Genomic DNA, 72,089 nt, shown 5'->3' with positions numbered 1-72,089 from the left:
GATGGCACATAACAGTGATTGAAGGTTCGGCTCGGGGTCAAATATGACACCAAGATTGTGAACAGTCTGTTTCTGCCACAGCCAGTAGCCAAGGAGAAGGATTTATAAAAAAATATTATTCACTTCATGCAATGTGGACATCGCTGGCCAGGCCAGCTATTATTGTCCATCCCTAATTGCCCTTGAGAAGGTGGTTGTGTGCTGCCTTCTTGATCCGCCGCAGTCCATGCAGGGTAGGTACACCCACAGTGCTGTTCAGAAGGGAGTTCCAGGATTTTGACCCAGCGACAGTGAAGGAAAGGTGATACAGTTACAAGTCAGGATGGTGTGTGACTTGGAGGGCAACTTGCAGGTGTTGGCATTCCCATGCGTCTGCTGTGCTTATTCTTCCAGTTGGTAGAGGTCGCAAGTTTGGAAGGTGCTGCCTGAGTCGCCTTGGTGCATTGCTGCAGTGCATCTTGCAGATGATATACACTGTTGCCAATGTGCATCAGTGATGGAAAGTGTGAATATGTATAGATGGGGTGCCAATCGAGTGGGCTGCTTTGTCCTGGATGGTGTCGAGCTTCTTGAGTGTAGTTGGAGCTGCACCCATCCAGGCAATTGGAGAGTATTCCATCACACTCCTGTCTAGTGCCTTGCAAATGCTGTACAGTCTTTGGGGAGTCAAGAGGTGAGTTAGTCGCAGCAGGATTCCTAGCCTCTGACCTGCTCTTGTCGCCACGGTATTTATATAGCAACTCCAGTTCAGTTTCTGGTCAATGGTAACCCCGAGAGATGTTCATCATGGGGGATTCAGTGATGGTACTGCCATTGAATGACTAGGGGAGATGGTTAGATTCTCTCTTCCTGGAGATGGGCATTGCCTGGCACGAATGTAATTGCCACTTATCAGCCGAGCCTGGATATTGCGCAGGTCTTGCTGCATTTCTACACAGACTGCTTCAATATCTGAGCAGTCAGGAATGGTGCTGAACATTGTGCAATCATCAGCGAACGTCCCGATTTCTGACCTTATGGTTGAAAGAAGGTCATTGACGAAGCAGCTGAAGATGCTTCTGCCTTGGACAGTACCCTGAGGAACTCCTTCAGTGATGTCCTGATGCGCTAGGTCCGACTCCAACAAGTGGAGAGATTCCCCCGATTCCCATTGACTCCACTTTTGCTTGGGCTCCTTGAGGCTATAATCAGTTAAAAGGTCCCTTGATTTCAAGGGCAGTCACTCTCACCTAACCTCTTGAGTTCAGCTCTTCTTCCCATGTTTGAAAAAAGGCTGTAATGAGGTCAGGAGCTTGGTGGCCCTGGTGGAACCCGCACTGAGCATCACTGAGCAGGATGAAACTGGTAGCTCGGGTACAGAGCAGTAATCGGGACAGGTTTAGTCTTCCCAATATTTAGTGGCACGAAATTTCTACTCATGCAGTCCCGGATGTTAGATAAGTCAGATAAGGTAAGCTTTTTATTTAAAACTTCAGTCCGTCGGATTGCTAAGCGAACAAGTTTTGACTTTTTTTTTCGTTTGGTTTTTCAGTAGATTTATTGGGAATCTAGAATAGTGGGAATGGAGGTAAAGGCAGTTGTATGTTCCTCCTGCAGAATGTGGGAGGTAGGGGTCGCCAAGAGTGTCCCTGCTGACTGCATCTGCGGGAAGTGCACCCAACTCCAGCTCCTCGCAGACCGCGTTAGGGAACTGGAGCTGGAGCTGGATGAACTTCGGATCATTCGGGAGGCGGAGGGGATTATTGACAGGAGTTATAGGGAGGCAGTCACACCTCAGGTAAAAGAAGTAGGTAGATGGGTTACCGTCAGGGGAAGGAAAGGGAACCAGCAGGCAGTGCAGGGATCCCCTGTGGCCGTTTCCCTCAACAACAGGTATACCGTTTTGGATACTGTTGGGGGGGACGACTTACCAGGGGTAAGCAATGGGGTGCAGGTCTCTGGCACAGAGTCTGTCCCTGTTGCTCAGAAGGGAAAAGGGAAGAGGAGCAGAGCATTAGTCATTGGGGACTCCATAGTTAGGGGAACAGATAGGAGGTTCTGTGGGAACGAGAGAGACTCACGGTTGGTGTGTTGCCTCCCAGGTGCCAGGGTACGTGATGTCTCCGATCGTGTTTTTGGGATCCTTAAGGGGGAGGGGGAGCACCCCCAAGTCGTGGTCCACATAGGCACCAACGACATAGGTAGGAAGAGAGATGGGGATTTAAGGCAGAAATTCAGGGAGCTAGGGTGGAAGCTTAGAGCGAGAACAACCAGAGTTGTTATCTCTGGGTTGTTGCCTGTGCCACGTGCTAGCGAAGAGAGGAATAGGGAGAGAGAGGAGTTGAACACGTGGCTGCAGGGATGGTGTAGGAGGGAGGGTTTTGGTTTCCTGGATAATTGGGGCTCTTTCTGGGGTAGGTGGGACCTCTACAAACAGGATGGTCTTCACCTGAACCAGAGGGGTACCAATATCCTGGGGGGGAGATTTGTTAGTGCTCTTCGGGGGGGTTTAAACTAAATCAGCAGGGGAATGGGAACCTAAATTGCAGTGCCAGTGTACAGGCTGTTGAGAGTAGTGAGGTAGGGGATAAGGTTACAGGGACGCAAGAGGGCACTGGCAAGCAAGAACTTGGTTTAAAGTGTGTCTACTTCAACGCCAGGAGCATCCGGAATAAGGTGGGTGAGCTTGCAGCATGGGTTGGTACCTGGGATCCTGATGTTGTGGCCATTTCGGTGACATGGGTAGAGCAGGGGCAGGAATGGATGTTGCAGGTTCCGGGATTTAGATGTTTCAGAAAGAACAGAGAAGAGGGTAAAAGAGGGGGGGATGTGGCATTGTTAATCAAGGAAAGTATTACAGCGGCAGAAAGGACGTTTGAGGACTCGTCTACTGAGGTAGTATGGGCCGAGGTTAGAAACAGGAGAGGAGAGGTCACCCTGTTGGGAGTTTTCTATAGACCTCCGAATAGTTCCAGAGATGTCGAGGAAAGGATAGCGAAGATGATTCTCGACAGGAGCGAGAGTAACAGGGTAGTGGTTATGGGGGACTTTAACTTTCCAAATATTGACTGGAAATACTATAGTTCGAGTACTTTAGATGGGTCTGTTTTTGTCCAGTGTGTGCAGGAGGGTTTTCTGACACAGTATGTGGACAGGCCAACCAGGGGCGATGCCACATTGGATTTGGTACTGGGTAATGAACCCGGCCAGGTGTTCGATTTAGATGTAGGTGAGCACTTTGGCGATAGTGATCACAATTCGGTTAGGTTTACCTTAGCGATGGGCAGGGACAGGTATATACCGCAGGGCAAGAATTATAGCTGGGGGAAAGGAAATTATGACGCGATTAGGCAAGATTTAGGATGTGTAGGATGGGGAATGAAACTGCAGGGGATGGGCACAAACGAAATGTGGAGCTTATTCAAGGAGCAGCTAATGCGTGTCCTTGATAAGTATGTACCTGTCAGGCAGGGAGGAAGTTGTCGAGCAAGGGAGCCGTGGTTTACTCAAGAAGTTGAAGCGCTTGTCAAGAGGAAGAGGGCGGCTTATGTTAGGATGAGACGTGAAGGCTCAGTTAGGGCGCTTGAGAGTTACAAGCTAGCCAGGAAGGATCTAAAGGGAGGGCTAAGAAGAGCAAGGAGAGGACACGAGAAGTCATTGGCGGATAGGATCAAAGAAAACCCTAAGGCTTTCTATAGGTATATCAGGAATAAACGAATGATAAGAGTTAGAACAGGGCCAATCAAGGATAGTAGTGGGAAGTTGTGTGCGGAATCAGAGGAGATAGGGGAAGCGTTAAATGAATATTTTTCGTCAGTATTTACAGTAGAGAAAGAAAATGTTGCCGAGGAGATTACTGAGATACAGCCTACTAGGCTAGATGGGATTGAGATTCACAAGGAGGAGGTGTTAGCAATTTTGGAAAGAGTGAAAATAGATAAGTCCCCTGGGCCAGATGGGATTTATCCTAGGATTCTCTGGGAAGCCAGGGAGGAGATTGCAGAGCCGTTGTTGTTGATCTTTAAGACGTCATTGTCGACAGGAGTAGTGCCGGAGGACTGGAGGATAGCAAATGTTGTCCCCTTGTTCAAGAAGGGGAGTAGAGACAGCCCTGGTAATTATAGACCTGTGAGCCTTACTTCGGTTGTGGGTAAAATGTTGGAAAAGGTTATAAGAGACAGGATTTATAATCATCTTGAAAAGAATAAGTTCATTTGCGATAGTCAGCACGGTTTTGTGAAAGGTAGGTCGTGCCTCACAAACCTTATTGAGTTTTTCGAGAAGGTGACCAAACAGGTGGATGAGGGTAAAGCCGTGGATGTGGTGTATATGGATTTCAGTAAGGCGTTTGATAAGGTTCCCCACGGTAGGCTATTGCAGAAAATACGCAAGTATGGGGTTGAAGGTGATTTAGAGCTTTGGATCAGAAATTGGCTAGCTGAAAGAAGACAGAGGGTGGTGGTTGATGGCAAATGTTCATCCTGGAGTTTAGTTACTAGTGGTGTACCGCAAGGTTCTGTTTTGGGGCCACTGCTGTTTGTCATTTTTATAAACGACCTGGATGAGGGTGTAGAAGGGTGGGTTAGTAAATTTGCGGATGACACGAAGGTCGGTGGAGTTGTGGATAGTGTTGAAGGGTGTTGTAGGGTACAGAGGGACATAGATAGGCTGCAGAGCTGGGCTGAGAGATGGCAAATGGAGTTTAATGCGGAGAAGTGTGAGGTGATTCACTTTGGAAGGAGTAACAGGAATGCAGAGTACTGGGCTTATGGGAAGATTCTTGGTAGTGTAGATGAGCAGAGAGATCTTGGTATCCAGGTACATAAATCCCTGAAAGTTGCTACCCAGGTTAATAGGGCTGTTAAGAAGGCATATGGTGTGTTAGCCTTTATTAGTAGGGGGATCGAGTTTCAGAGCCATGGGGTCATGATGCAGCTGTACAAAACTCTGGTGAGGCCGCACCTGGAGTATTGCGTGCAGTTCTGGTCACCGCATTATAGGAAGGATGTCGAAGCTTTGGAAAGGGTGCAGAGGAGATTTACTAGGATGTTGCCTGGTATGGAAGGAAGGTCTTACGAGGAAAGGCTGAGGGACTTGGGGTTGTTTTCGTTAGAGAGAAGGAGGAGGAGAGGTGACTTAATAGAGACATACAAGATAATCAGAGGGTTAGATAGGGTGGATAGTGAGAGTCTTTTTCCTCGGATGAGGATGGCAAACACGAGGGGACATAGCTTTAAGTTGAGGGGTGAAAGATATAGGACAGATGTCAGAGGTAGTTTCTTTACGCAGAGAGTAGTAGGGGCGTGGAACGCCCTGCCTGCAACAGTAGTAGACTCGCCAACTTTAAGGGCATTTAAGTGGTCATTGGATAGACATATGGATGTAAATGGAATAGTGTAGGTCAGATGATCGGCGCAACATCGAGGGCCGAAGGGCCTGTACTGCGCTGTAATATTCTAATTCTAATTCTAATTCTAATAAGCAGTCTGATAATTTTCAGAGCTTGGATGTGTCGAGAGAAGTGTTGATGAGATAAAGCTGCGTGTGATAACTTGACATGTCTGCAGACAGGTCAAGAAGAACGAGAAGGAAGGTTTAGCTTTGTCAGAGTCACCGAAGATGTAATTCCTGACTTTGAAAGGAAATCTTTCAATACCGCCGCATGGCGGAAACCAGTTTGAAGGGATTCAGGTCCGGAGCTCCTGGAAATATTGCAACGGATTTGCAAGTAAACAGCAACTTCAAGGACATTAGACAGAAAATGGAGGTTGAAGACAGGATGGTAGTTTGCATGGATGGAGGTGTCAAGGATTTATTTTCTTGAGGATGGGAGATAAGAGCAGATTTTAAAGAGAGACAGGTGAAAGGTGAAGAGATACTAATATCAGCTAACCTAGGCATCAGGAAGGAAGTCAAACACTTTTATTCCAGCAGCCACCAAGCTGAGACACCGGGTCTGCCCGGTCCTGTGCTGAGACCGGATCCGCTCCATTGCCCTAGGATCTGTCTCCCCCTACCACCCAACTGGGCTTGTCCAGTTGGTTGCAACACAGCCTCTCCCCTCCCATACCACCATCCGACTCGGAGAGAAAGGGAGAGAGAGAGAGAGAGAGAGATGGCAGCGAATGGACAGTGGGAATGGAAGGCAAACGCACTCAATAAAGTGTTTCCACAAAAAAAAATCCAAATGACAACAATCAACTTATAGGAGAAGATGTACAACATCTGCATCATTTTGTTTTAGCAACATCAAGTTTTCCTTTTTGAACAGATCTGGGGAACTGAGAATCAAATCAGTGGAGGACGAGGATCGACTTTGGCTGCTGTTTCCCCTCCTGTCATGTAGGAGACGCTCTGGCTCTCCTCCTACCCCACCTCTGTCCGCTCCTCTCAGGGGCAACTGTTGGCCACCGCCCCGCAGCTATTATTCAGGTGTGACAACCTCCTGACCTCCCACCAGTGCAGCTGCTTCTTGCTCAGTACCCCACTGTCCTTTGCTGTATGTGTCCTCGCCCATAAGATTATTTTGGTTCATCCAACCGTTGATCACCTCTTGGCCGCTGGACCACCATTTTGGGTCATCCAAATGTCAATCACCTCTTGCTTGTTGTCTCGCTGCTCTTCGGCGTGTGTGACCATCTCCCTTCCTGCCAGTGTATGTTGGGTAAGCCAACTGTAGGTCATCTTCTTGACTTTGTAGATAGATATTATATTCAAAGAACAAAGAACAGTACAGCACAGGAACTGGCCATTCGGCCCTCCAAGCCTGCACCGATCTTGATGCCTGCCTAAACTAATACCTTCTGCACTTCTGTGGTCCGTATCCCTCCATTCCCTTCCTATTCATGTATTTGTCAAGATGTCTTTTAAACGTCGCGATCGTATCTGCTTCCACCACCCCCACTGGCAGCAAGTTCCAGGCACTCACCACCCTCTGTGTAAAAAACATGCCTCGCGCATCCCCTCGAAACTTTGCCCCTCGCACCTTAAACCTATGTCCCCTAGTAACTGACTCTTGCACCTTGGGAAAAAGCTTCTGAGTATCCACTCTGTCCATGCCGCTCATAACTTTGTAAACCTCTATCATGTCTCCCCTCCACCTCCGTCGTTCCAGTGAAAACAATCCGAGCTTTTCCAACCTGTCCTCATAGCTAATGCCCCCCAGAACAGGCAACATCCTGGTAAACCTCCTCTGTACCCTCTCCAAAGCCTCCACGTCCTTCTGGTAGTGTGGCAAACAGAATTGCACGCAATCGTGTGGCCAAACTAAGGTTATGTACAGCTGCAACATGAATTGCCAATTCTTATACTCCATGCCCCGACCAATGAAGGCAAGCATGCCATATGCCTTCTTGACTACCTTATCCACCTGCGTTGCCACTTTCAGTGACCTGTGGACCTGTACGCCCAGATTTCTCTGCCTGTCAATACTCCTAAGGGTTCTGCCATTTACTGTATACCTCCCACCTGCATTAGACCTTCCAAAATGCGTTACCTCACAGTTGGCCGTATTAAACTCCATCTGCCATTTCTCTGCCCAAGTCTCCAACTGATCTATATCCTACTGTATCCTCTGACAATCCTCATCATTATCCACAATTCCACCAACCTTTGTGTCGTCCGCAAACTTACTAATCAGACCAGCTGTATTTTCCTCCAAATCATTTATATATATTACAAACAGCAAAGGTCCCAGCACGGATCCCTGCGGAACACCACTAGTCACATATTTCCATTCAGAAAAACGCCCATCCATTGATACCCTCTTTCTTCTATGACCGAGCCAGTTCTGTATCCATCTTGCCAGCTCACCTCTGATCCCGTGTGACTTCACCTTTTGTACCAGTCTGCCATGTGGGACTTTGTCAAATGCTTTACTAAAGTCCATATAGATAACATCCACTGCCCTTCCTTCATCAATGATCTTCGGCACTTCCTCAAAAAACTCTCAATGAAATTAGTAAGACACGACCTCCCCTTCACAAAACCATGCTGGCTCTTGCTAATAAGTTCGTTTGTTTCCAAATGGGAGTAAATCCTGTCCCGATTAATCCTCTCTTATCGTTTCCCTACCACTGACGTAAGGTTCACCGGCCTATAATTTCCTGGATTATCCTTGCCACCCTTCTAAAACAAAGGAACAACATTGGTTATTCTCCAGTCCTCTGGGACCTCACCTGTAGCCAATGAGGATGCAAAGATTTCTGTCAAGGCCCTAGAAATTTATTCCCTTGCCTCCCTCGTATTCTCGGGTAGATCCGATCAGGCCCTGGGGACTTATCTACCTTAATGCTTTGCAAACACCCAGCAACTCCTCCTTTTTTATAATGAGATGACTGAGAATATCTGCACTACCTTCCCTCGGCTCATTATCCACCAAGTCACGTACAGGAAACACTAGAACCCTGCCTCTGGACTTCCCTCAGTTTTATGATTTTCAACAATTGAATAATTGATGTAAGTGGATATTTCACCGTGCTCTTGAACTGCTCTCTGAACTTGAACAGAGTCACCACATAAATAAATGTGTTTGAGCAGCAACTTAAAGCAGCAGTATATATGCAACTTTTATAAATATATATTCAGAATCGTTGTAATCCCCAGGATCTGTTCCTGTAATGTGGTAATATAAGAATTCCATTACATACATCAACCAGAGAAGTATGAAGCTGCCAGATAGAGTGAAGAGTAAAATCACAGACCTCCTTCTGCTCTCCATCTCCGGGTCACTGTGATTCTCTCCCTTGCTCTGACCCCTCAGTCCGTTATGGACCCGACTGGCCACTAAACTGTGTCTGACTGTTGGAGCATTGAGAAACAGAATTAAAGCGAATTGCAGCAATGGATCTGAAACCGTATCAAACCAATCAAATGCCACCCACCAGGGCTCTGTATAATAACTTAGCTTTACATCACAACCCCACGGTACATTGTCGATTATCTCTACAGGTTCAAATATAAAGTAGAAGGGGATGCTTTTTTAAAAAGAACAGAATGCAGATTACTGCTGGAACTACAGTCGCAGTTTTCTCTGTGCAATATTTTGTTTTTAGCTTCTGGCAACAAATGACCATAAATATGTCAAATGTGAAAGTGATGATGAACCAGACAGACCAGTCTGTGGTTGCACGAATCAGGACAACGAGAACAATAAAAACAGGGGTGATGTCCAGGAAAGATCCAGGGAATTAGTAATAACAGATCCGATACAGTATGACCTCAATGATAAGGACTAGTAGATCGGCCAGGGCTATGGCGAGCAGGTAATGAGTGGTGCAGGTGGAGAGGCCACACTTTCCGAGACAGGATCGCAATCATCAGTAAATTAACTGCAAGAGAGAGATGGGAAATTAGACTGGAAAATACTGATCAAACATTCTCAGTGACTGACCCAGACTGTAAGGGCTGGATTTTAACGCAGAAACAGGTGCTTTGGGGTCGGGTCAGCTGTGAAAACGCAAAAAGTAAACTCAAATCGGATGCCAAGCCATCTTCGACACTTCCACTTCCAGGTTTAACAGAGTCGGGACAGGGGACAGCATACAACAGTGCCCAGGAGGTGGTTTGGCAATTAAAAATTTTTAACAATGCTGGAAGTCTCTGATTTAATCCATTTCATATATTTAACACTGGCCAGCCGGGTTTCGCTGTTATACCCCATGCCACGTACAAAGACACCTGGAATTGGCCATTAGAACTGTGACTTCCCGCCCCCCGCTTGGGATCTGAGCCCTCCTTTGGACCAGATGCCTCCCACCTGGGATTACGTGCTCCGCCCAGAACTTGGAATCCATCTCCCCCAGTTGGACGTCACCACCCACCAGTATTGGATATCACCATCCCCGGGATTGAACCTCATCCCTGGATCGGACTTCACCATGCTGGATTGGACCGATCTATCCCTGGGATTGGAGAGACCACCACAACCACCATACACCCACCACCCCCCCTGCTCCACCCCGCAGGATGAAATCACTTCCCAGAAATGGAGCCTCATCTGTGCTTGAACCACCTGTCCCGGGATCAGACAAGCCTCCTGGGTGCAGTAGCCCAGGAGCTCAGATCCTCCCATTGTGTTTTGCTTCAAAGACTCCTCTTTCCCATTCCCCTCTGGACGCAGAACAAAGTTCAGGATAGGAGACCCTTTCCTGGGATTGGGTATCAGAAACTGCTTCCTGCTTGCCTGGAATCAGGCCATGCTCTGGGATAGGATATCCATCTCTACGTTTGGGTATCAGACACTCCCTCTTCCATTCCCCAGACTCAGATAATGTTACAGGATTGTAGACCCCTCCCGGGGGCTAAGGGTCAGACACTTCTACTCCCCATGCCTGGACTGCGACCACGCTACAGGATAGAAGAACCTATACACTATTAATGTCATGTACTTCCATTCACCCTCCCTTGACTTGGATCATGCTGGAATGGGGAGACCTCTCCCCAGGGTAAGTGATCAGACACTCCTTCCCCGCTCATCCCCTCCCTGGACGTGGACCCATCTAAAGAATAGGAGACCTCTCACCAGTGTAAATGATCAGACACTTGCTATCCCCATCCCTGGACTCAGATGAAGCTAAAAGATAGGCGACCTCTCCTCAGTGAAAATGATCAGATGCTTCCTCTCCCCCTCCATGAATTCTGACCTTGCTACAGGACAGGAGAACCCCATCCCGCGTATGAGGATCAGCCAGTCACTCTCTTACTTGCTGGACCCAGAACACACTACAGGATAGGAGACCCCTCCCCAGGTAAATAGTCCAACACTTCGTCTCTACATCCCTGGACTCAGGTGACGCTACGAGTTAAGAGAATCCTTCCCAGGGTAAATGATCAAACATTCCCAGTTCACGTCCCTCGCCACAGACTCAGCTACAGGGTAGGAGACCACTTCCCATGGTAAATGATTGGAGACTCCCTCGCCTCCCTCCTGGACAGGATAGGAGACCGCTCCCCAGGGCAAATTTTCAGAAACTTTCTCTCCCCCCCTGGACTCGGTCCCTGCTGCGTGATAGGTGATGCCTCACCAGTGTTGAGGATCAGACATTTCCTCTCCCTACCCTGGAATTGGACCCTGCTCCTGGATAGAAGTTGCCGCCCCAGCTATGGGGAATAACGGCCCTGCAATCAGAGATCTCACCACTTTTTCCACTTCTGGAGTTGGGAATTAGACCACCAGTATCAGACAGCCCCTGCAATAACCAGTGACCATGTTTGGACCGCCCTGGTCCTGAGGCCTGCTCTATAGTCCGACTGGCATGACCGGAAGCCAAGCCTGTCAGTCAGGCCGACTTCAAGGTGGGGAACGTGTCAATAATAAAAAGGCAGTTTGTGGAGTTAACATTCTCTAACTCCATTCCCTACATACGTCACTCCCTCCTGTTAATATCTCGGCCTAAGCATTTGAGCAAAAACAGAATACTGAGACTGTCGTAATTCTGATTGAAATAGGAGAATGTTGAAAACACTCGGTAGATCAGGAAGCATCTGTGGAGAGAGAAACAGAGTTAACGTTTGCAGGCTGATAGGCTTTGTTCAAAACTGGAAGATATTAGAGATTAACAGTTTTAAAGCAATGAGAGGACCAATGAAAAGTGGAGGATAGGGGGTGATGAGCACAAAGAGGAAGTGGAGGGTAGGGGTTATTCAGTGATAAAACAGATGATGGTGAAACACTAAAGTGACAAATAAAGAAAGAGAAGATTGGTCCAGAGGATGTGTAAATGGTTACAGCAAAATAACAGAGGGGCAGAAGAACATGAAAAATCTGGCAAAGCACAGAAGTCTCCAGTGGCCCGAGAGGACACAGAGAATGGTGGGAATATCCCAGGGGTGTGAACCAGCGTTCAAGTTGTGTACCAATAAGGGACCCCACCCTAATCACTAACCCATACCCGCTCCAACCCCAGTGACACTGGTGTAGTCAACATACTCTAGCAGCACAGGCCATCTGAGAACCTCCTGGTAATAATCTGAATTTTTTAATCTCTGTGTTGAGTCCAACAGGAAATAAAATGCTTAATGGAAAATTGCTGTGATGTTCCTGATTGAGTTTCAATGGAAGAGCGTAGGAGACCGAGGATAGAGAGGCCAGTGTGGGAATGGGATGTAGAATTAAGGTGACAGGAGACTGGAATCTCAGGATCTCACTTGCTGACTGAACGGAGGAGACCCGGAAAGTCATTTCTCAACTCCCACAGAGTGACCACTTTATGAGCAGTGAATACAGTTACTAAATTGAGAGGAATACAAATCAATTCCTGTGCCAGCAGGAAGAAATGTATGGGACCATGGACAGTGAGAAATATGGAGGTGAAGGAGCAAGCGCTGAATCTCCTGAACTTGCAAATAAAGGTGCCAAGGGGAAGGGGAGGGGCTATTGGAGGTGATTGAAGAATGTAAGATATGTTTGTTGGTGTCTTTAGCTAAACATGTGGAGGCTGAATCATTGCTTTTAGTGGTTGGTGGGGTGTACGGTGAGGACAAGGGGAAATTGCTCGTGATTCGAAGAGGGACGGGAAGGGATGAAGGCAGTAACACAGGAAATGGAATGAAAGTTAACGAAGGACCTGTTAACCACAGTTGAGGGGAATCCAGGGCTGTCAAACAATGAAGACACTTCAGAAGCACGATTGTGAAGGTAGCATCGTCAGAACAGATGGAACATAGCAATAGAAAAAGGGAGAAAGGAACAGAGGCCTTCAAGGAAGCGGCTGAGAGGAGGTATAATCAATGTCTTTGTGGAAAACGATGGAATTACAGTCGATGATGGCGGACAGCTAATTCCCCGAAATGGAGGTAGAAAAGACGAGGGAAGAAAAGGGTGCAGATATAAATTAGAAGCAAAGTTGATGAGAATTTCATGTTCAAGGTAAATGAAGCACAGTCATAAAAGTATCAGAAAAGGTATGTGAAGGAGGGAGCTGAGTAGGATTGGACAAAATACTTGGGCACTTATCCTGCACAAAGGATCTAAAGTGCCTTCACTATCACGGGGTCAAAATCCTGGAACTCACTCCTGAACAGCACCCCAACAGGATGTGAAATAAATGCTGGCCTAGCCAGCGACGTCCACATCCCATGAACGAATAGACAAAAACGCCCTGCTTTGGACTGATCCATCTAAGAAAAAAATAGTGAAGTAAAAGCAGAGGCAAGAAATTCATTCTACAGAGAATTAGAATTCTGTGACAGTGCTGCCCTGCTATGTAATGTCAGTAATTAATTACCATCCGTTTCTGTTGGTGCAGTTCAGTGGGTGTCTTAAACTTTGTTTTTTCATGGTTGTGCTTTCAGACAGAACTGTTCATGATATGAACATAGGAAAATGGGAACATAGAAGCAAGAGTAGGCCATTCAGCCCATCGAGCCTGCTTCGCCATTCAATTAAATTTGGCTGATATTCTACTTTCCCGTGCTATCCCCACATCCCTTGATGTCATTTGCATCTGGATATCTGTGGATTTCTGTCTTGAGCATCCTCAATGATTGAGCTTGCACAGTCCTCTGGGGTAGAGAATTCCAAAGATTCACCACCCGCTGAGTGATGAAGTTCCTCCTCATCGCAATCTTAAATGGCCTACCCCTTATTATCAGACTATGTCCCCTCGATCTAGACAAAACAGCCAGGCGAAATATCCAATCTACATCCACGTTTGTCAAGCCGTTTAAGAATTTTGTAAGTTTCAATGAGATCACATCTCATTCTTCGAAACTCGAGAGAATACAGGCTCAGTTCCCTCCATGGAAAATATATTGTTCCTCAGATGGGAGATCAAAACGCTACACAATGCACGAGGTGTGGTCTCACCAAGGCTCTATACAAGTGCAGCAAGACTTGCTTACTCCTCTACCTAAAACCCCCTTTGATTAAGCTCAACATACTATTTGCATTCCTAATTGCTTGCTGCAGCTGCATGCAAGCTTTTACTGATTCATGAAAAAGGACACACAGGGAGCTTTGGACATCAACATTTCCCAATCTCTAATGATTTAAGAAATAGACTGTTTTTTTCCTGTGTTTTTCTACCAAAGTAGATCACATCACACTTATTCACATTACTTTCGATCTGCCATGTTCTTGCCCACTCCCTCAGACTGTGAAAGTCTCTTCAAGCCTCCTTGCATCCTCCTCACAACTTAAATTCCCACCTAGTTTTGTGTGATCAGCAAATTTGGAAATGTTACATTAGGACGCCATATCCAGATCATTTACATGGATTGTGAATGGCTGCGGCCCCAACACTGATTCTTGTGGTCCCCCATTAGCAACAAGCTGCCATCCTGAGAACGATTAGTTTATTCTGTCTGTTAACCGATTCTCAATTCATTGCAGTATATTAACCCTAATCCCATGTGTCCTAATTTTGTTTACGAACCTCCTTTGTGCGACAGTATCAAATACCTTCTGAATGTTCAAATACACCACATCCACTGGGTCTCCTTTATCTATGCTGCAAGTAAAATCCTAAAAAACTCCAACAGCTTTGTCAAACATGATCTCCCTCCATAAATTCATTTTGACTCTTTCAACTCATATCACGATTTATTAAGTGTCCAGTTGTCACATCCTTTAGAATAGATTCGACCATTTTCCATACTACCAACGTCAAATTCACAGGTCTGCAGTTCCCCGTTCTCTCTCTGCCTCCTTTCTTAAATAGTGTGGTTATATTTGCTACTTCACAGTCTGTAGGGACCTTTCCAGAATCGATAGAATATTGAAAGATAACCGCCTGTGCATTCCCTCTCTTTATAGCCACCTCCATCTCCAGCTTGGGATGTGGCTCATCTGATCCCATAGATTTCGCAACCTTCAATCCGGTTAACCCTTCGAGTGCTAACTCATCATGAATACTAATTTCTTTCAGTTCCGCATTTTCGCAAGTCCCTTGGTTCCCTGGTATTCTGGGACATTTTCTGTTTCTTCCTCCACGAAGACAGATACAAAGTCATTGTTTATTTTGTATGCCCATTTCCTATTCTCCACTAACAACTCTCCTGTCTCCACCTGCAATAGGTCTGTCCTTGCTAATCTTTTCCTTTTCACATACCTAAGTATAATTTTACCATCCACCTTTATATTTCTTGCTATGTTGCATTCGTATTATCTTTTCCCTTTTGTAATCAATTGCTTGGTCATCATTTTCTGGATTCTAAATTGCTCACAATCCTCGGGTTTACCCATTTTTCTGGCGGCCTGATAAGTCTTGATCTAGGCAATCTTTAACTTTTACTAGCCATGGTTAATTTATCTTTCTTGCTTGGCTTTTGTGTCTTAGAGGAAAACATATTTGTTGTAGACCATGTAATGCATCTTCAAATTCTACCGTTACCATTCTCTGCACAAATGCTTTGCCTTTCAGTACATCTATTCCTAATCCATTTGCCTTTCATCCCATGACATCTTTGTCATTTAATCTCTCCTTCCGTCCGCACTAACACACACCTTCCCCTTTTGTTTTTCTTCCCCCTTCCCCTTCACTCGCACAAACCCACCTCCATTTCTAACCATTTCCAGTTCTGACGAAAGGTCAGAGACCTGAAAGATTAGTCTGTTTCTCTCTCCCCAGATGCTGCCAGACATGCTGCGTATTTCCAGCACTTCCTATGTTTATTTCAGATTTCCGTAGTATGTTGCTTTTATTTTACCTGACTAAATGATTTCGAAATAGAACCATGTTCTACCATTATATTCCGTACAACTCCACGGAGACAGATTCTCCCAGTCGTACATGATCACTGGGATCTGGTGTTCCACTCCGGCTAGTGACCCACTCTCAGTACAGCTCAATAGTGACAGATACTCCAAATAATACATGACCACTGGGATATGGTGTCCCACTATCGTTAGTGAACTTAACTCAATAACATTCCACAGAGCCAGATACTCTCAGTAATGCATGATCATTGGAGTCAGGTGTTCCACTCTGGTTAGTGATCCACACTCAGTATGATTTTACACTAACTGATATTCCCACTAAAAACCTTACTCGGAGAGTTACATTCACTGAGCTCCAATTCAACATTACATGAAATTCCACAAAATACCATAACTTCATAATTCAGAGAGCCTGTCAGTTACAAACAGAGGTTTTACTAACTAATGAAAATTCGAGGCTGCATTCTCCCAGCAATGAGGGTGTTCTTTCCAACAACCTTAGAGCCATCCCTCGCTCACATGTTGTTTTAGTGATGTCCTTCACTCCATTGTGGTTCAGACGGGGAAGAGCAGATTGTGTCCATCATCCATCTGGGACTTGAGCTGCAGGATCTCACTGCGATGTATGGAGAATTGGGATGGCAGGCAGTGAAACTCTGAGGAGCGATTCACTGTCTCATTGGCAAGAGTCTTCAGCTATGCCTGGGGATGGGAGAGTGAGGACGAGACAACATACAAGGACAGTTTTAATCAGACATAGAAATTCACTGTCCATCGCCATGACTGACCAATCAGAGAAAACACAGGAAAAGGAAGAGGCCTTTAAACCCTCTTGAGACTGATAAACAGGAACAGGAGGAGGCCATTAAGCCCCCGAGAGGATGTTACACAGGAACAGGAGGAGGCCATTCAGCTCCTCGAGCCTTTCCGCCTTTCGATGGCAGTTGTGGTGGGGAAGATGGCAACTGGGCAATAGATGATTTTTTTAACGTAGCAGACGCTCTGTCAGCAGGAGACGGGGTCCTGGAAGTATTTATCTCCACCTAAGAGGGCAAACGGGACCAAGGCATAACCTGTCATCCAAACACACAGCACCTCCAACATTGCACTGCCTCATCTTCAAAACGCCTCTTCGACAGGACAGCGCTCCCTCAGTAATGCTCCTCCAACAGTGGAGCACTGCCGCTGTACTGCCCCTCCGATTGTGCCACATTCCCTGAGTATTGACCTTTTCAACTTTGCAGTGCTTTCTTCGTACTGCCCCATTAACATTGCAGCACTCCCTCAGTGCTGCTCGTCTGATTGTCTCAGCACTCCCTCAGTCCGGATCCTCGGACAGTGCAGTGCTCCCTCAGTGCTGCCCCTCCGACATTGAAGGGCTCCCTCAATGCTGCTCCTCCAACTGTTACAGCACTCCCTCAGTACTGATCATCTGGCATTGCGGTGCTCCATCAGTACTGCTCCTCTGACAGTCTTGCCCTCCCTCAGAGCTGGCCATCCAACAGTGAAGCACTCCCTCAATGCTGGTACTGCCAAAAAATCCGAAACAGGGGATGTTTGTTCATAAGAAATTCTGGCAGGGCAATTTGAGAGGGCTGATTAAAACATATACTGGATCCTGAGATCTATATATAGAGGTCCAGCCTACAATACATGGACATTGCACTAAACCTTTATAAAACGCTGATTAGATCCCAAAAGTAATATTTTGTCGAGTTCTGGGCGCCGCAGTTTCAGAAAGATGTCAAGGTATTAGACAGGGTGCAAGAGGATATTTACCAGAATAGCCACAGGGATGAGGGAGTTCTGTTAATTTGGAGAGACTAGAGAATTTGGAATTGTTCTCCTTCGAGCACAGAAGCTTAAGAGGATATTTAATCAAGCCTTTCAAAATCATGCAACTTTTCAATAGGGTCAATATGTGTAAATGTTTCCAGTGGTAGGAGGATCTGGAATCAAACGATTTAATATAAATGACAATGGCACCAGAGGGGGCTATGAGAAATGTTTTTACACAGTGAGTTGTTGTGGTCTGGAATGCACTGCCTGAAAGAGTGCTGGAAGAAAATTCAAGAGTAACTTTTAAAGGAGAATTGTATAAATATTTGAAGGGAATGAATGTACAGAGCTAGGGAGGAAGATCAGGGGAGTGTGAGACTAAGTGGATCACTCTTGAAGAGCCAGCACAAGGACACTGGTCTGAATGACCTCCTGTGCTTTATGATTGTGAATTTAGGAGTATTACTCAGATTGAGAGAGTGCTCTGGATTCATCATGACGCATGCAGGGCAGCGACTGGAAAGCACACAATTCCATGTGACACACTTGAAGGATACTTTGTGTTCAGCAGAATTGGAGGAAAAAAGTAGCATTTCCTGTAACGTAAAGGCTAGAATAGATAATGAGTATATTGTATCAGTGTTTACTAAGGAAGATGAATCTAACAAAATGCCAATAGAAGCGGAGAGTTGAGACAATAAATATGGTAATGTTTGAGAGAGGGAGGTGCTAAAATGGTTGTCTTTGATGGTGGTAGATACGTCACCTGATCCAGATGGCCTGCATGCCAGGTTTCGAAACAAAGTGGGGGTACACATCGCGGAAGGGCGTGTCATAATCGGGTAATCTTTCCTCGATATGAGGGAAGAGACAGAGGATTAGAGAGTGACAAAGTGAATCCCTTATTCAAAAAAGGGTGTCAGGACAATTCTGGCAACTATAGGTAGTTGGCCTAAAATCAGTGGTGGATAGGATTTTAGCAATAAGAATCAGGGGAAAATTAACAAGCACTTGGAGAGGTTTCAGTTAATTCATGATATCCAGCACGATTTGTAAAAGGCAGATCATGCTGGACTAATTTGATTGAATTGTATGATGTTTACGAGATAAGGTTGAGGAAGGGAATGCAGTGAATGTTGTCGACATGGATTTTAATGAATGTATTTGATAATGTACCACATAATAAGCTGCTTAACAAAATTGAGGCTCAGGGATTGGAGAGCCAAAACTTTCTAAAGGATAGAAAACAGCGAGCCATGCTAAATGGTTGTTTTTTTTTTGTAGACTGGCGGATGGCAGATGTTATTTTCTCCCAGGGTCAGTGTTAGGAGCATTTTTATTTGCGATGTATAGGTCTTACATCTTGGAAAGCAGAATCTCGAAATGTGTCGATGGCACAAACCTTGGAGGTGTGGCAAACAGTGAGGATCATATGAGCAGTCTACAACAGGACATAGATGTGCTAGCATAATGGAAAGACAGGTGGCTGATGGAATTTAATGCAAGTGTGAGGTCATGCATTTTGGCAAAAGGAATAGGGATCGGCAATATAGACATAATGGCACAGTTCAAAAAAGTGTGCAGAAACAGAGGGACCTGGGATTGCATGTGCATGGAACTTTGAAAGTTGCAGGACATATTGAGAGAGTGGGAGCAAACCATATGGCATCGTGGGCTTCGTAAATAGACGTATTGAGCAAGAGTCAGGGAAGTTATGTTGAAACTTCATAACAATCCCGTTATGCCCCAATTGGATTATTGTATGCAATTCTGGGCATCACAGTTTAGGTCCACCATTCCCTATAACACTCAATTTAGATCTAAAGCCCTGCAGCTCCTATGAACATCCCGAGCTACGCAACCTCCTGCAGTCCCTACGACCATCCATATCTATGTAATCTTCTCCAGCTCCTACAACTCACCCAATCTTTGGAACCCCCTGCAGCCACTACAATCCTCCGGATCTCTGTAACGTCCTCCATCTCCTGCAACCCTCCCTATCTATGTAACCCGCTTCAGCCCCTTCAACTATCCATATCTCTTAACGTCCTCCAGCTCCTATAAACCTCCCTATCTATGTAACCCACTGCAACCCCTGCAGCCCTCCATAACAAGGCAAACTTCTCCAGCTCCGACAACACTCCACTACCTTGGAGCCTCCTCCAGCCCTATAACCCTCCTTATCTCTTTAACATCCCGCAGTCCCTACAAAACTCCAGATATCTCTAATGTCATCCATCCCCTATAACATTCCATGCACAAGTAACCCCCTCCAGCCCGACAACCCTCCCTATCTATGCAAACTCCAACAGCCCTTGCAGCCCTCCTTTTCTCTGCAACCTACTCCAGCTCCTACAACCCTCCCTATCTATGTAACCCCTGAAACCCCAAGAACCCTCCATTTCTCTTTTATCTCCTCCATCTCCTGTAACCCTCTGCATCCCCAACATTGCTTCATATCACGGCAACATGCTCAAGTTCCTACAACCCTCCTACTTTTAGGGACCTGCTGCAGCACATAAAACCCTCCATATCTCTGTAACCACAAGTAACCTCTATAATCATCCCAATATATGTGAATCCCTGCACCCCTACAATCGTCCAAATCGCTGTAGCCTTCTCCACTTCCTGCAACTTTCGCTATTTATGTCACCCCTGCAGCCTCTACAATGCTCCACATCACTGTAACCTGCTCCAGCTCCAATAGCCTTCCTTATCTATGTAAGCCCCTGCAGCCTCTAGGACCCTCCATATCTATGTAATCTCCTCCAGCTCCGACAACACTCTCTACCTCCGCATCCTCCGTCAGCCTTTGTCATCCTCCATATATCTGTAACTCCCTGCAGCCCCTGCAAGCGTCCATATCTCTGTAAAATCCTCCAGCCCCGACATTCCTCCCTATTTGTGTAACTCCCTGCAGGCCTCCATATCTATGCAACCTTCTCCAGCTCCTATAACGCGCTAACAATCTAAATGACCTCCTGCAACTCATACAACCCTCCATAACTCTTCAACATTCTCCAGACCTTATAACCCTCCATATATATGTTAACTCCTGCAGCCCCTACAAACCTCCATATTACTGCAACCTCCTACATCTCCAACATCCCTCTCAGTATCTGGGTCCTGCTGCAGCTGTACAACCCTCCATGTCTCTTTCAAGTTCACCAGCCCCTATAACCCTCCATATCGATCTAACCCCCTCCACCTCCGACGATCATCCCTTTCTGTGCAACCTCCTGCAGCCCCAATGACCATCCATATCTCTGTAACTTCCTCCAGCATCTGCAACCCTCCCTATCTATGTAACCCACTGCAGCCTCTTCAGTCATCCATGTTTTTGTAACCTCCTCCAGCCACTACAACCCTCTCTTGTCTCTGTAACCGCAATCAATCCCGACAGCCGTCCCTATCTATGTAAGCACAAGCAGCCCCTACAACATCCCATATCTCTGTAACCACATCCAGCTCCTCCAGCCCTCCCTATCTATGTAAGCACCTGCAGCCCCTAGAACCCTCCCTATCTCTGTTATGCCCTCCATTTCCTATAACCCTACCGATCTATGTAACCCACTGCAGCCCCGACAGACTCCCCATATCACTGCAACCTCCTCCAGCTCTTACAACCCTCCCACTCTCAGTGACCTCCTGCAGCTCATACAAGCATCCATATCTCTCTAAGCTCATCCAGCCGTTATAACCCTCCATATACATGTAACCACTCCTATAACCATTCCTATCTATGGATAGGCAACTCTCCCTATCTATGTAACACCTTCCAAACAACTAGCCATATCTCTGCAACCTCCTCTCTCTCCTGCAATCCTCCTAATCTATTTCACCTCCTGCAACTTCTACAACCCTCCTATCACTCAAACCTCCTTCAGCCCCTACAACCCTCCACATAGATGTTACCACTTCCATTTCCGACAACCATCCCTATCTGTGTAACCTCCTGCAAACCCCACAACCCTACATATCTCTGTAACCACCTCCAGCCCCTATAACCCTCCCTACCTCTTTAACTTCCTCCAGCCCCTACAGCTCGGACATCCTACCATATCTCTGTAACCACCTCCATCTCTTCCAACTTTCCATATCTCTGTTATCTCCTCCAGCTCCTGCTACCCTACCTATCTACCGAACCCCCTGCAGCCCCTAAAAACAACAATATCAGTGCAACCTCTTACATCTCCTACAGTCATCCCAATCTATGGGACCTCCTGCAGATCCTACAACACTCCATAACTCTATCACCTCTTCCAGCCCCATACCCTCCATACATATGTAACCACCTCCAGCTCCCACAACCATCCCTATCTAGGGAACCTCCTGCAGCCCCTACGGTCGTCCATATCTCTGTAACCTCCTTCAGTTCTTACAACCTTCCCTCTCTCTGTAATCTCCGCCAGCCTCTCTCTATATATTTATATAAAATCCCCTGCAGCCGCTACAACCGTCCAAATCTTTGTAAGCTCCTCCAGCTCCTACAACCCACCCTATCTATGTAACCCCTGCACCCGCATCAACCACCAATATCTCTGCAACCTGCTCGACATTCTACAACCCTCTCGATATATATATCTGCCTGCAGCCGCTGCCGCCCTCCATATCTCTGAAACCTTCTCCATCTCCTACAGCACCCCACCATCTATGTGACCTCCTCCAGCCCCGATAACCCTCCCTATCTCTTTAACTTCCTCCAGCCCCTACAAACCTCCATTTATTGTAACCCCTTGCAGCTCCTACAGCCCTTTCTATTTATGTCGCACCCTGCTGCTCTAACAACCTCCATATCTCTGTAACCTCCTCCTGATCCGGCAACTCTCCCTATCTATGTAACACCTTCCAAACAATTAGCCTTATCTCTGCAACCTCCTCTCTCTCCTGCAATCCTCCTAATCTATTTCACCTGCTGCAACTTCTACAACCCTCCTATCACTCAAACCTCCTTCAACCCCTACAACCCTCCATATAGATGTTACCACTTCCATTTCCGACAACCATCCCTATCTGTGTAACCTCCTGCAAACCCCACAACCCTCCATATCTCTGTAACCACCTCCAGCCCCTATAACCCTCCCTGCCTCTTTAACTTCCTCCAGCCCCTACAAACATCATTTTATTGCAACCCCCTACAACTCCTACAGCCCGTTCTATTTATGCAGCACCCTGCTGCTCTAAAACTCTCCATATCTCTGTAACCTCCTCCAGATACTGCAACTCTCCCTATCTATATAACACACTCCACACAACTATCCATATCCCTGCAACCTCCTCTCTCTCCTGCAATCCTCCTAATCTATTTGATCTCCTGCAACTTCTGCAACCCTCCATTTCACTGTGCCCACCTCCAGCGTCTAAACACATCCTTAACCAAGTAACCCTCTGCAGCCTCTTCAAGCATCCATATCTCTGGAACATCCTACAGCTCCTATAACTCTCTATATCTATATAACCCACTGCAACCCCTGCAGCCCTTCATAACTCGGCAACCTTCTCCAGGTCCGTCAACCCCCCACCAATCTTTGTGACCTCCTGCAGCTCCGCCAACCCTCCATAACCCTGTAAACTCCTCCAGCAGCCCAAAACCCTCCCTATCTCTTTATCTTCCTCCACCCTTTGCAACACTCTATATCTCTCGAACCTCATCCAGCCCTATAACCCTCTGTATAGATGGAACCTCCCACAGCCCCTACAACGCTCCCTACCGATATAACCGTCCTGCAGCCACCACAACTTTCATATCTCCGTAACCACCTCTAGCTCCTGCAACCCTTCCTATCTATGTAACCCCTCTGCAGCCCCTACAACCATCCATATCACTGTAACCTCCTCCAGCCTCTATAACGCTTTGTATATTGTTATGACAGACAGTTCCAGTCAAAGTACCCCATGTGTAAATATATGATTCTGATTATGTTGGGAGCATCGCACTGTAAATTCAATCCCTTCCCTCCACAGGTCGCATGACATAACATTTTAATGTTTCTAATTTAAAGAAAGACCCAGCCAAATTGGACCATCTATTCAACCCATTATGAATCTCACCAAACCAGGTGTCTTTAAATCAACAAATTAATAGTTTGATTGGAAAGTGTAAATTCCTAAACACTACTAAGACATAAACAATTTTTAAAATAGAAAAAAATACAGTCCTTGCAAATTTGCAGCCCATTGATGTTTGAAGTCCTCACAGCCATTGAATGGGGACAAAATAGGTTCTTCAACAGTGGAACAGTCTGTCGTCGAATTCCAGTAGTAAGTGATGTTTTCCTTCTCCAGTGGTAACCGCCATCGATCAGCAACTCGCAACCACATTCAAATGAATCAATCTGGCTTTAGAGTGTTTGGGTGATAAAAGATTGTCACAGTCAAACTTCCCTTCCTTCTGTTTAAATTACCAGAGATATCTGTTAAGGCCTGATTTTTGCTTTTCATTTTTAGAGATAATAATAAATAAACAGACTAAATTTTCCTCCTCCTGTCTAAAATGGGCTAAGACTCTTCTTTCAGGTGCGAACACATCGATGTCTGTCTGCTTCCTCTGTTAGAATACTCTATTTGCACGACAAGTCAGTTCAAAATTAAATTGTAACAAACGTTTCTCTCGATGCTCAGTCCGACTGGCTGTAGCCAAGACAATGAGAATGCACTTTTTCGGTAACTCCTAAGGCCTGTTTGTTCTTAAAACAGTATTGATACTTTGCTGTCTTAAGGACACACCACATATTTCCCGGAGAGAGAGAAAAGGATCATGACAGTAGACACAGCCTACTGCAGCTCCTACAACCCTCCCTGTCTATGTAACCTCCTTCAGCCTCTACAACTCCATATTTCTGCAACCTCCTGCACCCGGTATAAGCCAGCCCCGCACCCCCCATATCTCTGTAACCTCCTGCAGACCCTACAGTCATCCATACCACTGTAACCTCCTCCAGCTCCTACAATCCTTCCTATCTCTAACCTACGACAGCCCAGAATGCCCTCTACCCTCCCTATCTCTGCGACCTCCTCCAGCCCCAGCTCCCACCCTATATCTGTAAAAACAAACAGCCCCCACAACCCACTGAGACCTCTGCGCTCCTCTAATTCATGCATCTTGCGAACCCCAAATGAGCTCCACCAGCCCACCATCTGACACAGTGAGAGAGCAAGGGAGAGAGTTCGCAGTGACCAAGTTGCAGACAAATAAGGGAGATGGGCTGAATAATAACTCTCGAAAATTAAAGCAAATAATAGTAATCAACTGACAAGAGTAGATTTCCAGCATCTGCAGCATTTCGATTTTGCAAGAATAACTTTTGTTTTCAGTGATGGACCCAGTGGGGGTGCTGGTGAGACAGCAGCTGTTGATTTCACGTCTCTGTGACAGGGGACGCTTTGACTCTCCTCCTGCCCCCTTTCTCTCCGCTCCTCCAAAGGTCACCTCATTGCCTCTGAGCTGCTGCTTTTCAACATGTGTGACGCCCCTGCCCCCGCTATTGTATTTCTGGTCATGTGGCTGTTAGTCACCTCTTGTCCACTGTCCCAATGCTCTTTGGGATGTGTGAACAGCAGCACCCTCACTGCCGCCAATATATTTAGGATTATCCAGCTGTCGGTCACCTCATGTCCACTGTCCTGATGCTCTATGGCACGTGTGACCACACCCCGCACAATCACCACCGACCCCCTCCCCACCACACTGACCACACCTGCCCCCGGCTGCCAAGTTGTTTCGGATCATCCAGCTGTCGGTTATCTCTTGCACATCGGGGATGAATATTAGATTCAAGGACTGCAAACACTGGGACTTGCCTCTGGGCTGCTGTCAGTTTTGTTTGTTGATTAATTGAATAATTGATCTAACCGGACTTCTCACCGCACTCTTGACCTGCTCTCTGAACTTGGACTGAGTCGCCACATAAATAAATGTGTTTGAGCAGCAACTTAAATTCCGCATCATCAGTCCGACTTGTCGAAATATGTATTCCGAATCATTGTAATCCTTGTGAGCCGTTCCTGATATGGTATAACATAAGTATTCTATAACAAACAGCAACCACAGAAGTATGAAGCAGCCAGATATGGTGAAGAGTAAAATCACAGACTTCCTTCTGCTCTCCATCTCTGGGTCACTGAAATGCTCTCCCTTGCTATGAACCCTCAGTCCCTTGCGAACTCGACTAGCCACCAAAATGTGTCTGACAATTAGAGCATTGAGAAAGAGAATTAAAGCGATTGGAAGCAATGGGTTCAAAAACTTATCAAACCAGCCAAACCCCAACCATACGGGATCAGTAGAATAGCTTTACTTTGCATAACAGAACCATGGTACTTTGCTGATTTTCTCTGCAGGTTCAAAAGCAAAGTAGATGGGGACGTTTTGTAAACAGAGTAGAATGCCAGTTGTTGCCAGAACAACAATTGCAGTTTCCTCAGTGCAATATTTTGTTTTCAGCTTCTGGCAACAAATGGCCACAAATCGATCAAAGGTGAAAGTGACGGTGAACCAGACAGAACAATCTATGGCTGCGCGTATCAGGGCAATGATAACTACACACAGGCGTGATGTAAATTATAACGTCTGGGCAATAATAAAAATTGATCCTGAGCAGTATGACCTCAGAGATAATGACCAGTAGATCCGTCGTTGCCATGGCCACAAGATAGCGAGTGGTGCAGGTGGCGAGGCTGCACTTTCCCCGGGACAGGATTACAATCGCCAGCAAATTGACTGTAAGAGAGAGAATGGGAAAGAAATTGGAAGTAACCGATCAAATTCTCGAATTGTGTGTTGCAGACAGTAAGCACAGACACAGACCATGCTCCGGGATAGGAGCAAAATGCTGCAGTTGCTGGAAATCTGAAATAAAAGCAGAAAGTGTTGGAGATACTCAGCAGCTCGGGCAGAATCAAGAGAGCTAGAAGCAGAATTAACATTTCAGGTCTGTGACCGTTCATCACAACTGTTCTGAGCAAAGAATAGACAATGTATTCGATACAAAGGCGGCATATCTAGCACATGCTGCCACAGCGTTAATATCTGAGTGTGAAATATTCCATTTTTTACAACACATATCCACATACCTAACATTTACAACAGTGTCCCTGCACAGGTGTCGGGATCTGGATACACTGAGGATTTTCAATCCAACAACAGAGCTGCTGAGGAAGAGAGAGGTTCCACTGGGAATGGTGAGTGAATGAAACAGCACAAATAAATTCGAAGTGAGGGCTCTCGAAACGATCCAGCAGGAGATGGTCGATGGATACTGTCTGGGAAACGGCTTCATGGTGTCTGCCAGGCAAGATCTCATTCATTGGGAGTTGAAGGACAGCTCGGCTTTATTGGACTTTGGACCAGATGGGGGCAGACTGACATGTACAGCTCCGGAAGAACGTGTCGTGCACTGTCGGACATTTGGGGCAGAATGACCCAGTGGAGTACGATTCGGTGCCTGAAGAAAGGAGGGGGACCTCTGAAGGGAGGAATTAATGTCAGTTAAGGGTGAATACCTTCGAAAAAACCTTCATGAAATTTAAGGTAGAAAGTGGGGAGATATTTGAAAAATTAATCAGAGAAAGGGCAAACTGTCTAGTTCAGATAGAACATAGAACATAGAAAAGTACAGCACAGAACAGGCCCTTCGGCCCACGATGTTGTGCCGATCCTTTGTCCTCTGTCAAGGACAATTTAATCTATACCCCATCATTCTCCTTTATCCATATACCTATCCAAAAGCCTTTTGAAAGTCCCTAAAGTTTCTGACTCAACAACTTCCCCGGGCAAGGCATTCCATGCCTCGACCACTCTCTGGGTAAAGAACCTTCCCCTGACATCCCCCTTATATCTCCCACCCTTCACCTTAAATTTATGACCCCTTGTAACGCTTTGCTCCACCCGGGGAAAAAGTTTCTGACTGTCTACCCTATCTATTCCCCTGATCATCTTATAAACCTCTATCATGTCACCCCTCATCCTTCTCCTTTCTAATGAGAAGAGGCCTAGAATGTTCAGCCTTTCCTCGTAAGACTTATTCTCCATTCCAGGCAACATCCTGGTAAATCTCCTCTGCACCCTCTCCAAGGCTTCCACATCCTTCCTAAAATGAGGCGACCAGAACTGCACACAGTACTCCAAATGAGGCCTTACCAAGGTCCTGTACAGCTGCATCATCACCTCACGGCTCTTAAATTCAATCCCTCTGCTAATGAACGCTAACACCCCATATGCCTTCTTCACAGCCCTATCCACTTGAGTTGCAACTTTCAATGATCTATGCACATAGACCCCAAGGTCTCTCTGCTCCTCCACATGCCCAAGAACCCTACCGTTAACCCAGTATTTTGCATTCATGTTTGTCCTTCCAAAATGGACGACCTCACACTTTTCAGGGTTAAACTCCATCTGCCACTTTTCAGCCCAGCACTGCAACCTATCCAAGTCCCTTTGCAGACGACAATAGCCCTCCTCGGTATCCACAACTCCACCAACCTTTGTATCATCTGCAAATTTACTGACCCACCCTTCGACTTCCTCATCCAAGTCGTTAATAAAAATCACAAACAGGAGAGGACCCAGAACTGATCCCTGCGGCACGCCACTGGTAACTGGGCTCCAGGCTGAGTATTTACCATCTAAGACCACTCTCTGCCTTCTATCAGTTAGCCAATTCTTAATCCAATTGGCCACATTCCCCACTATCCCATGCCTCCTGACTTTCTCCATAAGTCTACCATGGGGGACCTTATCAAATGCCTTACTAAAATCCATGTACACCACATCCACTGGTTTACCCTCATCCACTTGCTTGGTCACCTGCTCAAAGAATTCAATCAGGCTTGTGAGGCAAGACCTACCCCTCACAAAACCGTGCTGACTGTCCCGAATCAAGCAGTGTCTTTCCAGATGCTCAGAAATCCTATCCCTCAGCACCTTTTCCATCAACTTGCCTACCACTGAAGTAAGACTAACTGGCCTGTAATTCCCAGGGTTGTTCCTATTCCCTTTCTTGAACAGGGGCACAACATTTGCCACCCTCCAATCACCTGGTACCACCCCCGTCAGCAGAGAAGATGAAAAGATCATTGCCAGCGGCTCTGCAATTTCATCCCTTGCTTCCCATAACATCCTTGGATATACCCCGTCAGGCCCGGGAGACTTGTCTATCTTCAAGTTATTCAAAAACCCCAACACATCTTCCCTCCTAACGAGCACTTCCTCGAGCTTACCAGTCTGCTTCCCACCGTCCTCTTCAGTAATACACCCCTTCTCATTCGTAAATACCGAAGAGAAGTACTCATTCAAAACCTCACTTATCTCTTCCGGCTCAACACACAGTCTCCCGCTATTGTCCTTGACCGGACCTACGGTCCCCCTAGTCATCCTCATATTTCTGACATACGCGTAAAAGGCCTTGGGGTTTTCTTTTATCCTACCCGCCAAGCATTTTTCATGCCCTCTCTTAGCTCTCCTAATCCCTTTCTTCAGATCCTTCCTGGCCATCTTGTATCCCTCCAGAGCTATGCCTGTGCCCTTTTTCCTCAACTTTATATACGCATCCTTCTTCTTCCTAACAAGACTCTCAACCTCTCTTGTCAACCACGGTTCCCTCACATGACCATCCCTTCCCTGTCTGACAGGGACATGCTTATCAATGGCCCCTACTATCTGCTCCTTGAAAAAGTTCCACATTTCGACCGTGCCCTTCCCTGCCAGCATATGCTCCCAACTTATGCTCCTCAGTTCCTGCCTGACAGCATCATATCTACCCTTCCCCCAATTGTAAACCTTGCCCTGTTGCACATACCTATCCCTCTCCATTACCACAGTGAATGCTACAGAATTGTGATCACTATCTCCAAAGTGCTCGCCCACCAACAGCTCTATCACTTGCCCTGGTTCATTACCTAGTACCAAATCCAATATTGCCTCCCCTCTGGTCGGGCAGTCTACATACTGAGTCAGAAAAGCTTCCTGGACATACTGCACAAACACTACCCCATCCAAACTATTCGATCTAAAGAGTTGCCAATCAATATTTGGGAAGTTGAAATCCCCCATAATTACTACCCTGTGACTTCTGCTCCTTTCCAAAATCTGTTTCCCAATCTGCTCTTCCACCTCCCTGCTGCTATTGGGGGGCCTATAGAAAACTCCCATCAAGGTGACTGCTCCTTTCCTGTTCCTGACCTCAACCCACAGTGCCTCAGTCGGCAGATCCTCCTCGAAAATTCTTTCAGCAGTTGTTACACTATTTCTAACTAACAATGCCACCCCCCCACCTCTTTTACCACCATTCCTAATCTTATGAAAACATCTATAACCAGGTACCTCCAAAAACCATTCCTCCCCCTCACCTATCCACGTTTCAGTGATGGCCACAACATCGTAGTCCCAAGTGCCCATCCACGCCTTCAATTCACTCACCTTATTCCTGATGCTTCTTGCGTTGAAGTATACGCACTTTAACCCTTCTCCGTGCCCATCTGTCCTCTGTGACAGTGCTACCTTCCCCAATACCTCACTACACTCTTTGTCTTTCTGAGTGGACCCACTGGTCCCTGGATTACAAGTCCGGTTCCCATCCCCCTCCCAAACTAGTTTAAACCCTCCCGAACAGTACTAGCAAACCTCCCTCCCAGGATATTGGTGCCCCTCTGGTTCAGATGCAGCCCGTCCTGTTTGAACAGGTCCCATCTTCCCCAGAATGCAGTCCAATTATCCAAGAACTGGAAGCCCTCCCTCCTACACCATTCCTGCAGCCACGTGTTCAGCTGTGCTCTCTCCCTATTCCTAGCCTCACTATCACGTGGCGCCGGCAACAAACCAGAGATAACAACTCTGTCCGTCCGAGCTTTCAGCTTCCAGCCTAACTCCCTAAACTCACTTCTAACATCTGTGCCACCCTTCCTTCCTACGTCGTTGGTGCCAATGTGCACCACGACCTCTGGCTGCTCCCCCTCCCCTTTAAGGATCCTGAAGACGCGATCACAAACATCACGGACCCTGGCACCAGGGAGGCAACAAACCATCCGTGCGTCTCGCCTGCGCCCACAGAACCGCCTGTCCGTACTCCTCACCATCGAGTCCCCGATGACTAGTGCTCTCCCATTCTCCCTCCTTCCCTTCTGAGCCACAGTGCAGGACCCCGTGCCAGAGGCCCGGTCACTGCAGCCTGCCCCCGATAGGCCGTCCCCCCCAACAGTATCTAAAACTGTATACTTGTTGTTGAGGGGAACGACCACAGGAGATCCCTGCACTGACCTCTTCCCACCTCTAACTGTTACCCAGCTGCCTTTGATTTGTGGAGTAACGACCTCCGTGTAGCTTCTATCTATCAACCCCTCAGCTTCCCGAATGATCCTCAGTTCATCCAGCTCCAGCTCCAATTCCCTAACACGGTCTGATAGGAGCTGGAGACGGATGCACTTCCAGCAGGTGAAGTCGGCAGGGCCACCGGAGGTTTCCCTCACCTCGAACATTCTGCAGGAGGAGCAAGACACTACACTGGCTGCCATTTCTTTTATTCAATTACCCCTTAGTTAAGTACAACTATAGATATTAACAAAAACAGTAAATAGCTTACCTGTTCAGTCCTTTTTGGCTAGAGGAGGAGGGTAAAAAGGGTCTTATTATTAGGTTAGAGGAGGAGGATGGGTGGGAGACACTACATGTGTAGTGCCTCGGGTTTACTCAGCTCCACACCTTTAAGGAAAATACCCACCCAGGAGTCCTCGCTGCCGACCAGCTTCCGGTTCCTCCGGCGCCAAAAGAAACTCAAAGACAAGGAAAACAGTAAGTAAAACAGTAAGTACTTACTTATAAAACACAGCTCCTGATGCCTTCACTCACCCACCGAAGAGTCGCTACCTTCTCCTGCTGCTCCGCCGGGAAATGAGGCCGAGTCCACGGAGCTCCGCACCTTTAAGGAAAATACCCACCCAGGAGTCCTCGCTGCCGACCAGCTTCCGGTTCCTCCGGCGCCAAAAGAAACTCAAAGACAAGGAAAACAGTAAGTAAAACAGTAAGTACTTACTTATAAAACACAGCTCCTGATGCCTTCACTCACCCACCGAAGAGTCGCTACCTTCTCCTGCTGCTCCGCCGGGAAATGAGGCCGAGTCCACGGAGCTCCGCACCTTTAAGGAAAATACCCACCCAGGAGTCCTCGCTGCCGACCAGCTTCCGGTTCCTCCGGCGCCAAAAGAAACTCAAAGACAAGGAAAACAGTAAGTAAAACAGTAAGTACTTACTTATAAAACACAGCTCCTGATGCCTTCACTCACCCACCGAAGAGTCGCTACCTTCTCCTGCTGCTCCGCCGGGAAATGAGGCCGAGTCCACGGAGCTCCGCACCTTTAAGGAAAATACCCACCCAGGAGTCCTCGCTGCCGACCAGCTTCCGGTTCCTCCGGCGCCAAAAGAAACTCAAAGACAAGGAAAACAGTAAGTAAAACAGTAAGTACTTACTTATAAAACACAGCTCCTGATGCCTTCACTCACCCACCGAAGAGTCGCTACCTTCTCCTGCTGCTCCGCCGGGAAATGGATTGCATCTGCACATACTTTGAAAGATGGGGAAGCGATAAGAGAGACACGATTATATGTTCATTGATGTTCATCAGAGTAGGGAATAAAGCCAGAGAACTGACGGACAGCTAATGTGATTCTTGTATTTAAGACGGAAGATAGAACTCGTTGAAGGAACGATAGACAATTAAGCATAACGTTAGTGGTAGGAAAGATAATAGAATACTTATTCAAAGATTTAACAGAAAAACATCCAGAAACACCTAGCAGTGTCGTATTGTTATTTATTATTACTATTATAAACGTGTTTGGATAATATCAGAAAGAGTAGAGAAGTGTTAAACAGTCCATGCAATTGGCATCCATTTTCCAAAGGCCTTTGATAAGCAGCCACAAAGCAGACTCATGACTACTCTCAGAAATAGTTGTGTAATGGCATAAGCAGCAGAATGGAGAGCAAGCTGGGTCCAAAAATATGAAACATGGAATATGGATTAAAGGTAGTTCCTCAGATTGCCAGAAGGTAGGAAGTGGTTTCCACAAGGATCAGCCCTAGGAATACTGTCATTCACCAGTTACAGAAATGATATGAACTCGGGAATCAGTAGCACAACTTCAAAATTTGCAGAAAAATTCAAATTGAGAGTACAAAAAATGCAAAGGAAGAATGCAACAGAATGCCTGAAAACATTATTAATAGCAGTTAACAGATTTGCACAAGATTTAAATAGCAAGTTTTTTCACTGCAGCTAAGTCTGAGGTGTTGAATTTTGGTCAGAAAAATAAGGTTCCGAAATAATCTTTTGAAGATAAGAGTCCAAATGGTTTAGAAGCGAAAAGGGGTTCAGGGGTACAGATTCAGAAATCATAGCATGAGTTAACACGGCCATAACAATATTAACAAAGCACTGGAGTTCATTTCCTGAGAAAGGAATTGTAACAGCCGAGAGTTGATATTAAACTCATATCGAAAGTTGTTTAATCCACAATTAGCGTTCTATGTACAGTCCCGGACTCCATGTGACAAAAAGGCTATTGATTTATTGGAGAAGGTGCAATTATTTTAACCAGGACGATAGTAGAACTGAGAGAAGTGTACTAAAATAAAAGCAAAATACTGCGGATGCTGGAAATCTGAAACAAAAAGAAGAAATGCTGGAGTCACTCAGCAGGTCTGGCACCATCTGTGGAAAGAGAAGCAGAGTTAACGTTTCGGGTCAGTGACCCTTCTTTGGAACTGACAAAAATTAGAAAAGTCACAGATTATAAGCAAGTGAGGTGGGGGTGGGGCAAGAGATAACAAAGGAGAAGGTGCAGATTGGACCAGGCCACATAGCTGACCAAAAGGTCACGGAGCAAAGGCAAACAATATGTTAATGGTATGTTGAAAGACAAAGCATTAGTACAGATTAGGTGTTAATACACTGAATATTGAACAGCAGCAAGTGCAAACCTGAAGAAAAACAACCTGAAAAAAACAGTGGGTAAGCAAACTGAACAAACTAAGATGAAATGAAATAAATGCAAAAAAAGATTGTAAAAAATGTAAAAAGGAATGTAAAAAAAAAAGGAAGAAAAAATAACTGAAAATGGAAGTAAAATGGGGGCTGTCATGCTCTGAAATTATTGAACTCAATGTTCAGTCCGGCAGGCTGTAGTGTGCCTAATCGGTAGATGAGATGCTGTTCCTCGAGCTTGCGTTGATGTTCACTGGAACACTGCAGCAATCCCAGGACAGAGATGTGAGCATGAGAGCAGGGGGGAGTGTTGAAATGGCCAGCAACCGGGAGATGTTCCGCAAAGCGGTCACCCAGTCTGAGCTTGGTCTCCCCAATGTAGAGGAGACGACACTGTGAGCAGCGAATACAGTATAATACATTGAAAGACGTACAAGTAAATCGCTGCTTCACCTGAAAGGAGTGTTTGGGGCCTGGGATAGTGAGGAGAGAGGAGGTAAATGGGCAGGTATTACACCTCCTGCGATTGCAGGGGAAGGTGCCCTGGGACGGGGACGAGGTGGTGGGGATAATGGAGGAGTGGACCAGGGTGTCGCGGACGGAATGATCCCTTCAGAATGCTGACAGGGGAAGGGAGGGGAAGATGTGACTGGTAGTGGCATCACGCTGGAGGTGGTGAAAATGGCGGAGGATGATCCTTTGGATATGGAGGCTGGTGGGATGAAAAGTGAGGACAAGGGGAACCCTGTCACGGTTCTGGGAGGGAGGGGAAGGGGTGAGGGTAGAGGTGCGGGGAATGGGTCGGACACGGTTGAGGGCCCTGTCAACCACAGTGGGGTGAAATCCTCGGTTGAGGAAAAAGGAGTTCATATCAGAAGCACCGTCATGGAAGGTAGCATCATCAGAGCAGATGCGTCAGAGACAGAGAAACTGGGAGAATGGAATGGAGTCCTTACAGGAGGTAGGGTGTGAAGAAGTGTAGTCGAGGTAGCTGTGGGAGTCAGTGGGCTTATAATGGATATTGGTAGACAACCTATCCCCAGAGATGGAGACAGAGAAGTCGAGGAAGGGAAGGGAAGTGTCAGAGATGGACCTGTAAAGGTGAGAGAAGGGTGGAAATTGGAAGCAAAGTTGATAAAGTTTTCTAGTTCGGGGCAGGAGCAGGAAACGGCACTGATACAGTCATCAATGTACCGGAAAAAGAGTTGGGGGAGGGGGCCTGAGTCGGACTGGAACAAAGAATGCTCGACATATCCCACAAAAAGACAGGCATAACTAGGACCCATGAGGGTACCCATAGCGACACCTTTTACTTGAAGTAGGCCTGGTCCAATCTGCACCTTCTCCTTTGTTATCACTTGCCCCACCCCCACTACACTTGTTTTTAATCTGTGACTTTTCTAATATTTGTCAGTTCCGAAGAAGGGTCACTGACCCGAAACTTTAACTCTGCTTCTCTTTCCACAGATGCTGCCAGACCTGCTGAGTGACTCCAGCATTTCTTGTTTTTGTTTGAGAGAAGTGTACTGTTCGTTTCATCATTAACAGTTCACTAATATTATTACTCAATGCCCCGGTCTGATATCTGTCATGAAAATCCGATATGTGAGATACGTCGGTTTTTCCACAATGAGCATTCTATGTACATTCCTGTATAGCTGTCTCTCGTCTTTGGGACACACCTCATTGAGCTCAGGGAAGCAATTGTTGCAGTTTACATGTGTCTAGATGCTAAACCAGGCATAAGAACTGATTGAAAGTACCTTAGTCATTTGCAAAAGTACATGTTTGAATAACTGCAATTCGATGTTCATTCCATGTATTAGCACGATAGGAAAAGCAGCATTTTTGACATACAGATACTCAGAACCGTTTTGGGGCAAGGCATTAATCAACACTAAAAATAATTAAGTGTTCACAATACATATAATCAGAATACGAAACGTAATTTTACAGAGGATTAGAAGGCTTTAATAATGCTTCTCTGCTGTGCAACTGGAAGGAAGTAGTTAACATCTGTTTTTGTTGGGGCAGTTCAATGGAAGACAGAGCAATACAGATACATTTCAATGTATACACTTATAAGCAAACATCAGCGAAAATCGTCCCCATTGCTATCAATTGCTTGCGTCAATCACACAGGAAACTCCAAGGAAAGGACAGATCAGTCACCTGAAACAATGATTTCAACACAGCATCGGATTGTACAGTTGTACTTAGTACAAAACGAGAGTGACAGATGCTCCCGGTAATACATGACCACTGGGGTCAGGTGTTCCACTCCACTTAGTGACCACACTCAGTAAATTTCGACAGTGACAGATAGACCCATTAATACATGACCACTGGGATCAGGTTATCATTATGTTTAGTGACAGGTTAACAGGCGCAATTTCACAGTGCCGGATGCTACCTATAATACGTGGACACTGGCATAAGGTATTGCATTCTAGCTGGTGACTGACATGCAGTACAATTCTGCAGTGACAATTAGGCCCAGTATACATGGCCACTGGCGACAGGTGTCCCACTCCGGTTCGCGACCCACACTCAGTACAAATCTACAGTGACAGTTACTCCCAGTAATACATTCCTACTGGGTTCAGGTGCTCCACTTCAGTCAGTAACCCAGACTAAGTGAAATTGTGCAGTGACGGTTACTCCCAGTACGAAGTGGCCACTGGGCCTTGTGTTCAACAACAATCAGTGACCTACACTCATTTCGATTTTACACCAAGTGATACTCCCACTAGTACCTTCACTCTTAGAGTTGTTTTAACTGAGCTCCAAGTCAACATTGCACAATATTCCATAAATGCAATAATATGATGACTGAGAGAGCCTGTCAGTTAGAAACAGAGGTTTATTGTCAGCTCAGACAATGAAGTAAAACTAGAGGGATAATTTCGGAGATTTGATAGAAGAAACGTATATTACATATCAGGTGTCTGTATATCGGTGACCACTAGATCAGTATGTAATATTATCTGACAAAGAGTAAAATCATAGGCCAGCTCACACTCAGATTTACAACTTACCAGGAACACCAATGATGCCAAGGATCAAGTAATATATTTTCAAGATACTATAAAATGTTTTAATCATTTTCTTTGTGAAGTGATCTGTTCGGTCTTGCTACAGGTAATCCCTCTGCATTAAACTCTGAGGCAATACTTTCGCAGAGCCTGGCATTTATAGTCTGTGGGATCTCCATGGAGTATTGATGTTGCCACATTGTTCAAACCGTTTGTTTTTAAATTGAACAAACAGATTATGACGTCAAGGTCAGTCTGTCTTGTGATAGAATATATTTATGTTGGAGATTGTATTGGCAAACTTCAAAGACTGGAAAATTCTCATCACATTATAAAGCATATGAAAGTTCAAAGTTGTATTCTCTGAGCCCTAAGGTTGTTCTTTCTAACACCGTCTGTCACACTTCTAGATTTCATGTTGTTTCAGTGATGTCCTTCACTTAATTGTGGTTCGGGTAGTGAAGGGCAGGTTGCAGCCATCGTCCATCTGGGCCTTGCTCACTGTAAAAATGCGGAGAAGTGTGACTGCTAGAGCTAAACTTCCGGGGAGTCCTTCACCATCTCATTGGCAGCTGGCTTCAACTATTCCTGGGGAGAGGAGATGTAGGAGGAGACAAAGGTCAGGCAGAGGGTTAACCAGAGAGGAAAGTTCACTGCCACACAATGTATCTGACCAATCATAGCAAACACAGAAACAGGAGGGTTCGAATCAGCCCCTCAAGCCGATTCCATAGGAACAGGAGGATACCATTCACCCTCTGGAGCCTGTTACACAGGAACAGGAGTGGGCAATTCAACGATCTGGAGCTGTTACACAGGAAATAAGAGGAAGCCATATAGTCCTCTCGAGGCTTTTGCACAGAAACAGGACGAGCCAATAGACCCTTGAGTCTATTATACAGGAACAGGAGGAGGCCAGTCAGCCCCTCGAGCCTGTGCTGTCTTTCATTGACGTTGCGGGAGAAAGGAGAAAGTTGGGGAATAGATGACAGTTTTAACGTGAGAGAGCCTCTTGGCAAGGAGGGGGGCGTGGATGTGTTTGCATACACCTGAAAGGGGGAAAGGGATATCATTATAAGGTCTCATCCTGAACAGCATCTCAACACTGCTGCATTCCCTCATTACCTCCTCTCCGACACGGCAGCACTCCATTAATACTGACTCTGACCGTACAGCACTCCCTTAGTACTAAGCCACTGACAGTGCAGCGTTCCTTCAGTACTGACAGTCTGACAATGTAGTGCTCCCTCATTTGTGCCCTTCTGACACAGCATCACTTGTTTAATGCACCTCCATCAGTGCTCGTCTCCCTCAGTACTGACCCTCCAGCAGTGCCTCATTCACTGAGTACTGACTTTCGACGGCACAACATTCCCTCAATACTGACCATCGGACAGTGCAGCTTTCCCTCAGTACTGGTACTCTCAGTAAATCTGACAACGGGGACCTTTGTTCGCAAGACTTTGCAAGTAGTGGGATGGCTTGAGAGTGCTGATTAAATATGCCGGCTGGATCCTATGATTAATAAATAGAGGTACAGCATGGAAAAACATGCAATTGCACAAAACCTCTAAAAAACACTAGTTGCGTTCCAGGTGGAGTGTTGTATCCAATTCTAGGCACAAACTTTGGGAAGGATGTCAAGATCATGGAGAAGGTCCTCGAGGCGATTGACCAGAATGGTACCAGGCATGAGGGAATTCAGTGAATGTGGAGAGACTGGGGAAGCTGGGATTGTTCGCCTTCGCGCAAAGAAGGTTCAGAGGAGATTTAATCAAAGTTTTAAAGTTCATGAGCTTCTTCTATAGTAAATAAGGAGAAACTGTTTCCAGCGACAGGAGGGTCCAAAGCCAGAAGGACACAGGTTTAAGGTAATCCGCAAAGGAATCAGAGGGGCAGATGAAGAGCATTGTTTTTATACAGCGAATTGTGGTGATCTGGAATGCACTGCCTGAAAGGGCGGTGGAAGCAGATTGAATAGTAACTTTCAAAAGGTGAATTGGAGAAATGCGTGAAGGGGGAGATTTTACAGGGAAGGAGCAGTATAAATGCGAGGCTTGCTGGATAGCTCTTTCAAAGTGTCAACACAGGCAGGCTGGGCTGAATGGCCTCCTGTGCCGTATAATTCTGTGCTTGGGTGTATTATTCAGAGTTCGGCAGAGCGCTGGGTTCAGCATGATGCGCCCATTTCAGTGACGAGGGGAGGACTCGCTTCTGCCTGGCCCACATGCAGGATCCGGTGAGATCGGCAAAATTGGGTGATTAAAGTCGAGACTTCCAAACTTGAATCATTCTGCAGCTTCCACCCTCATAGTCCCGCAACCCCAGACAGCCCGATTCTACCTCCTTCCTAAAATCCACACAGGACTGTCCTTGTAGACCTATTGTTTCAGCCTGCTCCTGCCCCACTGAAATTATTTCTTCCTATCTTGACTCTGCCTTTTCTCCACTAGTCCAGATTCTTCTGAACAACTTCCGTGACTCCTCTGACGTCTGACATAATTTTGTTAATTTCCTGTTTCCTAGCCCCAACCGCCTCCTCTTCACTATGGAGACCCAATCTCTCGACACCTCCATCCCCCACCAGGACGGTTTGAGGGCTCTCCAAGTCTTCCTGGAACAGAGGCTCAACCAGTCCCCATTCACCGCTACCCTCCTCCGCCTGGCCGAACTTGTTCTCACATTGAACAACTTCATCTTTCCCTCCACTCACTTACTTCAAGCAAAATGGGTTGCTATGAGTACCCGCATGGGTACTAGTTATGACAGTCTTTATATGGGACATGTAGAACATTCATTGTTAGATTCCTACTCAGTCCCCCTCCCCCAACTATTTTTCTGATACATTGATGACTGTATCAGTGCCATTTCCTGCTCCCACTCCGAACTGGAAAGTTTTATTTACCTTGCTTCCAATTTCTACCCTTCGCTCGCCTTCACATGGTCCATCTCTGACACTTCCCTTCCCTTTCTCGAATTCTCTGTCCTCCATCTTTGGGTATAGGCTGTCTAATAATATTCATTAAAAGCACTCCGAAACTCACAGCTACCACGGTAACACTTCTTCACACCCTGCCTCCTGTAAGTACTCCTTTCCATTCTCCCAGTTTCTCCATCTCCGACGCTTCTGCTCTGATGATGCTACCTTCCACGACAGCGCTTCTGATATGTCTTTCTTTTTCCTAACCCGAGGATTCCACCCCGCCACCCCCGCGCCCCCCACCCCTACTGTTGTTGACAGGACCCTCAACCATGTCCGGCCCATTTACCACACCTCTATTCTCACCCCTTCCCCTCCCTCCCGAATGGTGAAAGTGTTCCCCTTGTGCTCACTTTCCACCCCACCAGCCACCACATCCAAAGGATCATCCTTCGCCATTTCTGCCACCTGCAGTGTGATGCCACTACAAAACACATCTTCCCCTCCGCTCCCCTGTCAGCATTCCGAAGGGATCGTTCCTTCTGTGACACCGTGGTCCACTCCTCCATTATCCCCAACATCTCGTCCCCTTCCAACGGCACCTTCATGTGCAATTGCAGGAGGTGTAATGCCTGCACTTTTACCTCCTCTGTCCTCACTATACAAGGTCCCAAACACTCCTTTCAGGTGAAGCAGCGATTTACTTGTACTTCGTTCAATGTAGTATACTGTATTCGTGGCTCACAATGTGGTCTCCTCGATATTGGGGAGAGCAAACGCAGACTGGGTGACTGCTTTGCGGAACAACTTCGCTCAATCCGTAATCATGACTCTGAACTTCCGGTTGCTGGCCATTGCAGCACCCCCCTCACCCCCCAACCCACACCCCGCACTTCCCATCCACCCTCGCTCTCATGCCCACATCCCTGTCCTGGGATTGCTTCCGTGTTCCAGTGAACATCAACGCAAGCTTGCCGAACAGCATCTCATTTACCGATTCGGCACACTGCAGCTTGATGGACAGATCATTGAGTTCAATAATTTCAGAGCATGCCGCCGCCACCACACCAACCCCGCCCCCCGCCCCCCACACACATACGTTTTCATTTTCAGTTTTTTTTCTTTGTTTCATTTTTTCTTTTTATTTTATTTTAGTTTGTTTCTTCATTCATTCTTCTTACCACATGCCTGCCCACTGTATTTTTCATATTTGTGCTTTGGACTAGGGCTGTTCAATTTTCTTTCCATTAACACCCTCTCTGCAGAAACACTTTGTCTTTCAGCACACCATGAACATACCTTTTGCCTTTGCTCCATGACCTTCTTGTCAGTTATTCTCTGTGCCCCTGCCCTATCAACGTCTCTACTTCTGTTATCTCTTGCCCCACCCCCGCTTTATTTGCTTAAAACCTATTACATTTCTAACCTTTGCCAGCTCTGATGAAGGGCCACTGATCTGAAAAGTTAACTCTGCATTTCTCTCCACAGATGGTGCCAAACCTGCTGAGTATTTCCAGCATTTCTTTTTTCATTATTTTAGATTTCCAGCATCTGCTGTATTTTGCTTTTATTATGCCATTAAGGACAGCATGCCAGAGCTACTTCACCATGACTACTGCATTTTATTCTGATCAGCAATAATCACTCCCTTGATCAACAGTGCAATGCCACCTCCTCTTTTACCCTCTCACCTGAAGATTCTATATCCTGGAATGTTGAGCTGCCATTCCTGCCCCTTCCACAACCATGTCTCAGCGATCACAATAATATCATAATACATGTACTAACCAATGGCTTCAATTCATCTGCCTTACGGCTAAGACTCCTTGCATTAAATAGATACTATCAGCCTTGCATTTTTCACTTGTGCATTAACTGGTCTATATTTGCTCTGCCTTCCAGACTGACTCAGTTTCTCTTCTATATTGGACTGTGTATCACCCCCTACTGTACTTCCACTCTGTATGCCATCCCCCTGCCAAATTAGTTTAAACCTCCCCTCCCCCAGCCTCGCCCAACAGTACTTAGAAACTCCCAACCAGGGTATTTGTCCCATTCCGGATCAGGTGCAACCCATTCAACTTGTACAGGTCCATCCTTTGCCAGAAACAGACCCAGTGATACAGTAAACTAAAGCCCTCCCTCCTGCGCCATCTCCTTAGCCACGCATTCATTTGCTCTATCCACCTATTGCAATACTCGCTGGCACTGGGAGCAATCCTGAGATTACAACCTTTGAGGTCCTGCTTTTTAATCTGCTACCCAGCTCAGTAAATTCTTGGTTCAGGACCTCATCCCTCTTTCTACCTATATCGTTGATACCAATGTGTACCATGGCCTCTGACTGTTCACCCTCTCCCTTCAGAATGTCCTGCAAGTGCTCCATGACATCCTTGACCCGAGCATAAGGGAGGCAACATCCCACCCTGGAGTCATGTTTGAGGCCACAGAAACGCCTGTCTGTTCCACTTACGATTGAATCCCCTATCAGTATGGCTCTCCCACTCCTTTTCACCCCCTCCTGTGCAGCAGAGACATCCATGTTGCCACGAACCTGGCTGCTGCTACTTTCCCCTCGGAGGCCATCCCTCCCAACAGTATCCAAAGCGGTATCTGTTTGAGAGAGGGATGGCCACAGAGCAACTCTGCACGACCTGCCTGTGCTTACTACTCCTCCTGGTGGTCACCCATCCCTTTCCGATCTCTGCAGCCATTACCTTCGGTGTGACCACCTCGCTAAATGTGCTCTCCACGATGTCCTCAGCATCACGGATGCTCCACAGTGAGTCCATCCGCAGCTCCAGCTGCACAATGCAGTCAGCTAGTTGCTGCAGCTGGACACATTTCCTGCCATGACTTAGCCTTAGATTAAGCTCCTTAGTTACTCATTTTAATTTAGAGTACTAATGACACGAGGGACCTTATTCTACTCCAAACACTGTCTACTACAATCTAAATTCCCTGCCTTTACTTTTACTTCGGGCATTGAAAGTATTAAAAAAGGGTAGAAATAGCCACCTGTTCCTCCTTACCAATCAGCTGGCTCCCCTTGCAACGCATCACTTGCTGCACTGTGATGTCAGTCGTGGTCGGATTTGGTTTAGAGTAACAGTTCGGGCTCGGGCTTGGTCAAGAGACAGGATTAGAACTCGGCTACCCTTTGGTTTATGGCAGTTGTTAGTCTTAGTGTTAAGTTTATTGCTACTCTTACAGTTATGCTTTGTGTTCGGGTTCCATATAAGGTGAGGGTAAGGGTCAGAGATAGGGTTGGGATTTGGGTTCCAGTTAAGGTTATGGTTAGGGGTTACACTGAGGATAGCTTTGGAGTTAATGTTTGGCTTAGGGTTGCATTGTTGTTAAGGTTAAGGTCACAATTATGGTTATGATTGGCTCGACATTAGTGTCAGTGTTAGTGTTTGAGTTCATGTAATTTTTAGGGTTAACGTTAGGTCGGGTTAGAATTAGTGTGACAGTAGCTTTTGCGCTATATTTGGGGATAGGATAGCATTAGCACTAAAGATTGCGTTAGCGTTTGGGAAGGGTTGCAGTTCCAGCTAGAATTAATGTTAGCACTGTTCTTAACTATAGGGCGAGGATTGAGCTCGGGTTAGAGTTAGGGTTAGGTTTAACGTTGAGTTTAGGGAAAGGGTTACATTGATATTTAGATTGAGGGTTAGAGATCGGTTTGCTGTTTGGATTAGCGTTCGGATTAGGGCTAGGACTAGGGTTAGGTTCCTGCTAAACCGAGAGATTGGGTTAGGGTTATGCTTCTAGTTAATGCTATGGCTATATTTGGATCGTGTTACACTTTGTGTTAAGGTTAGGTTTACATTTAACGCTCGGGCTACGGATGGTGTTCGGTTTAGGAATAGGATTAGGTTGAGGCTTCATGCCAAAATTAGATTTAAGCTTGTGAAAGAAAACTTTGAGAGGGAGTTAACAACAACTAATAAATATATAGCTCCTTTACCATAAGAAAACATCTCAGGAAACATGACAGGAGTATTATATAACAAAATGTCTCACCAATCATGTAAGGAGATGATAGGACAGGTGACCAAAAGGTTGGTCAAAGGGGGAGACTTTGAGTAGTGCCTTAATGGAAGAGAGTGAACAGCGGAGAGGATTAGGGGAAAATTACAGAATTTCGGGCGCATGCAGCTGAAAGCACCAGTGCCATTGTGCAGTGATAAAAATCAGAAAGCTCAAGAAGCCAGAACTTGAGGAACACAAATATCCTGGTGGTCTGTATAGGCTGCAGGAGGTTAGACATATAGTGAATGTTGTCGGGACTGGAGGAGTTCACAAATATAGGGTAGGTTGTAGGCTCCGGCAGAGGTTACAAAGTAGGGATAGCTGTAGGCTTGGAGAATGTTACTGAGATGCAGTGGGTTGTGGGTGCTGGAACAGATTACACTGATATAGGGACACTTGCAGGTGCTGGAGGAGATTACAGTCAGAGGAACGACTGTCGGGGCTGGAGAAGATTACAGTGCTATGGTTGTATATATGAGCTGGAGGAGACTGCAGTGATGAGGAGTGAAGCCATGGAGGGATTTCAAAACACGGATAAAAATTTTAAAACAAACGCATTGCTTGACTGGAATCAATGTAGGTCGGCAAATGATGGATGAGGGCGCCTTGCTGCATCTGAGGACATGTGCAGCAGAGTTTTGGATGATTAAGTTGACAGAGGTGGGAATGTAGGAGCCCAGCCAGGAATGTATTGGAATCGAGCAGTCTAGAGGTAAATAAGCCATTGCTAAGTGGTACAGCGTCGGATGTATGGAGGGTGTCAGACAAAATTATGGTGCTGAAGGGAGACGATCAGAGTGATGGCACATAACTGTGATTGGAGGTTCGGCTCGGGGTCAAATACGACACCAAGATTGTGAGCAGTCTGGTTCTGCCACAGCCAGTTGCCAAGGAGAAGGATTAAAAAAAAAAATATTATTCACTTCACGCAATATGGACGTCGCTGGCCAGGCCAGCCATTATTTCCTACCCCTAATTGCCCTTGAGAAGGTGCTAGTGAGCTGCCTTCTTGATCCGCTGCAGTCCATGAGGGGTAGGTACACCCACAGTGCTGTTAGGAAGGGAGTTCCAGGATGTTGACCCAGCGAAGGAAAGGTGGTACAGTAACAAGTCAGGATGGCGTGTGACTTGGAGGGCAACTTGCAGGTGGTGGTGTTTCCATGCGTCTGCTGTGCTTGTCCTTCTAGTTGGTAGAGGTCGCAAGTTTGGAAGGTGCTGCCTGAGTTGCCTTGGTGCATTGCTGCAGTGCATCTTGCAGATCATATACACTGTTGCCAATGTGCATCGGTGATGGAAAGTGTGAATATGTGTAGATGGTGTGCCAATCGAGTGGGCTGCTTTGTCGTGGATTGTGTCGAGCTTCTTGAGTGTTGTTGGAGCTGCACCCATCCAGGCAATTGGAGAGTATTCCTTCACACTCCTGAAAGTTGCCTTGCAAATACTGTACAGTCTTTGGGAAGTCAAGAGGTGAGTTACCAGCTGCAGGATTCCTAACCTCTGACCTGCTCTTGTTGCCACAGTATTTATATGGCTACTCCAGTTCAGTTTCTGGTCAATGGTAACCCCTAGAGATGTTGATAGTGGGGGGATTAAGCGATGGTAATGCCATTGAATGAGTAGGGGAGATGGTTAGATTCTCTCTTGCTGGAGATGGTCATTGCCTGGCACTTGTATGGTGGGAATGTTGCTTGCCACTTATCAGCCGAGCCTGGATATTGCCCAGGACTTGCTGTATTTCTGCACAGACTGCTTCAAAATCTGACAAATCACGAATTGGATTAGATTAGAGATACAGCACTGAAACAGGCCCTTCGGCCCACCGAGTCTGTGCCGAACATCAACCACCCATTTATACCAATCCTGCACTAATCCCATATTTCCCTACCACCTACCTAGACTAGTGACAATTTATAATGGCCAATTTACCTATCAACCTGCAAGTCTTTTTGACTTGTGGGAGGAAACCGGAGCACCCGGAGAAAACCCACGCAGACACAGGAAGAACTTGCAAACTCCACACAGGCAGTACCCGGAATTGAACCCGGGTCCCTGGAGCTGTGAGGCTGCGGTGCTAACCACTGCGCCACTGTGCGAAACATTGTGCAATCATCAGTGAACTTCCCCATTTGTGACCTCATGTTTTAAGGAAGGTCATTGACGAAGCAGCTGAAGATCGTTCGGCCTAGGACACTACCCTGCGGAACTCCTGCAGTGATGTCCTGGAACTGAGATGATTGACTCCCAACAACCACAACCATCTTCCTTTGTACGAGTTGCGACTCCAACAAGTGGAGAGCTTCCCCAGATTCCCATTGACTCCAATTTTGCTATGGCTCCTTGATGCCATACTCAGTCAAAAGCAACCTTGATGTCAAGGGCAGTCACTCTCACATCACCCCTTGAGTTCAACTCTTTATGCCATGTTTGAAAAAAGGCTTTAATGAGGGCAGGACCTGAGTGGCCCTGGTGGAACCCGAACTGAGCATCACTGAGCAGGATGAATCTGGTAGCTAGGGTACGGAGCTGTAATCGGGACAGAAGGTAATGGGTTTAGTCTTCCCAATATTTAATGGCAGGAAATTTCTACTCATGCACTCCTGGATGTCAGATAAGTCAGATAAGCAGCCTGATGATTTTCAGATCTTGGATGTGTCGAGAGAAGTGTTGATGAGATAGAGCTGCGTGTTATAACTTTACATGTCTGCAGACAGGTCAAGAAGAACGAGGAGGAGGGTTTAGCTTTGTCACAGTCACCTAAGATGTAATTCCTGACTTTGAAAGGAAATCTTTCAATTCTGTCGCATGGCGGAAACCAGACTGAAGGGATTCAGGTCTGGAGTTCCTGGAAATATTGCAACGGATTTGCAAGTAAACAACAACTTCAAGGACCAAAAACAAGAAATGCTGGATTCACTCAGCAGGTCTGGCAGCATCTGTGGAAAGAGAAGCAGAGTTAACGTTTCAGGTCAGTGACCCTTCTTCGGAACTGACAAATATTAGAAAAGTCACAGATTATAAACAAGTGAGGTGGGGGTGGGGCAAGAGATAACAAAGGATAAGGTGCAGATTGGACCAGGCCACATAGCTGACCAAAAGGTCACGGAGCAAAGGCAAACAATATGTTAATGGTGCGTTGAAAGACAAAGCATTAGTACAGATTAGGTGTGAATATACTGAATATTGAACAGCAGCAAGTGCAAACCTGAAGAAAAACAACCTGAAAAAAACAGTGGGTAAGCAAACTGAACAAACTAAGATGAAATGAAATAAATGCAAAAAAAGATTGTAAAAAATGTAAAAAGGAATGTAAAAAAAAGGAAGAAAAAAATAACTAAAAATGACTAAAAATGAAAGTAAAGTGGGGGGCAGTCATGCTCTGAAATTATTGAACTCAATGTTCAGTCCGGCAGGCTGTAGTGTGCCTAATCGGTAGATGAGATGCTGTTCCTCGAGCTTGCGTTGATGTTCACTGGAACACTGCAGCAATCCCAGGACAGAGATGTGAGCATGAGAGCAGGGGGGAGTGTTGAAATGGCAAGCAACCGGGAGCTCAGGGTCCTGCTTGCAGACTGAACGGAGATGTTCCGCAAAGCGGTCACCCAGTCTGCGCTTGGTCTCCCCAATGTAGAGGAGACCACACTGTGAGCAGCGAATGCAGTATACTACATTGAAAGAAGTACAAGTAAATAAAAAAGTAAATATTTTAACAACTTCAAGGACATTAGAGTGGAAATGGAGGTAGAAGACAGGATGGTAGATTGCATAGATGGAGATGTCAAGGGGTTCTTTTTTCTTGAGGATGGGAGATAAGAGAAAATTTTAAAGAGAGACAGGCGAAACTTGAAGAGATACTAATATCAGCTAACCTAGGGACCAGGAAGGAACTCAAACCCTTTCATTCCAGCAGCCACCAAACTAAGACCCCGGGTCTACCTGGTCCTGTGCTGAGTCCGGATGTGCGCCATTGCCCCAGGATCTGTCTCCCCCTACCACCCAACTGAGCTTGTCCAGATGCAGACAGCACAACCCCGCGCCTCTCATAGCAACATCCGACTCGGAGAGAAAGGGAGAGAGAGAGAGAGAGAGAGAGATGGCAGCGAATGGACAGTGGGAATGGAAGGAAAACGCACTCAATAAAGTGTTTCCACATAAAAAAACAAATGACAATAATCAATTTACAGGAGATGATGTACAACATCTGCATCATTTTGTTTCAGCAACATCAAGTTTTGCTTTTGGAACAGATATGGGTAGCTGAGAATCAAATTAGTGGAGGTGGAGGATCCCGTCCTTGGCTGCTGTTTCCCCTCCTGTCCTGTAGGAGACGCTCTGGCTCTCCTCCGACACCACTTCTGTCCGCTGCTCTCGGGGACAACTGTTGCCCACCGCCCCGCAGCTCTTATCCATGTGTGACACACCCTCAGCCCTCCCACCAGTGCAGCTGCCTCTTTCTCGGTACCCCACTGTCCTTTGCTGTATATTACCTCGCCCATGAGATTATTTTGGGTCATCCAGGCGTTGGTCACCTCCTGCCCGCTGGCCCACCATTGCATTTTGGGTCATCCAAATGTCAATCACATCTTGCCTGTTGTTTCACTGCTCTTCGGCGTGTGTGACCATCGGCCCTCCTGCCAGTGTATGTTGGGTAAGCCAGCTATCGGTCATCTTCTGGACTTTGGAGATAAATATTATATTCACGTACAGGAAACACTTGAATCCTGCCTCTTGGCTTCCCTCAGTTTTATGTTTTTCAACAATTGAATAATTGATGTCAGTGAATATTTCACCGTGCTCTTGAACTGTTCTCTGAACTTTGACTGAGTCACCACATAAATAAATGTGTTTGAGCAGCAACTTAAAATCAGCAGTATATATGCAACTTTTATAAATATATATTCAGAAACGTTGTAATCCCCAGGATCTGTTCCTGTAATGTGGTAATATAAGAATTCCATAATATACATCAACCAGAGAAGTATGAAGCTGCCAGATAGAGTGAAGAGCAAAATCACAGACCTCCTTCTGCTCTCCATCTCTGGGTCACTGCGATTCTCTCCCTTGTTCTGACCCCTCAGTCCCTTATGGACCCGACTGGCCACTAAAATGTGTCTGACTGTTGGAGCATTGAGAAACAGAATTAAAGCGAATGGGAGCAATGGGGCTGATACCGTAACAAACCAATCAAATGCCACCCACCAGGGCTCTGTATAATAACTTAGCTTTGCATCACAACCCCACGGTACATTGTCGATTATCTGTACAGGTTCAAATATAAAGTAGAAGGGGATGTTTTTTTTTAAAAGAACAGAATGCAGGTTACTGCTAGAACTACAGTCGAAGCTTCCTCTGTGCAATAATTTCTTTTTAGCTTCTGGCAACAAATGGCCACAAATCTGTCAAATGTGAAAGTGATGGTGAACCAGACAGACCAAACTGTGGTTGCACGAATCAGGACAGCGAGAACAATACAAACAGGGGTGATGTCTAGGAAGGATCCTGGGAAATAGTAATCACAGATCCGATACAGTATGACCTCAGTGATAAGGACTGGTAGATCGGCCAGGGCCATGGCGAGCAGATAACGAGTGGTGCAGGTGGAGAGGCCGCACTTTCCTCGAGACAGGGTCACAATCGTCAGTAAATTAACTGCAAGAGAGAGATGGGAAATTAGACTGGAAATTACTGATCAAACATTCTGAGTGTCTGACCCAGAGTGTAAGGGCAGGATGGTAACACTCAAAGCAGGTGCGTTGGCGTCGGGTCAGAGGTTAAAATCTAAAACAAAAATCTCAAATTGGATGCCAACCCATCTTCGACCTGCTGACTTCCAGGTTTAACAGAGTCGGGACAGTGACCAGCACACAACAGTGCCCAGGGGGAGGGTTGGCAATTTAAAAATGTTAATAATGCTGGAAGTCTCTGATTTAGAGTCATAGAGTTATACACCACAGAAACAGGTCCTTTGGCCCAGCGAGTCTGTGCCGGCCATGAATGCGTTTTATAAGTTTAACTCTGTCCAGCCGTGTTTTGCTGTTATACCCCATGCTGCACACAAAGACACCTGGAACTGGGCATTGGAAGTGCTCCCCGCCCCTTGGGATCAAGCCCTTCTTTGGGATCAACTGCCCCCAACCTGGGATCACATGCCCAGGGATCAGAACACACCTCCCCCAGTTGGACCTCACCGCCCTCCAGTATTGGAATACACCATCTCCAGGATTGAACTTCATCACTGGATTCGACCTCACCACGCTGAACTGGACCGCTGTACCCCTGGGGTTGGAACCCCAAGCCCCGGGATGAAATCACCTCCATTAATTGGAGCCTCATCTGTCTTTACACCAGTTCTCCCCGGATCAGACAAGCCTCCTGGGTGCTGACGTCCAGGAGCTCAGGTCCTCTCATCGTGTCTGGCTTCAACGACTCCTCTTTACCATTCCCCTCTGGACGCAGACCAAACTTCAGGGTAGTAGTCCCTTCCCTGGGGTTGGGGATCAGAAACTGCTTCCTGCTTGCCTGGAATCAGGCCATGCTCCAGGATAGGATATTCATCTCTGGGTTTGGGCATCAGACACTCCCTCTTCCACTCCCCAGAACGGACCAGGCGTCAGGATGGTGAGACCCCTCCCTGGGGTTAAGGATCAGACACTTCTCCTCCCCATGTCTAGACTGCGACCACGCTACAGGATAGGAGAACCCTCACGGGGTTAAAGTCCGATGCTTCTGCTCCCTCTCCCTGGACCTGTACCACACTGGAATGGGGAGACCTCTCCCCAGGGTAAGTGATGAGACACTCCCAACCCCCGTCACCCCCTCCCTGGACTTGGATCCAAATAAAGAATCGGCGACCCCTCACCAGGGTCAATGATCTGACGCTTCCTATCCCCATCCCTGGACTCAGGTGAAGGTAAAAGATAGGAGACCTTTCCTCAGGGTAAATGATCAGATGCTCACTCTACCCCTCCCATACCACAGTCTCAGACCATGCTACATGATAAGAACTCCCCACCCTAGGTTAAAAGATCTGACACTTGTTCTCTCCTTCTATGAACTCTGACCCTGCTACAGCATTGGAGAACCCCATCCAGGGCTTGAGGATCAGACACCCTCACGCTTGCCGACCCAGAATACACTACATGATAGGAGACCCCGCCCAATGGAAATGGTCAAACAGTCCCCATTTACCTCCCTTGGCGCAGACTCAGCTGCATTGTAGGAGATCCCTCCCCATGGCAAATGATTGGAGACTCCCTCGCGTCCTCCCTAGACAGTTTAGGAGACCTCTCCCCAGGGCAAATTTTCAGAAACTTCCTCTCCCCTTCCCTGGAATTTGTGAGATTAAGGACAGTGTGAGTTTACTGGACCTTGTACCAGAGAGCAGCAGACTGCCATGGACGGAATTGTAAATGGACCTCGAGAAGATAGCTCCAAGCTGAGAAGAAAGAAAATTTCGTTTGCTGTGAGACAGTCTGGGTACAATGACGGCATGGATGAGGGTTCAGAACCTGAAGAAGGGAGAGAGAGAGATCTCAGAGGGGTAGAAAGAATCTGTCATTTAATAATGAATAAATTCAAGTAAATATTGAAGATATTTAAGGTCGAAAGAGGGAGATATTTGATAAATAATCAAAGAGATGTTGCAAGAAGCACACGTCCAACCCGGCCAATTACCGAGCCATCAATGATCAGTAAAGTGATGGAAGTTGCCATCGACACTGCTATGAAGCAGCAGTTGCTTAACAATAACCAGCTCAGTGACGCTCAGTTTGGGTTCCGCCAGGGCCACTCAACTCCTGACTTCATTACAGCCTTGGTTCAAACATGGACAAAAAGGGTTGAACACAAGAGGTGAGGTGAGAGTGATTGCCCTTGACATCAAGGCAGCATTTGACCGAGTGTGGCATCAAGGACCCTTAACAAAACTGGAGTCAACGGGAATCAGGAGGAAAACTTTCTGCTGGTTGGAGTCATACCGAGCACAATGGAAGCTGGTTGTGGTTGTTGTAGGTCAATCACCTCAGCTCCAGGACATCACTGCAGGAGATCCTCAGGGTAGTGTCCTAGGCCCAACCATCTTCAACTGCTTCATCAATAACCTTCCTTCAATCATCAGGTCAGAAGTGGGAATGTTTGCTGATGATCGCACAATGTTCAGCACCATTCGTGACTCCTCAGATACTGAAGCAGTCCATGTAGAAATGCAGCAAGACCTGGACAATATCCGAAATGTGTCAAGTAATATTTGCACCACACAAATGCCAGGCAATGACCATCTCAAACAAGCTGGAATTTAACGATCGCCCATTGACATTCAATGGCATTGCGATCGCTGAATCCCCCACTATCAATATCCTGGGGGTTACCATTGACCAGAAACGGAATTTCAGTAACCATCTAAATACTGTGGCTACAAGAACAGGTCAGAGGCTAGGAATCCTGCCGCAAGTACTCACCTTCTGACTCCCCAAAGCCTGTCCACCATCTACAAGGCACAAGTCAGGAGTGTGATGGAGTACTCTTCACTTGCCTGGATGGGTGCAGCTCCAACAACATTAAAGAAGCTCGACACCATCCAGGACAATGAAGCCCGCTTGAGTGGTACCCCATCCACAAGCAGTCACTCCCTCCACCACCGATGCACAATGGCAGCAGTGTGTACCAACTACAAAGTGCACTGCAGCAATGCACCAAAGCCCCTTAGACAGCACCTTCCAAACCCTGCGACCTCTACCACCTAGGGTCAGGGCTACAGACACTTGGGAACATCGCCATCTGCAAGTTCCTCTCCAAGCCACCATCCTGACATAGATATATATCGCCGTTCCTTCACTGTCTCTGGGTCAAAATCCTGGAACTCCCTTCCTAACAGCACTGTGGGTATACCTACACCACATGGACTGCCGCAGTTCAAGAAGGCAGCTCACCATCACCTTCTCAAGGGCAATTAGGGATGGGCCTAGCCAGTGAAGCCCACATCCCATGAACGAATAAACAAAATCTCTCTGCTACAGATGGATTGCAATACCAAATACTAAGAAAAAGAAATATATATTGAAGAGATCGCAGAAGCACGATTATCTATTCATTAATAATCATCAGAATAAGCAATAGTGTCAGGGGACTGATGGACAGCTAATGCAATTCTTATGTTTAAAACTGGAGATAGAGCAAGTGCAAATAACTATAGACCAGTTAGCAGATAATGGAATCCATATTCAAAGATGTAACAGAAGTAAAAATAAATCTAGAACTCACCGAATAAAATGAAGATTCGTCAGCACATATTGCCAAAGGAACGTTATATTTGACCAAATGTATTGAACTCTTTGAATAATGTCAGAAGGAGTGGATACGACCAATACAATAGGTGTAATATACATTGATTTTCTAAAGGCCTTCGATAAGGTAACACTAAGCAGACTCATAACTAGTCTCAGAGCAGGTGGAACTAAGAGACAAGCAGAAGAATGGACAGCAAGCTGGCTACAGACACATAAAACAGTGAGTATGAGGTAAAAGGTATTACCTCACACTGGTGGAAGGTGGAAAGTACCTATCTTTGCATCATCAGCAAATTTAGCAAACATACCTTCGGTCCCTTCATCCAATTTATTTATATAATTTGTAAACAGTTGAGGTCCCAGCACAGATCCCTGTGGCACACCATAGTTACGTCTTGCCGACCATAAAATGACCCTACTGTTAGCTGGCCAATATGTTACCTCCTGCACGATGAGCTTTTATATTCTGCAATAACCTTTGATATGCTACCTTATCAAATGCCTTGTGGAAATCTAAGTACAGTACCTCCACCTGTTCCCCTTTATCAACAGCACGTTACTTCTTCAAAGAACTCCAAGAAATTGGTTAAACATTATTTTCCTTTCACAAAACCATATTGACTGTACCTGATTACTTTGAATTTTTCTATGTGCCATTATATAATGTCTTTAATAATAGTTTGTGACATTTTCCCTATGGCAAGTGTTAAGCTAACTGACCTGTTTCCCTTTTTGAACAAAGGAGTTACATTGGCTACTTTGCAATCTTATGGAACCGTCCCAGAATCTAGGGAATTTTAGAGATTAAAACTAACGCATCAAATATCTCACAAACCATTTCTTCTAAGACCCTTGGATGAAGTCCCTCAGGACCCGGGGACTTGTCAAACCGCAGCCCCAACAATGTGCTCAGTGCTACTTCCCTGGTGGTTGCAATGTTCTTCAGTTCCTCCCTCCCTTCCATTTCCTGATTTACAGCTATTTCTGGAATGCTAGATGTATCCTCTATAGTGAAGACCGATGCAAAATACGTGTTCAATTCATTTGACATCTCCTTATTTTCCCTTGTTAACTCCCCAGACTCACTTTCCCTCAGATCAACGCTCACTTTGTTAACTATTTTCTTTTTAAAAAGATCTATAGAAAATCTTCCTATCTGCTTTTATGTTTCCAGCCAACTTTCTCTTGTACTGTCTTCTTTCCCTCCTTATGAATCGTTGAGTCTTTCTTTTCTGATTTTTATATTCTGTCTAATCTTCTGACCTGCCACCCATCTTTGTGCAACTTTTTCTTTAAGTTTGATACTATCTTTAACTTTTTGTAGATAAGCACGGATGGTGGGTCCTCTCCTTGGATTTGTTTTCTTTCTCATTGGCATATATCTATTCCGTGCATTCTGAAATATTCCCTTAAGTGTCTACCTCTGCATCTCTATTGACCAATCCCTTAACCTATTTTGCCAGTTTCTATTTTGCTAGCTCTGCTTTCACGTCCTCATAATTTTCCTTATTTAAGTTTCAAATACGACTCTTAGACCTACTTGGACCTACTCTTCTCTCCTTAAAACTGTATATGACAGCATCGATGTCTGAGCAGACAATGGTCACAGTAACACGCGACAGTTTGCTGTAATTGAGAGAGAGGATGAAAGAATGTTCAGGGGCATTGGCCTCTACATTGACGACATTCTGTCACCTTTTTGCTGTGGTATGCATGTGTGACATACTTCTGTTCATATTGTTCTTAGTCACTGATTTTGATGATGAGCGACAAACACGACCGAAGTGGTAAAATTTTCCATAGGCTTTGCACTGTTTACCATTATCAAGACACACTCCTATGTGGATAAGCACTGCCACAGTGTAAAGATTCTTTGGATAAGTCAGAACTCTGTTTGTGAGACAGCTGCTGTTGCTTTGATGGCGGTTTCCTGGCACGTGAACAATGAATAGTGTCCACAGGAGGCCACATTCGAGTGTAGTAGTTACTGTTAGCAGCCTCATCTTCAGTAGCTCTGGAATCTAAAAGCAATAGTGATCTTGCTAACTCCAACCACGCTGACACCTTCCTATCTTTTTCATATGCGTTTTGGCAGAGTTGACTAGAGAAGCAGCCTTTGATTATTTGTATTTTGATTTCCCATTTGACATTTTCAACATCACTTGCATCACATCAGGTTCCTAATTGCCTCGATTGTATGCAATACTGGCCAATTGTTCCGTTTGCTTGTTGCTCAGTGTGCCGAACGGTAATGGTTTGTACATTTTCTTAGGTGCAACTTGGCTCTCTGCACACATATTTGTCGAGTGATATTCATTTTGAGCAGGCATGTTTTCCTTTTATCATCTGTGATTGCAAAAACTATTGCACCTTTGAAACAGAATCAGAGAATCACAGATTTTCAGAATTGTTAAAATATAAAACGAGTCCATTCAGTCCATGATATCTGCACTGGCTCAGCATTCTCCCGCTTTCTCCCCGTAACCCTGTCCATTCCTCCTTGCTTATCAAGACAATTGACCAAATAAATGTAGCCAATTTCCCATGTGTACTCCATCAAGCTTAATATATCAATTAACTACCTAATCCCCCTTTGAATGCCTCTAAAAACTAACTGCAACTTTATTACAAGACTAATATCACAATGAACACCAACGTAATTCACCCCTATATTGTTGCCAAGCCCAATATAACAATTAACTATATTTTTGTTCCGTTATGGATTCGTAACATGTCCAATTAAACAATTAACAGTAACTTTATTCCCTTTGTATCGGTTATCACGACCAAATTAACAATTAAATGCAGCAGTGCTCCCATGTGTACTCTATCCGCCCAATATATCAATTAACTGTAACTTTATACAACAGGGTATTATTTGCCATTTCAAATGTAAATAACAGTAACTTCACCCACAGTCGTTTGCTAAATATTTTCACATTTAATTAATTAATTGTTCCATCCTTCAAGGGTGTATGGACTATCATCTCCACTTGAACAATTAACCATTTTAACCGCATGCACTCCTGACAACAACAAATTCAATAAGGAGCCAAATGAATTAGTGCCTTTCTAACATACGATTGAACAATTAACGGTAACTTAATTCACTTGCTCATTGTTATCAGGTTCAATTTAATAATTAATGAGAATAATTGCAAAGTGAGAATGTTATTGGACGAGTGAGCCTGAGGCTCCACTCATGATTCGTAGATACTCATGAATAAATCTACAACAAAATGATAGTCTCAGTAGTGAGGAATGTGAAACTGCCAGATTGTCGTGAAAACTCGTCTTGTTCACTTATGCCCTTCAAGGAAGGAAATTTACCATCCTTGTTAGGTTTGACCCACATCTGACTCCAGATCCACTGCAATGTGGTTGACTTGTAATGGCCTCTGAAATAGCTCAGCAATTCCCTCAGTTGCATCAACCCACTACAGAAAGGTTGAATAAGAATACAATAGGACATACCAGCCATGGTCTAGGCAGTGGAAACGACAAAGGTACACCCTCTCACTCAACAATGCAAACTCCTCCTTACTAACAAAAGGCAAAGTTGAGAAAACTGTCACAAAGACAACTCAAACAACTTACATCGTCATACTCAACCAGTCATATCTTACAGACAATGCCCCAGAATGCTCCATCACCATCCCAGGGTATGTCCTGTCCCACCAGCAGGACAGTCCAACCAGCCGTGGTGGAACAGTGGTATACAGTCAAGAGGCAGTTGCCCTGGTATTATTCAACATTGAATCCGGACCCTATGAATTCTATTGACATCACCGTAAATACGGGCATGGAAGCCATCTGCTCATCCTCAGCTGATGCATCAGTGTTCTTCACACAGCTGGAAAGAAACATAGTGTTAGAAGGCATAGAATATACTCTGGATGGGGGACTTCAATATGCATCACCATGAGTGGCTCGGCAACAACATTCCAAACTGAGCCGGTCAATTCCTTAAGGACGTGTTTGCCAGTCTGGGCCTGTGTTAGGTGGCAAGAGAGTAGTGTGGCGCAGTGGTTCGCACCGCAGCCTCACAGCTCCAGTGACCCAGGTTGAGTTCTGGGTACTGCCTGCGTGGAATTTGCCAGTTCTCCCTGTGACTGCGTGGTGTTCCGCCAGGTGCTCTGGTTTCCTGCCACTGCCAAAGACCTGCAGGTTGATAGCTAAATTGGCCGTTGTAAATTGCCCCTTGTGTAGATAGGTGGTAGGAGAATGGTGGGGATTGGTAAGGAATGTGGGATCAATGTAGGATTAGTATAAATGGGTGGTTGTTGGTTTGGACAGACTCGGAGGGCCGAAGGGCCTGTTTCAGTGCTGTATCTCTAAATAAAAAAAAGAATCAACAAAAGGGAAAGATTTATTTGACCTCGACCTCAGAAATCTACCTGTCATAGAAGCAAGTGCAAGTTAAAGTAATAGTGGGAGTGACAATTGCACAGTCAACATGGAGACAAAGTCCTGTCCTCACAAAGAAGACACCATCCATCGTGTTGTATGGCGAATCCACTGTGCTTAATGGGATAGATTCAGAACAGATCACGAGGGCCTGTGCACCATCAGGAGCAAGAGAATTGTATTCCACCACAGTATTTAAACTCGTGCCCAGCATTTCCCTCGCTCTACCATTACCATCAAGCCAACCATTGTCCAATGAGGAGTGTAAGAGAACATGGCAGGAGTAGCACCAGACACACATAAAATTAAAATGAGAGCACAACCTGGTTAAACGACAAAACAGAATCACATCCATGCTAAAAGTGGAAGCAGCATGCCATTGACTCAGAGACAGAGATGGAAGACAAGAGGGGCAGTTGGTGGACCTGGGAGGAGGTGCAACCCGAGCCGAAGCTGTAAATAACGACCGGGGCTCGAGGCCCTTACTTACCTGGGGAGAGCGAATAGCCAGTCTGTGTCGGCGGCTGGAGGTCGGCATATTCTGGGTTTGAATAATGAAGAACAAATGAACAGTGACAACATGGAAAATCTGTAAGCTGATTGGTTGGTGAATAGCAGCTGTTAGTGCCTCTAATTAGTTGACAAATTAGTGATTTTTTAAAATTCCTCTAACAGCTATCTTATATGTGGTAAGGTTACTACCAATAAAGCTTTAGTTCATGTCATTTATTAATCATTACTAAATAGAAAGTCCGGTTTGGACAGAGGGTGGGGCTGTGAGTTGGTGTGTGAGGGACAGGGGGAAGGAGGTGCTCATTGGTCTCCTTTTTTTCTGTTCTGCCTTTTCAGCTTCTACCGCACAGGGGAAGAAGCTGATTGGCGAGTAACTGTTAAGTTACAATACTTATTATACATATTAAACTAGCAATAATTAGTTTGTAAAGCTAAGGTATGGCTGGAGCTCGGCTAAGTGGAGTGTGCCTCCTGTGCTATGTGGGAAGTCATGGACACACCATGTGTCCTTGACAAATACATCTGCAGGACATATTACCAGCTGCAGAAGCTCGAGCTTCGGGTTTTGGAACTCAAGTTGCGGCTGGAGTGTCTGTGGTGCAACCACGAGGCTTAGGATTGTGTTGACAGTACGTTTCAGGAGGTAGTCACCCAGGAGCTTTATAGAGCACAGGCACAGAGGGATTGGGTAGCTGCCAGACAGACAAGAAGGGCAAGGTAGGTAATCTAGGAGTCCCACTTTCTAACCAGTGTTCACTTCTGAGTACCGATGGGAGAGAGGGTTCCTCTGGAGAGTGCATTAAGAGTCATGACCAGACCACCAGGGGTGGCTCCGCTGCAGGGAGGGAGGAGAAAAGACAGGAGAGCAATAGTGGTAGGAGATTCTATAGGGAGGGGAATAGATAGGCGTTTATGTGGTCACAGACGTAATTCCAGGATCCCTGTTGCAAGGGTCATGGACATCAGTGAGCGGCTACAGAGCATTCTGGAAGCTAAAGGTGCTCAACCAGAGGTCATGGTCCATATTGGTACCAACGATATAGGTAGAAAAAGGGATGAAGTCCTGCAGGCTGAGTTTAGGGAGTTCGGAAAGTGATTAGCAAGCAGAACCTCAAAGGTAGTAATCTCCGGATTACTCCCTCGTGGAGTGCGTACAAAAATAGGAAAATACACCAGATGAATGCATGGTTGGAGAGATGATGCAGGAGGGAGAGCTTCAGATTTCTGCGGCATTGGGACCAGTTCAAAGGAAAGTGGGACCTGTACAAGCCGGAAGATCTACATCTGAACAAGTCTGGCAAGAATGCCCTTGCAGGAAGGTTGAAACTAGTTTGGCAGGGGGATGAAAACCTGAGGGCGTATTCAGATAGGACAATTTCAGGGCAGAGAACAGGTGGCAGAAAATTAGCGAGTAACTCTGAAAACCAGAAGAAGCAAAGGTTAAAAAGTGTGCAGCATCGGGATTTGGCAGTGTTAAAAAGGTATTTACTTAAATTCAACGAGTAAAACAAATAAACCCGATGTGCTGAGGGCACAGATACACACAAGGCAACACGACATCATTGCTAGAATGGAAACCTGGCTTAAAGAGGAGCAAAAACGGCAGCTGAACATCTCTGGAGATAGAGTTTAAAGGCAGGATAGAGAGAGGAATAAAAAGGAGGTGTGTAGGATTAATGGTTGAGGAATCAATAACAACTGTGAGCAGGGATGATATGCTAAATGAATCATCAAATGAGGCCGCATGGGTTGAGCTCAAAAATAAAAAGAAGGGACAGCCGCACTGTGAGGAGTGCACTATAGACACCCAAATAGTGAGAGGAAAACGTAGAAAAATAGAAAATAGGAGCAGGGGTAGGCCATTCGGCCCCTCAAGCCTGCTCTGCCATTCATTATGATCATGGCTGATCATCCAACTCAGTAGCCTGTTCCCACTTTCGCCCCATACCCTTTGATCCCTTTGGACCCAAGAGCTGTATCTAACTCCTTCCTGAAAACATAAAATGTTTTGGGCGCAACTGCTTTCTGTGGTAGCGAATTCCACAGGCTCACCACTCTCTGGGTGAAGAGATTTCTCCTCATCTCAGTCCTTAGACTATGACTCCTGGTTCTGGACTCCCCCACCATCGGGAACATCTATCCTGCATCTAACCTGTCAAGTCCTGTTAGAATTTTATAGGTTTCTATCAGATTCCCCCCTCACTCTTTTGAACTCCAGCGAATATAATCCTAACCAACTCAATCTCTCCTCATACGTCAATCCCACCATCCCAGGAATCAGTTTGGTAAACCTTCGTTGCACTGCCTCTATAGCAAGAACATCCTTCTTCAGATAAGGAGACTAAAACTGCACACAATATTACAGGTGTGGCCTCACAAAGGCCCTGTATAATTGCAGCAAGACATCCCTGCTCTTGTACTCGGATCGTCTTGCTATGAAGGCCAACATACCATTTGTCTTTTTTAGCGCCTGTTGGACCTGCATGCTTACCTTCAGTGACTGGTTTATGGGAACACGCAGGCCTCGCTACATATCCCCCTCTCTCAGTTTATAGCCCTTCAGATAATAATCTGCCTTCCTATTTTTGCTGCCAAAGTGGGTAACTTCACATTTATCTACATTGTACTGCATCTGCCATGCATTAGCACACTCACTGAACTTGTCTAAATCACGCTGAAGCCTCTCTGCATCCTCTTCACAACTCACCCTCCCACCCAGTTTTGTTTCATCTGCAAATTTGAAGATATTACATTTACTTCTCTCATCTAAATCATTAATACATATTGTGAATAGCTGGTGTCCTAGCACCAATCTTTGTGGCAACCCACTAGTCACTGCCTGCCATTCAGAAAAAGAGCAATTTATCCCACTTTTTGTTTCCTGTCTGCCAATCAATTTTATATCCATCGCAATACACTACCCCCAAGCCCATGTGCTTTAATTTTACATGCTGATCTCTTACGTGGGACTTTTGTCGAAAGCCTTCTGAAGGTCCAAATAAACCACATCCACTAGAAGAACAAATATGTAGGCTAATGTTTGAGTGCAAAAACAATAGGGCAATGATATTTGGGATTTCAACTACCCGAATATCAACTGGGATAACAAAAAATGTGAAGGATACAGAGGGCACAAAATTATTTCACTGAATTCAAGAGAACCTTTTGAGCCAACAAGTAACAAGCCCAACGAGAGGGATGCAATTATAGACCTAGTCTTTGGAAATGAAGCTGGGGAAGTGGATGAAGTAGCAGTGGGTGACTATTTTGGAGATAGTGACCATAACATAGTTTTAGCCTAATCATGGAAAAGGACAAAGATAAAACAGGAGTAAAAGTTCTGAATTTGGGGAAGGCAAATTTTACAAAGCTGGGAGGTGATCTGGCGAAAGTGGACTGGATACAGCTACTTGAAGGAAAACCTGTGGCATTCCAGTGGGAGGCATTCAAGAGCGAGATACTACAGGCACAGTGTAGACATGTCCCCACTAGGAAAAAGGGTGGTACGGCCAAATCTAGTGCCCCCTGGTTAAGATAAAACAGTAAAAGAAATCTTATCATGGTCACAGAAAACTTAATACTTTAGAAAGCCGAGAGGTGTTTAGAAAGTGCAGGGGTGAAGTAAAAAAAGAAAATTAGGAAAACAAAGATTGGACGTGAAATATTAATGGCAGCAGCATCAAGGAAAACCCGAAGATGTTTTATCAGGACATTTAGATACAAGAGGATAACGAAGGAAAGGGTAGGGCCCATCAGAAATGTACAAGGGAACTTATGCGTGGATGCTGAAGATGAGGGCAGGGTTTTTAGTGAGTTTTTGTCGCTGTCTTCACAAAAGAGTGGGTTGATGTAGATCTTGTCGTAAAAGAGGAGGAGTGTCAATTATTAGATAGAATAAGCTTAATGAGAGAGGAAGTACTAGAGGGTCTGACATGCTTGCAAGTGGATAAACCAACAGGGACGGATGGACTGTGTCCCAGTGTGTTACAAGAAGCCATGGAGGAAATAGCTGATGCTCTGAGAATCATCTTAGAATCCTTTCTAGAGACAGGCAAGACACCAAAGGATTGGGGGTCTGCAAATGTTGTACCATTGTTTAAAAAGCATGCTAGGATTAGGCAAAATAATTACAGTCTGAACTCTGTAATCAGCAAATTATTTGAATCAATTGTTTTTGAGATAGGATAAACTGCCACTTGGAAAGACACGAATTAATCAGGGATAGTCAGCATGGATTTATTAAGGGGAGGTCGTGTCTTACTAACTCGATTGAATTTTTTGAGGAAGTAACAAGGAGGATTGATGAAGGTAGTGCAATGTATGTTGTCTACATGGATTCTAAGGCATTTGACATGGCACACTGGTCAGAAAAATGAAAGCCCTTGGGATACAGGGGAATGTGGCAGGTTAGATCTTTAATTGGCTCAGGGACAGGAAACAACGGGTAGTAGTCGATGGATGTTTTTTGTGAATGGAAAGCTTATCCCAATGGCGTTCCATAGGTCTCAGTGTCGAGGCCCTTGCTGTTTGTGGCATATAGTGATGATTTGGAATTGAATGTGGGAGGTATGATTGGGAAATTTGCAGGTGACACAACAAGTGTCTGTGTAGAGGACAGTGGCAGACTTCAGAATTATATCAATGGTTTGTTTGTGTGGGCATAAAAGTGGCAAATGGAATTCACTCCAGAGAAGTGTGAAGTAATGCATTTGGTGAGGGCAAACGGAGCAAGGGAATACACCATAAATGGGAGGATATTCTGAGGAGTATAAGTTGTGAGAGACCTTGGAGTGCACGTCCACATGTCCCTGAAGGTGGTAGGACAGGTAGATAAAGTGGTGAAGAAGGCCTATGGAATGTTTTCCTTTATTGGCCGAGATGTAGAATACAAAATCAGGGATGTAATTCTAGAACTGTATACAAATGCTTGTTAGGCCACAGCTTGAGTTTTGCATACAGTTCTGGTCACCATATTACACGAAGAACATAATTGCTCTGGAGAGAGTACATAGGAGATTTACAAGAATGTTGCCAGGGCTTGAAAGTTGCAGCTATGAGGAAAGATTGGATCAGCTACGGTTGTTTCCCTTGGAACAGAGGAGGCTGAGGCATGACTTAATTTAGGTATGTAAAATTATGAGGGGCTTTGATAGGGTAGACATGAAGGACCTGTTTCCCCTAGCGAAGACGTCAATTACCAGGGGGGACAGATTTAAGGAAATTGGTACAAAGATTAGAGGTGACATGAGAAAAAGTGTTTTCACCCAGAGGGTGGTGGGTGTCTGGAATTCAATGCCCAATCTGTGGTGGAGGCAGAAACTCCCAACTCGTTTAAAAGGTACTTTGGCATGCACCTGAAGTGCTGTAACTTGCATGGCTACGGACCAGGTGCAGGAAGGTTTTTTTTAAATTCATTCATGGGATGTGGGCTTCACAGGCCAGGCCAGCATTTATTGCCCATCCCTAATTGCCCTTGAACTGAGTGCCTTGCTAGGCCATTTCGAGGGCATGTAAGAGTAAACCACATTGCAGTGGATCTGGACTCACACCAGGTAAGGACAGCAGATTTCCTTCCCTAAAGGACATTGGTGAACCAGATGAGTTTTTACAACTATCGACAATGGTTTCATGGCCATCATTAGACTAGTTTTAAATTCCAGATGTATTAATTGAATTCAAATTTCACCTTCTGCTGTGGTGGGATTCGAACCCATGTCCCGAGAGCAATACCTGGGTCTCTGGGTTACTAGTCCTGTGACAATACCACGACGCCACACTCAATCCCCATCCTACAGTTGAGCTTGTTTCATCCCCCTCGTGTAAGTGTGATACAGAGCCACCCATCTAACCACCCCAACACAATCCCAGCCTTGTGCCTTGCGAGTCTGATCCCTCAGCTCACCGTGTGTGGTATTGAGGACCACATGCTCACACTCAATCCCCAGCCTAGTGCTGAGCTAGTCTGATCCCTCATCCCCAGAGTCTGGTACTGAGCCCCACACAATCACACTTAATCCACACCCCTAGTGCTGATCTAATCTGATTCCTCACACCCCCGGTACAGTTCTGAGCACAGTCAGTCCCTCACTTCCCAGAGTGTTGTGCTGAGGACCACAGACTCACACTCAATCCCCAACCTAGTGATGAGATAGTCTTATGCCTCCCAACCCGCGTGAGATTTGTACTTAGAATCACACACATATTAAATCCCCAGTCTTGTGTTGTGCTAGTTTGCTCCCTCGCCCCCTGAGTATGGTACTGAGGCTTACACACTCACAGTCAATTCCAAGCCTAATGCTGAGCTATTCAAATCCCTTACCGCCCCCCTCCAGTGTGGTACTGATGCCCACACACTCACACTTTCTCCCCAGCCTAGTCTTATCCCTTACCCCACCCGAATGTTACACTGAGGAACACACACTCACGCTCAATCCACACCATAGTGCTGAGCCAGTCTGACTGCAGACCCTGTGTTTCAATTTTGATGATGCTTCCAGTTCAGGAATGCCTTGTGCATGTGATTTAGCAACTCCTGGATTTCCTGGTTGTTCTCATCAAACTAGTCTTGATATTTTCTGGTCGAGAAACCAAGACTATTTTCGCAAGTGATGATTATGGCAACTTTGAGGGCAGTCCAGGCATTGTGGACATTCTGTGGTTCCTGATCATTGCTTGTAATACGTTGCCTGAGCAGATCGATCTTCACAGAGTCCTTAATACCATCGATATTCATTTTCCTGCGGAAGTACTTCTGTTCCACTGCCATTTTAGGACTGAATTTATGGAGATAGTGGCTCATATTAGGCAATGGTCGGTCCAGCAATCATTGGCTCCTATCATGGCATGGGTGATGCGACAATCCTTGTGGTTCTTCACACAGGCGATGATATAGTCAAGCAAATGTTAATACCTGGAGCAAGGTTGCTGCCAAGAGGTCTTGTATTTGTCTCTTTGACGAAAACGGATGCTCGTTGTGATCAGGCCATCTTCAAGGCATTTCGTCAGAAGAAGAACTCCATTGGAGTTAGCCCTTCCGCCACCTTTTTTGTCAATGACACCTTTACAAAGGTTTGTGCCCCTCCCAAATCTTGCATTGAAGCGATCAAGAGCGGAGTAGAATTCCGCTTTGGCCTCATTTGTTGCTCCTGGGATTGGGGTTTTTGTGCTGGTGGCTGTGGCATGCTGCTTCTGGGTTCGGGTGAGCCGACGGATCTTGAAATGATAGTTTAACCCACAAGGGGGCTCGCTGAGGAGGTCAGCTAGTTCATTTTTTTATGGCGACGCCAATCCCATCGCTTTAGCCCTCATCTTCTTCTTTACCATTCCAGGTGAACCTGCATCCAGCACCTTGTTCCTCGAGCTGGCCATCTCCTGCACAGGCAGCCTCCTTCACCAGCCCAGGCCCTGTGTTTAAGCTTCCTGCTGTCCAGGATCCCGCTCAGGCCTGGTCTTTAATCGTGTGATTGTTCAGGATTCCCCCAGGACCTCTGTTTAAATTGTGACTGATCAGGTCTCCCCCACCCCCACCCCCCAAGCCCTGTGTTTAAACTGGTGACTGTTCACGACCCAGGTTTCCCCCAGCTGGACGAGGTGTTGAGGAACTAACTGAACTCGCCTCCATTGAGGCGGAACCAGAGGCTGCTGGAGCTCATGGATTTAACCCAGAATGACCATCACAAGCTGTCAGAGGTTGCTTCGACCGGGGGAGGGAGGGGCTGGCCCAGTCATAGAAGGGACTAGGAGTGGGAGGGTCTGAACAGGAAATAGGAGAGCCTAGGAGAGGGGTGGGGCGTTTCCGGTATGGGAGATCTCTGGAAAGGGATGGGGGCAGTAATTATGCTGTGTTGAGGCAGGGCCTGTTTGTGGGAGAGCAGGAGATAATGTCTGGGGAGCTCTGACTCAGAAATGTGGCATTGCCTTGGACAGGGAGCGCCTATCTCAGGAATGGGGCTGTATGATGAAAGGTTGGAGCTAAGGGAGGGGGAGTCTAACTCATTGTGTTGTCGGGCCTGAATAAAGCAGAGGAGGGGCGAAGGATGGGGGAGGGTCCATGACGACAAAGCGGTTTCAAGATGTCACAGTTTGTCAATCAGTCTTAATCTCTCTCCCATCCACATTCCCTCAGCCCCCGGATTGACCCTCTTCTCAGATCTGTCTTTATTTGGTTGTCCTGGGTCTACAATAAATTGATCCTGTCTTCATTCTCCCTCACTCCCCATCTGTCTCTCTCTCTCTCTCTGTCTCACTTGCACTGCCTATCTCTCTCTCTCACTCTCACTGCCCATCTCTCGCTCATGCTCCAACTCTCTCTCGCTGCCCATATCTCTCACTTACTCCCCACCTGTCTCCACATTTAGCTCTCATTCCCCATCTTTCTCTCACTCTGCATGTATGTGACACTCCACATCTCCCTCACTCCCCACCTCCCTCTCAATCCTTTTCTGTTTATCACCCTCTCCGCCTCTCTATTTCACCCTGTCACTCCCTTTCCCACGATCTCTCCCTCCTCTTCCAGCTCAATATCCTGTTCTCCCCCTCTCTCATTGCCCTTTCCCCTACTCTCCCACGCTTACCACCACCCCTCTCTCTCTCTCTCTGCTTCCTCACCATCAATCCTCGGGAGCTGTAGCAGAAGTTGGAGGAGGCAGAGAACAGGTTATCAGACCTGCAGACCATGGTGGAGGACCTGCAGTGGGGCATAGACAAGATTCATAGATGGTAACAGAGAAAGAACAGACTCCTGACAGAGGTTCTGGAGCAGGGGAGCATGCTGAGCCAATGCACACAGTACCCAGGGCACGAAGTTCTACCTTGACAGTTAGTCCATCACTTTACACCAACGTCTTCATCGAGTATTGCAAGGGCATGTACAGCACGGTGTTATATACAGAGTAATACTCCCTCCACACTGTCCCATCAAACACTCTCAGGGCAGATACAGCACGGGGTTAGATACAGAAAAAAGCTCCCTCCACACTGTCCCATCAAACACTCTCAGGGTAGATACAGCACGGGGTTAGATACAGAAAAAAGCTCCCTCCACACTGTCCCATCAAACACTCTCAGGGCAGGTACAGCACGGGGTTAGATACAGAACAAAGCTCCGTCCACACTGTCCCCATCAAATATTTCCAGGACAGGTACAGCACGGGGCTAGATACATAGTAAAGCTTCATCCACACTGTCCCAGCAAACACTCTCAGGACAGATACAGCACGGGTTTAGATACATAGTAAAGCTTCATCCACATTGTCCCAGCAAACAATCTCAGGAAAGGTACAGCATTGGGTTAGATACCGAGCAAAGCTCCCTCCACACTGTCCCACCAAATATTCGCACAGCAGTTACAGCACTGTTTTACATGCAGAGTAAAGATCCCTCCACACAAACTCATATTTCCTGGCTTCTCTTTCACTGTCTCTTTGAAATACAAGCTTAACTCTTTCCAATCTACTTAGTTTTTCTTTTCCCGTTGAAACTTAATTTTTGCCATTTCCTGTGCATGCTCCAGATTTTGTCATTTGTATCTGAATTTTAGCTAATTTAACAGCACTACCATCTGATTTACTTTTTTCTTCCAGTTTCAAATGTTTGGCTATTACTTAATTATCTCTGTTTTTTAAGTTCCTGGTTTTAATACTAATCCACATTGTGCAACCAAATCCCTTAGTTTAACTTTTTTAAAGCTTTGAAAGTCAGTGAGGAATACATCCTCCTTCCCCAGAAAGGTTGCAACAGATATTCTGGTGGTGTAGACTTTACTTGACTACACAAGAAACCTGGTTCTTTTATTTCCCTTTTCAATAGGTGCGGCACAGTGGTGCAGTGGTTAGCACCGCCGCCTCACAGCTCCAGCGACCTGAGTTCAATTCTGGGTATTGCCGGTGTGGAGTTTGCAAGTTCTCCCTGTGTCTGCGTGGGCTTCTTCCGGGTGCTCCGGTTTCCTCCCACAGCCAGAAGACTTGCAGGTTGATAGGTAAATTGGCCATTATAAATTGCCCCTAATATAGATAGGTGGTAGGGGAATATAGGAACAGGTGAGGATGTGGTAGGAATATGGGATTAGTGTAGGGTTAGTCTCAATGGGTGGTTAATGGTCAGCACAGACTCGGTGCGCCGAAGTGCCTGTTTCAGTGCTGTATCTCTGAACCTAAATCTAAAATTGTTGTTACCCCATTTACAATTGATCATTGTCGGCGTTGGATTTAATCCCGACAAGAGCCCCCAAATAATATGTTACACCTAAGGCGGGAGGGGTACACTGTCAATTCAGTCCCACTTCTCAACAGTTCACAACATATACGTAAATCTTTCCACTTGCACAAACAGTCAGTCAGATATTCTATTTCACCACAAAATAAAGAACACCAACCAGGTTTCTTTTAATAAACAACAAAATTACATACATACATACAAATTGAAATGCTGAAGCCCCTTATTTATACTAGCGTACACGCACACACACACACACACACACACACACATACAAACACACAGAGAGACGTTCACACCCACACACACATGCACACAGTCCCACACACCCACACACAGTCAGAAATACATAGACACAAACACACTCATGCATAAACACACACACACTCAGATACACGCACATTTAGCGAGGTCAGAACTGAGCTGCACCAAACACCGTCCACCCGTTTTGGACTCCATATTCCTTAATGCCCTTGGTGAGCAAAAATCTATCCATCTCAAATTTATAATGATTCATTGAGCTCCAGCTCTTGCTTGGTGTGGGCGAGAGTTCCACACTGCTACCACCATTTGTGTGAAGAACTGTTTCCTAGGTTCTCTCCTGAATGGCCTCGCTCTGCTTTAATGAGTCCGTAGCCTTGTCCTTGAAACCCCCACGAGCAGAAAAAACGTTTTTTTACCCATCAATCCTCAACAGTTCCTTTCATTATCCAAAGGGGCGGCACAGTGGCGCAGTGGTTAGCACCGCAGCCTCGCAGCTCCAGCGACCCGGGTTCAAATCTGGGTACTGCCTGTGTGGAGTTTGCAAGTTCTCCCTGTGTCTGCGTGGGTTTCCTCCGGGTGCTCCGGTTTCCTCCCACATGCCAAAGACTTGCAGGGTGACAGGTTAATTGGCCATTATAAATTGCCCCTAGTATAGGTAGGTGGCAGGGAAATAGAGGAACAGGTGGGGATGTGGTAGGAATATGGAATTAGGGTAGGATTAGTATAAATGGGTGGTTGATGGTCGGCACAGACTCGGTGGGCCGAAGGGCCTGTTTCAGTGCTGTATATCTAAAAAAAAATAATCCCCAGTACAATCCAGGACCTACAACCCTCTCTATCTCTGCAACCTCCTCCTGGCCATGAATATTCCCTATCTCTGTAACCTCCTCCAGCCCTGCAATCCTCCTTATCTCTGTAACCTCCTTCAGACCATAAATCCTCCCTATCTCTGTGACCTCCTCCAGCCCTACATCCCTCCCTATTTCTGCAACGTTCACAAGCTGCTCCAGCACTCCCTATACTGTTACTGCATCAGCCGCTCCATCCTTCCCGATCTCTTTAAATGCCTCCACGCTCTTCAAATCTCTCGATCTCTTTAATTTCAACCATCCCTTACAATTCTCCTTATTTCTGTAACCTCCTCCAGCCCATACAACGTCCCTATCTCTGTGACCTCCTTCGACCCGACAATCCTCCCTATCTTTGTAACCCCCTCCAGTCCCTACAGCCCTCCCTATCTCTGTAACCTCCTCCAGCCCTTCCAGCCCTCCCTATCTCTGTAACCTCCTCCAACTCCTCCAGTCCTCCCTATCTCTGTGACCTCCTCCAGCCCTACATGCCTCTCTATCTCTGTAACCTCCTCCAGATCCTGCAACTCTCTCTATCTCTGTAACCTCCGCCAGCCACTACATCTGTGGCTACCTCTGCAAGCTCCTTTAGCCCTACTCACATCCCTTTATCTGAAATCCTCTTGAGCCCTATTGACCACTGCGATCTCTACATTCTGCTAATGCTGACCTATTGAACATTACCATTTCCAATACTACCCCATTGGCGGCCGTCCCTTCAGCCACTTTGTCCCCAAGCTCTGGAATGTCCTGGCCTTAGCTTTGTGACTCTTTACCTCCTCTGCCTACCTTAAACAATTATCTCTTTTACCAAGATTTTTGTCACCAGTCTTGATATCTCCTTTGCTGGCTTGGTGTCAAAGTTCTGTCTGATTAACGTTCCTGCAAAGAATATTGATAAGTTGCTGCTACATTAATGGCCCTGTTTAAATGCAAAGTTTTTGTCTTGTTCAAACTCAGCGCTTTCAACGTGTAATTTATTTGCAGTCGCTAAAATGCAGCTTCATGTTAAATGCAGTGAGTGTTTGTACAGCTGCTAAGAGAGGACACACTCTGAAATGAAGCATTAAAGTTTCATGAGTACAGAGCATACGATTTGCAATGTTTGCTTGGGCCTTAGTTGGGGAGGAGCAATGAAATGCTAAAACCATCCCTCAATTTTACTCGCTCCACTATTGGCGGCTGTGCCTTCATCTGCCTGGGACCTCAGCTCTGGAAGTCCATCCCTAAATCTCTCCACCTCACCCCTTGCTCCTTTATGAGGCTGGTTAAAGCCTCTCTGTTTCACCAATCCTTTGGTCACCCTTCCTAATATCTCCTTACATGGCTCGATTTCAAATTTCTGTTTCACTTACGCTCCTGTTCAGCACCATGGGACGTTTTACAATGTTGAAGGTACTGTTGGTGTTGAGTGGCAAACTGTCATAGAGGTTTGGAAATCTGATGCACCCAGCCCTGACATTTAATTCCTCAAGTTCACTGTTAAACATAATAACCGGAGGAGGACATTCAGCCCTTCGAACCTCCTGCATCATTTAATGAGATCATGGCTCATCTGGATTCAGCTCTATCCACCTGCCTTTGCTCCATACTCTTTAATCACCCAGGTTAAATAAATTCTATAAAACTCAGATTTAAAATTATCAGTTGAGCTGGCCAATTGTGTTAGAGAGTCCCCCATCTCTACAACGTGTTGCATTAACAATTGCTTCCTAACCTCTCTCCTGCAAGGCTTTCCTCTGTTTTTACGATTATGTCCCCTTGTTATAGACTCCCAAATCCGCCAGGAAAAAAAGTTTCTCTCACTCTAATCCTAACACTTCCTTTGAACATCCTGAAGTCTGCAATCAAATCACCCCCTTTACCTTGTGTATTCCAGGGAATGCAAGCCTAGGTTGTGCAATCTCTCTTTATATTCCAACCCTTCTGGACAACATTTTGATGATTCTGCACTCCTTCTAAGGCCAGTATACACTTTCGAAGGTTTGGTGCCCAGACCTGTACACTGCCATGAGGGTCTAATTAGCCATTTACTGCTCCTATGTTCCTAGCTAACCTGGAGAATCATAAGGGCCAAGCAGCACCAGACTGAAGTGACTCATTCCCTTTTACCCACGTGTATCGAATATGCTCTGCTCCATTGCAGCCCGATACCTGATTTTACACGGTAAATGATCTGTCCCACTAACACTCCAAGGTGAGGTATAGCAGGAGTTAAATACAGAGTAAGGCTCCTTCTATACTATCCATTCAAATACACACATGCCAGGCACAGTAAGATACAGTGTAATGCTCCATCTACTCTCTTTCTGTCTCAGTCCCTTCCTCTCCCTCTCCGGCACTCTTGCTCTATCTCGCCCTCTTTCACGCTCTCCCTTTGGCTTTCTAACTCTGTCGCTCCCTCTTTTTCGCAGTCTCTCTTCTCTGTATCACCCTTTCCCACTCCCTTTATTACCCTCTCCCACTCTTTTCATCTCTCTGTTTCTCCCAACACGTCACCTGTCTTCCGAAATGTAGCTGCACCAGCTAGTTATCTTTCTAAGGCTGATGTACAAGGGCATCAGAATAACTTTGAACATAATTTTATACTTTCTCACCACTTTAATAATATTCTATGTTTCTATTCTTCCCACCAAAGTGAAGAATCTCACATTTCTCTACATTATGTACCATCAGTCACTTCCTTGCCTCCTCGCGGAACCTGTTCATATCCCTTTGCAGCCATTTCCAAACCTCCTCACAGCCCACTGCCCCACCTAACCTGCAAACCAGGATGCAATAAAATAATGTTCCCTTCAGCCAACTCATTGATATAGAATGCAAATAGCGCCAGTTCTAAGATCCTTGTGATACCTTACTGGTACACGCCTGCCAACCTACTGAGCAACCCCAATTGACACAAGAGGGCAGTCACATTCCAGAGTGCAGGAGATCAGTTCTGAGACAGAAAATCTAATATTTGGAATTTAATTGCTGAATGGCCACAACAGCCACAACGGATGTTGTTACTTGCTGGGCGAGTGGCCACCGTTATACAGACACCCAATCAGTAATATCATTTCTATTATTAGGAGGTTGGAAAATCCACTGCTAAACCAACTTTTTATTTATGTCGCATGGTCAAGTTAAACTACCAAATTTAGTGCAATACCGTAGAGTCTTGTCCACGCACTCAATGCTGGG

This window comes from Heterodontus francisci, chromosome 49 (assembly GCF_036365525.1).
Source record: "Heterodontus francisci isolate sHetFra1 chromosome 49, sHetFra1.hap1, whole genome shotgun sequence".
Classification (NCBI taxonomy): Eukaryota; Metazoa; Chordata; class Chondrichthyes; order Heterodontiformes; family Heterodontidae; genus Heterodontus; species Heterodontus francisci.
The sequence above is the reverse complement of the archived record's forward strand: the minus strand, read 5'-3'. Positions refer to the sequence as shown.